At 39.6% G+C, this 72,089-nt stretch overlaps 1 long non-coding RNA gene across 1 annotated transcript; it reads right to left on the bottom strand.

Annotated features, from left to right (window-relative positions):
• Window positions 1-26,364: 26,364 nt before the first annotated feature.
• Window positions 26,365-70,612, bottom strand: LOC141418856 (uncharacterized). The gene is made up of 4 exons (XR_012443518.1): window positions 70,403-70,612; window positions 54,003-54,225; window positions 51,517-51,570; window positions 26,365-27,341 (listed from the first exon to the last, which is right to left on the bottom strand). It is a non-coding gene; the product is annotated as an uncharacterized lncRNA (long non-coding RNA).
• Window positions 70,613-72,089: the final 1,477 nt, after the last annotated feature.

Raw genomic sequence — 72,089 nt, 5'->3', positions numbered from 1 at the left:
TGTCCTCCGCATGCAGCTCTTCAGCAGATGAGTGGGGAGGAGGGTTTTCTAGATGGAAGGAAAGACATGATCAAAGATCTGGGGTACAGAGAAAGCCAAGAAGCCCAGAGGAAAGCATCATCAGTGTTGGCATAAGGACACAGTGGGCTGGAAATTAAGGCCTTCATTTCTATCATATACCAAGGTTGCATTTGCCTTTCAATGCAAAACTTTTCTTCCTGAAACTTTTAAGGCAATATTGGCAGAAGATTCAAAGGAACCCTTCTGAAAGGTTCCATGCATAGAACAGGTCACTTCAAGTTCAACCCAGGTGACCTGATTTCCTGCTCCTGCCAGTAAAAGGTCTTCTTTTAGAACCATGGCTAACACTGAAATTCACTTACAGAGCCTCATGATTCATTTTATCCTAATGTTCACCCATCTAAATTATCATCCCTTTTAAGTCATGGTACTAAACACAAATATTCATCCACAGAACAAGGAAATGTTGTCGTCCTACAGATGCAATACAAAAATTTACAGGCTGTCATTGGCATGAAATAAATAGAATTCACACATGAAGAAATGCCCAATCACGTCAGAACAAGTGACAGCCACTCTCAGAAAATAGATTTCATTTAAATGCTGCAACATATCACAGGTTTCTACTGAATAACAAAACCTTTTACCAGTGTAGCTGCATCAGCTTTCTACAGATCATTTTTCCATCATTAAGTGGAGCTGACGTGCTTAATTCCTAATAATTCCAGCATTTCTTCATCTCTGCTATTTCTCTTTGGGCAGCAAAATTTAGCAATAATTCACCAACTCTATCTTCCAATTTCCATCCCCATACCCACCTTAAACTTATTCTAATGGACATACCCTTCCTGAAACAATTACTTTCCCTTTTATTAGTGGACCGTTAATGACAAAAAGTTGTCAAAAATCATGGGTTAATCGGTATTCATGAAAGTTTCTAAGGTAAGGTTCAAAGACAAAAATCGTTGAACATATAAGCCAGGAATTTGGGCTCACTTTCTTAAAGCCCTGGGATCATTTCCACAGTTAATTTTATGTATCAGTTTGATTGGGTGAAAGATGTCCCTGATGGCTGGTAAAACAATATTTCTTGGTATATCTCCAGAGGTGTCTCTGGAGAAGGTTAGCATTTTCACCGGTAGAAAACTTTGTAAGATCTGCCTTCGTCAATGTGGGTGGCCACCAACAATGTACTGACCCAACCAAAGCAGAGGAGGGTGAATTCTCTCCATCTTGAGCTAGGATATGTCTCTTCTCTTGCCCTAGCTCCTGTTTCTTGGGGTTTTTGACTCAGGGATTTATACCAGAAGCCCCTTGTTGTCTGTCTGTAGATTTGAGCTAAGAATTTTACCATCCCTTCTTCTCAGGTCTTTGGATTCAGACAAATTCCACCACCAGCTTTCCTGAGTCTTCTACTTGCAGAACACGGTATACTGTAGAACTTCTCAGCCTCCAGGAGTGTATGAATGAATTCCCACAGTAAATTTCATATTCCTATACGTATTTTATCAGTTTGGCTTTTCTGAAGGATCCTGAATAATACCTTATTTTATTGCAGAACTCAGTTTCCTATAAAAGACACTGAAGGGGTCTCCCTATTCTTTCTTCTGTACCTTCCTTTATATTTCAAAGAGTGAAAGCCAAAATATTTTGCAGATTTCCCTGCAATTAACCAAGTTCACACCAATGACACATAAGTGTAAAAAAAAAAATTAGGAATGACAGCCCTATCAAAATAAAAGTACTGCCTCCTTTATCTCCTGGGAATTTAGAATCATGTGTGAAGAGATAGCAGCAATTTTGTGCCCATAGAAGAGGTGTTGCCTGCTGAATCTGGTGAAGAAAGAGAGAAAGAGTCTGGACTGTTCCTGGCAACATGAACTCTCACACTGTCCATGAACTGCCAATATTCATGCTTTGTTTTGTGAAAACATAATATCTGTATATATTTGTACAACTGCAACAGGGATTTATATTACCCCGAGTTGAAAACAAAAATCTAATGATGCCTCCTTCTCGTTGAAAGCCTTTCACTTGTCTACATTCTCTCAAAGCACCTCCTAAAACAGCCTTTTTCTTATTACTCCTCTCCAGAACTACTAGAAAATGTCACTTGCTATAAGATAAACAGAGATACTATAGTGTATAGTGAAAAGAGAATAAATTTTAGCAGGAAATAAACACAGGTTCTTGTGCGTAGCTCCCTTGACCTATCTTAAGCTTGTAGGCATTGCTCAGTTTCTTGTTCTTCTTGTCTGAAGTCATGTACAGGGAGAGAGAACAAGAAAAATTAAAAACTTCATTCTGTTCACCATTTGGTCCTCATCTTCTAATCTTCAAGCATTCTGGTTAGAGAAGCTTTTGTCCCTGTTGTCTAGCTCAGTAGACATGGTGGCACATGTCCAGGGAATTTGTATTCAGCAGCCGTAGCTGGGGCTCTGTGCTCCCTTTCTACTCAGAGCATCCTAATGAAAATGAGAGGTTGTTAGGTGGGAACCAATGACACTGCAGCCATGCATGAATGGCTGTCCTCTAATAACCACCTCACAGATAATCTATGATTAAGAAATTAAGAAAACACTACTGTACTCCTGCAAAAATGATAGTTTGGGGAAAAAGCCTTAAATTGTTATGGAGCAGTTGTTTCCACAGTTTTATCAAATAATTTTTTTTCTATTAGCCTGAGTTAGTAAAAATAACTTCTTTATGAAAAATAGATGTGATTAATAAAAGATGAGCATTTTTAATTCAGTTCTCCTTGCTCTTGCATATCCTAATCATAATTATTTCTTGTATTCATGCAAAGATTTTTACTTGCAAAAAACTAATCATGATTTAGTCAATTCAACATTGTTGAACAGTGGTGCTGATCATATGGGTTTTTTTTCCAGCTTTGGTTTGCAAAACATTTCATTAAAATGAGTTTTGCTCCAGGTTTCAGCCAATAATTGAATCTGTGAAACAGAATGATATGCCAGCTCCTTGTTACCTTTTTTAAATGTCTCCTTACATATTATTTACTGCTTTTTCTGGAAAATATCAGGACTTCTTCATTAGTGGATAAGGAGGTCAGGAAAAAAACCCAGAAGAACAAGCACAAAAGTCTTTTTGTCCTGTCTCTTATTTATACTAAAAATATAAAGCAGGAATAAGCTGCATAGAATAAATAGTCCAGTTTAATAAAATGCCTACTGTAGCATTGTTTGATAAATTTTTAATCATTCCACTCATTCAGCCAGATACAATGGTACTTTGTTAGTCCATCTTTTATTGAGATACCGTTCATATCAGGCAATTCATCCATTTAAACGATACAATTCAGTAAACTTTCGAAGATTCACAACCACCTTCTCAATCAATTTGCAAAACTTTTCATTAACCCATAAACTCCATACCCATTATCAGTCACTCTCCATACTACCCAATCCCTCAGCTTACATGTAACAACTGGTTCAATGTCCACCTCCACAGTTTTACTGGTTCTTGATATTTCATATAAATGGAGTTTTACGTGTGTGGGGTTTTGTGCCTAGCCTCTTACAGTGGGATAAGAGCTGTAAGACTCATCCATGTTGGATGCATACTATTCTACTGTCAGAACAAACCACATTTAATGATGCATTCACCACTGATGTTTGAGATTTTTCCTTTTTTGGCTAATCTTAGAAATGCGGCATGTAAAAATATATTCTCATTTCTTGTGGGTGTGTGCCTTGGAGTAGAATTGCAAGGTTGTATTGTTAACTCTGTGCTTAGCGTTTTGAGAAATAGCCAAACTGTTTCCCAAGGTACTATGCCACATTACAATTTTAATAGTGGTGGAAGAGTGTCAAGGTTTTCCACTTCTTTATCAACACTCTACATCTTGTATAGACTTCCACTTCTATTGATCTATATGTCTATTTTTGTACAATTACTACACTTTCTGATTACTGTAACTTTGTGGTAGGTTACTTTTAAATTTCTTACTAGCATAAGTTAATCACACAAAGGGTTTCATTGAGATATTTATAACATGCATATAATGTGCTTTGGTCAAATTTACCATGTCCATATTTCTCCTAACCTCTCTTCCTCCTACCCCTCCTTTTAAACATGTTTGATGGGGGTTCACAGTGCTACTTTTACCTCTCTATATATACTGTACGTCTGTAGTATTCACTCTCTGTCACCCTCTCCTTTCCCTCTCTTCCCTGCTGCTCTCCCTAACTCCCAAGGTCCCCCTTTTACAATCTTGTCATATTATTATTTTTAGGTCTACATTCTGCACATGAGGGAAAACATTGGATATATGACTTTCTTATCTTGGTTTACCTCACTAAATATGAGGTTCTGTAGTTCCGTCCATTTCCCTGCAAATGACATAATTTCATTTGTGTGAATTCTTTTTATTGAAACCTGTAAGTCCTTCGACTTTTTTCTCTTTCAAGATTATTTTGTCTACTGTGGGATCTCCCAGATCTGTATAATTTTAAGCACCAAAAAGTTCATTTCTGCAGAGATGCCACAAGGAATTTTGGCAGGAATTGTGTTGAATCTGTAGATCAGGTCAGGAAGTATTGCCATCTTACAATAATATGAATTTTTGATCCAAGGGCATGAGATACTTTTGCCTTTATTTAGACCATCTTTAATTTCCCCTTTCAATTTTAATGATATTTATGAAGGATTTTTAAAAAGAATTATCATTACTATTATGAGTTATAAAAAGATTAGCATCACACATGTATATATTCTGACTCCTTGTCATACATACCACGGAAACTGTAAACAGAAAATTTCTCTTTAGAGATTAGTATTTATATCATGTTACAGGGACTTGTAATTAAAGGAAGTTGGTTTTTAATATCACAAAATAGAACCTTTGTCAGAAAGGTACATATGACTTTGAGCTATTTTTTCCTCTACAAAGGCAAAGGTATTGCTCATATTAACTGTTAAGCAAGTCAGGCATGTTTAGGAACAAATCCTACACTTAGAGGAGAGAAAGTGGCCATCTCTTTAAAGTACTGTGAACATGTCTTCAAAGTTATTATTTGTTTTCGTTTCAGTTAAAACTCTGGAGAAACTGGTTAAGAATCAGGCAAGGTCACAGAGCCACTCTCATTCTTTTAGGTGACTTTGAGTAAATATGGCTCATTTTAATACTAAATTGATCATTCCCACCTTTCTTTTATAAACACGTGTTCTATGACCTTCAACTAAGCATGCACAAATCTCCCATCTTTCCTTTATGAACTATGACCTTAAACTTTTCTTTTCTATAGGAATATGGACAGGACCCCTGAATAAAATCCCCATACTTCCTGTGTTTTGGAAGTGTGTGGCTTTGCAAGTAAACACAGAGCACTTCTTACTTGCTGTGAGTAATAAATCTTTCTCCATTCTTTTATGTTCTGGTTGTGCTCATTGGTTTTGCCCTCACCAAGAGGAGACCCTATTGCAGTCAATATCTTTATTGCACCAATATCTTTATATTGGTGAAACTAGCCACAGTTACTTATATAAAAACAGCACAAAAAGTAGCAATCCAAGAGCATGGAAATGTCAGTCTTTAGTTAAAAATCAAAACAACATCAAGTTGTGCATTATCAAGAAAGAATAACTTTTCAGTAAATTTTGCAGTGTGGGAGACTGATAAGAAAATATAAGTGTTAGAATTGACATTTATAAAATTTCTACAAAAAAAACCAAGCACCACGCTCAGGTTTGTAGGTTAATTACCTTGTTAATCTTATTATGACCTAATTACCTCCCCCATTTAAACAGTTCAAAAATATCTCTATTAAAAATAGCTTTCATGAGGCACAATTCACATTATTTAAAAGGGTGAAACTCACCCTTTTGAAGTACACAGTGCAGTGGCTCTGAGTATTTTCACACATTTGTGTACCTGTCACTGTTCAGGTGGTCAGTGGCACCTGCTGCCTATTATCAGGAGCAGAACTCTGAGCTCTTCGGCCACTGCATAGTATTGAAGTCACCAAAGAAAACGTAATTCAGTCAAGCACTGGGTGGAAGCACTTTGCTCACACGGGAAAGAGACAGCAATATCAGCTTGTCAGCAACATCAGGCATTTGTCCCCTTGATCAATGGGTCACTTCTGGCAGTTGATCCTGGTGAGGCAATTGTCCCCAACACATCCCTCTTGTGCTGGGCCACTAGGACCACAGCCTGCCCTGGCAAGGGGTGGATGCAGTGGTGGAGTTGGGTTGGCCCATTGCCAGGTGATACATACCCTTGAGCAAAGTACAAATTAACTCTGAGACGAGGAAAGATGTCCTGATAGAAGGTGATAACCCCAACACTTCTTGTTATAGCTAAGAAACCTTTCTCTAATCCCAGATCAAGAGTGTTTATGACTTATATTCTTCTAAGCGTTTAATGGTTTTAGCTCTTACATGGAGGGCTTTGATTCAGTTTGAGTTCATTTTTGTACATGGTGTGGGATAGGATTCCAGCTGCATAATTTTGACCGAATACCTAATTTCCCAGGAACATTTGTTGAAAAGACTACATTTTCCCCCATTGAATGGTCTTGAGACCTTGCTGAAAGTCAATTGATCTTAAATGTGAGGTTGATCTCTGGATTTCCACTTCCATTTCACTGATCTAGGTTTATCCGTAGACCAGTACCATGCTCACTATAAAAAATAAAAAGAAAATCAATGTTTTACATTAAGTATTGAAATTGAGAAGTAGGTCTTACAACTTTGTTCTTTTTCAAGATTGTTTTGGCTATTCCGGGTCTTTTTCACTTGAAAGTAAATTTCACAATCAGCTTGTGAATTTCCATGAAGAAGTCAGCCATGGTTTTGATAAGGATTGAATTTAATTTTTAGATCAATTTGAGGTTTATTGCTACCGTCTCAGCATTATTGAGCTCTTAAACCCATGACCAACAAATGTCTTTCCATATTTGATCTCGTCTTTGTTCTCAACAATGTTGTTAGTTTTCAGAATGTAGGCTTGCAATTCTTTTTAGAGTTTACTTTAATAGATTCTTTTTATCATTGTCCTAAGTATAATGTTCCTTTTTTCCATCCTCAGTTTTTGCCATATCACTGTCTAGAAATACAATTATATAATTAGTTCTCTCTCTTTTTTTTTTTTTTGGTGGTAGTGGGTCTTGAACTCAGGGTCTATACCTTGAGCCACTCCACCAGTCCTTTTTCTTGTGAAGGGTTTTTTTGAGACAGGGTCTCTTGAACTATTTGCCTAGGCTGGCTTCAAACCATGATCCTCCTGATCTCTGCCTCCTGAGTAGCTGGAATTACAAGTATGAGCCAACAGCTCCCAACTCTCATTTTAAATTTAACTTAAAACCTTGGTGAATTTAATTACTTCTAATAGCTTTTATTATGGATTCCTTAAGATTTTCTACATGTAAGATTTTGATAGCTGCATATAGATGTAATTTTACCCTTTCCTTTCAACCGTGATGTCTTTTGTTTCATTTTGTTTACTTGTTGTCCTAGTTAAAAAAAAATTAAACTCTGTCAGAAGTGCCTTGTAATTTTCAAAATACAACATTGTGATTTTTCTTGATATTTTTGTGGAGTGTTTTATTCTTTATAATGCTTTATAATGGTGCACATGGAATTGTTTCTTTAATTTAATTTTCACATTACTCGTTCCTAGTATGCAGAAGTACAATTGCTGTTTGCCTACTCATCTCTTACAGACTTGCTGAATAACTGGGCTCTTTTATGAGTTATAAAAGTTTTCTTAAAACTAATTTCTTAGCATTTTTGAAATGCAAAACTAAGCCATCTGCAAACAGCATAGTTTCACTTCTTTCTTTTCAATCTGGGTGTCTTAGATTTCACTTCCTTGCCTAACTGCCTTCGCAAAAACCCTAAAACCTCCAATACAATGTTGATAAGCAGTTGCAGAAGAGCCAACATTTGTGTCTTTCATGACATCAGAAAGAAGCATCCTGTACTTTACCGTAAAGTCTGATGTAGCTATGGGATGCTTGTAGGTGACATTTTCGCGGTGAAGGAAATTTCACCTATTGAGATTCTTATCATGAAAGGGAATTGAATTCCACAACTTTTTTCTATGTCTATTGAGATGATCAAGTGGTTTTGTACTTTATTCTACTGATACAATGCCTTGCATTCATTAATTTTCAGATGTCTAAACAACTTTCCCCGCACCCAGGGTAAGTTCTCCTTTCCACATTTACTGGAGAGCCTTATGTCTGTGTTGCTAAGAGACCTTTCTCTATGCTTTTATGGTGAGGGTTCTGCTTGGCTTAGGTGTCACAGTAACACTGGCTTCGTACTATAAGTTGGGAAATATTCCTTCTTCCAAAGTTTTTTGGAAGCTTTAGTAAGAAAATTAATAATTTTTCTGAAGTATTTGGTAGAATTCAATAGGGAGGTTGTCTAGGCCTGGGTTTTACTTTGTGGGAAGTTGTAAGATTTATAATTCAATTTACTTTATAGATGTTAGTGTGCTTACAGGGTTGAGAAAATAATTATCCTCTCCTTAACCTGACTTCTTTCAGGCTCTGTGTCTGGCGAGTCACCCTCTTCTTTCTTGGTTCCTTGTGTTTCAAAGTACAGAATATCAAGAAGATTGTTCTGAGGGGGTCCCTTTGAGGTCGACGGACTATATGACTCATAGAGCACCTGAATCCACTGTCTATAAAGCCTGTTGTCGCTTGTACATTGGACTTACTATGAGCAAAAATAGGAAATTTCCTGTTGATTAAGGCAGTTGAGTTCAGGATTCTGAAGCCAAGGGGAAACCTGAATAAACCCTCTATACTGAATGCACTTTACTTGCTTTTAGTTGACTTTAAAAGTCACCAACTTTGGAAGTCCCATAGCTGAGCTGTATGTGATTTTCTCCTGCAAGTTCTTCTGTAGCTAACACCTCTGCAAACCAGTTGAAACCATGGACCCTAGATGGGTGACTATTTTGGCATCACAGGGTCAAAAAGTCAACCTTCAGGCCAGGCTGATGCCACCACTTTCTGAACATGTGTCTTATGAAGAACCATGAAGACAGACTTCACATGTACAGACTGCCAATTACATCACTGTTCTCCACCCCGTCACCTTTCCCCATACCACAGAACACCCTGCTTCTTTATCCCATAAATATCCCTAAGCCCTCTACTTCGAGGAGACAGGATAGACAGGGAAAAGCCAGGAATTCGAAGGCAAACATGGTACTGAATGATTTGATTCAAAGCATACAAGGTTCTACTTTCTTTGCTTTAAGCTTCACACTCCCTCACTAAGCTGCAAAATATAGAAAAGTAAAATAAAATAAAGCAGCTCTCTCCCTCTCACCTTGCCCACTTGTCCAAATGCTCTGGAAACTGAGCAAGAATTTCTTAAAGAAAGACATTTATCTTGGGAAGAAACCTTGGGTAAAAATTACTCTAGTGACTGAAGTGTTTGAAAAGGTGACGAAGACGTCTTCAGGAAGGACACCTGTCTTGAAAGGAGCAACTGATGAAATCCATATTGGTTTAAAGGAATGCTCAAGAAAAACAGACATTTTTGTCACAACGACCCCAATTTAGTAAACTGGGTCCAATTGATAATGTCAAAATGGTGTAACGGCAGGAATGACTAAAGCATACCAGGTGCTCAAAGAAAAGTGCTTATCTCCAGGAGTGTTGAAAAGATCACCCACTCTACTTTCTCACCATAAATAAATACCTCTGATGCCAAGCCAGCTCAGCGTGTCTCCCTGAGAGCTCCCACGCCTTACCTAGTAGAGCGTGGTTTTACTTTACGCTTGCTTGGTCAATATGTCTCCATTAGTTTTCTTCCCTGCTTGACTTGTCCAGAAATTCTTTTCTACCTTCACAGTCAAGGTTCTGCAAACAACCCCAGGTCCCTAACTTTAAGAGGAAAACTCCTCAGAGACCAGAGACAGGTGACCTGGGAGGTAGATCTGAGACTTACCCTTCTGGCTCTGAGCTGGGCTTCCTTGTGAACAAATTCAATTTTGTCAAACTTGTCATTTCAGTGGTTAGCATACTGCAAGGGGCAGGGAGGGAGGGGATAAAAGCAGGGTAGGTTTCATTACATTTCTGGTGTTTATTTCCTTTTTTCATATTGGAATTTAGATCTGCAAGCCAAATCAGAAGTGATAACCCTGTATAAAAATGCTTGACCATAATGGAGTTGGATGTGCATTTTATGTGAGAAAAAGAGCAATATTGGGCTCACATTTCTCCATGGCAACAGCTGCCTGGAGTTCACCCACCTCTTTGAGAAGGAGTGGGATGCCTTTAGCTGCAGGCAGTGCCCAGGATTCACAATTTATGTGCGATTATCCCATTTCTTTCCTTGCATTGTCTTCCCTGGCAAAATTTCTACTGGCTGGCATTTGAGTTTACCCCAAGCATGAGCTATTTTGTTTTCCTCCTAAGCAGGGAAACCCTGGAGAACAGGAAGGTCAAACAGGTCCCGTCTGGGAGATTGGTACCAGGAGGAAGGGGGAATATAAGCAAAGGGTGTAGAAGGGTGGAATATTATACACTTATGTATGAAAATGGAAAAATGAGACCTGTTGAAACTATTCCAGGAATGGGGGTAGGAGGTATAAAGGAAAATGATGGAGGGGCGACTTCAACTATGGTATATTGTAAGAAATTTTGTAAATGTTACAGTGTAATCCCAGTACAACATTAATTAAAAAAAGAAAAAATAAATAAGTAAAACAGATTTATGAAAAGTAAAAAAAAAAGCAAAAAGAAAACATGACTCTAATATATGTGAACATCAACCTGTGACTGAGAAAAGAGTCAGAACTTTTATTTTTTTCACTTGAATAGAAAATTCAGAAGAAATACATATACACTAATGTATTAATTAATGGCTACTTAACCATTCAATGATCTAATGCTTTTCCATAAAATTATCTCATGGTTGAAAAAGGATTGATATTGAGGCAGGACTATGTGGACTTTTTTATACTGTGTAGTTATGTGCTACCTTCCATTTTCTGAATATGCCTGACATTCATGATGCTTCTTAAGAGCTGAATTTGATTTTTGCAAACTCTTTCAAGGGTCATCTGTGGAATTATTTTTCCTCCTTAATATGTTAATCTATGAAAGCAAAGAACAAAGAACATTGATTTGCCATTTGGAGACATTAGGGAAAACCCATCAATTTTTGAGCCGTACTCATTACCCAGAATGATCTTTAAAATAGGGTCTTAACCCCTTGAGCGTTGTAATTTAAAGCATTTGATTACAGTTCATGTGGCTCCTTTCACCCCCCACTAATCATGGCCTGCAATGCTCAGAATTTAAACTACAGGGAAAGGAACAGCCCACCTTCCTTTGGTACAGGATGGAAATGTGGCCATGTATCCAGGACTTAGAGCAGGACGGCCACTCTCAGGAACACAGATTTAATGTCATTTTCTCTGTATTTAAAGACAGTTTACTTTTCACTGATATTGTTACATCTTCCTTGAGTATTAAAACCCTGTAAAATTTAGATCATTTTGTTGGAGTAAAGGTTTTTAACCTGAGCACTGTGAACTCTGAGCTGGACAATTCTTTGCTGTAGGACTGCCTTTTGCATGGTGTTTTTCAGCATCTCTGGTCTCTACCCACTCATTGCCAGTCCCCATCCCCTGACAGACGCCACCCAAGTGTGTATTCCCATTCCCAAATTTTCCCAAGGGGACAAACACCCCCAATTGAAAACCACAGCTCTAGATGTTTGCTGATGTACAAATATACAAAAATTCCAATTTTTTCCCATGAAACAATGGCCAATACATACTGGAGTGGCAAGAGTGGCAACCTTAAGACTATCATAAAATTTAGAGATAGACAATATGAAAGGCGAACTTTTATTTTTAACACAAGTCTTTTTATCTTAGCAATTAGATTATCAAATGGAAGTTTTCAGGTTTTTTGGCAAATAAATATGTGACAGAAAAATGGAAAATGAAGTCAGTTAATATCATTCATTAGAGGTATTTCACACACACACGCACACACATAGAGAGAGAATTAGAAGGTAAAGAGAAGATGACAAAATTCTGCAGTGGACAGTCCACAGATACTGAAGAAAACCCTCACCATCATCATTTTAGGCTCATTCTACATTTGCTCTGCCATCTGTGTCATTAGGCCTCACCTGTAAAAATGTCTATTTAGTAAAAGTGGCTTTCATAGCACCAACCATTGCATCAACATCCTCAGGAATGGAAAAACTCTGAAAAGATATATGCCAACTGAGACAGAACCATTTTAAGGAGGTTTCCTAGCCATTGCATTCAATGCTTTCCACTTACATCTCATTGTCTAAAGTTAAGTCTCTTGAACATTGCTCTTTGTAAGAAAGAGTGTAGGAAGAAGTTTTAATTTTGTGCTCAGGTTCATCGTTATCCCAATGTTGGAGTACTGTGACTGTGACATAGAGAGTAAGTGGATTTTGGTTAACCAATATCCTCAGAAAAGTTGGATGTTAAGTTAAGGTGGGGAAGTATGCTTGAGTCAGTTTTCATGCCTCACAAGCATGTTGTCTATGAACCATTTTTCAATTTTAAAGTTTTTGAACGCCATGGCTTGTGTTTCTTAGTATTCACCTTGAGTCAAAATTAGCTCCATATGGTTATTTGTTTGGCTTAATTTTATTTGCTTACAATGTGCTAAGTTTGAATGTTGAGTGTCTGCCAAAGGCCCATGTGTTGAAAGCTTGGTCCCTAGGGTTGTGCTATCTGGAGGTGGTAGGACCTTTTAGAGGTGGAGCCTAAGGGGAAGTCTTCAGGTCATTGGGGGAGAGTCCTCAAAGGGGATTGTGGGAATCCCCCTTCTTCTTCTCTTTTGTTCCTTGGCCATGAAGGAAGCAGTTTTGCCCCACAGTGTCCTTTCTGTATGATGTGCTGCCTTGCCACAGGCCAAAAGCAATGAATTCAGACCTTCACAGCTGTGAAATAAAATGGACCTTCTCTCTTTATAAGCTGATTATCCCAGCTTGTCTAACACACAAGGAGAATTTTCTATGACACTACAAGCGGAAAGCTGGTTCTACTTGCCATGAATACAACATGCATGGACCTTGTCCTGTGATATGAAGCTGGTATGGCCACACGTTTGTGCCATGCAGCCCCTTTCTCTATATGCAGCAATGTTACCATTGACCAAATGGGACCAAATTAGGCAAGCCGAGGCAGCCCAGGCTACAGCATCTGAAGGTCAACATGGCATGGCCAGATATGGTGAGGAGCAGACCCAGGTGTGCAGCAGCTTCTGGGTCAGCCTCAGCCTTCTTGCTGTGCCTCCAGCTGGTGTCCCACCCTCTGCCCAGTGGTGACATCGCCCCCACCTTGCAGTCACTACTCTGTGTAGATGCCCACACCTGACTATCTTCTCTCAGAGGGTGGTTTTTAAGCTCAGCACCACTGAGGTGATGGACCTGATGCTGCTTTGTGCTGGTGTCTGTCCCAATGACAGGACACTTCACAGATGGCTTTCGTCTATATACAAACTGCCAGGAGTCCCTCCCAGTTTCAACAATCAAACATGTCTCCAAACATCTCCAAATGTCACCTGGGGGTTAGGAGAGCAAAAGCACCCCCAGTGAAGACCTCAGGTGCAGTGTCTTTCTCCTAGGATAAATTCTGTGTAACACTCACTTTGGTTCTACTTCTCTGACTAAATTCTGACTGATACAGGAGACAATGACAAAATTCAATGAAATGATCCAGTAATATGAAAGTTTTCGCTGAGAAGATGAAAAAATTCCAAGACTGGGTGTGAGTCTCCCTTTCTTAAAAGGAAACAAATTTAAATGTGCAAACCATACCAGCAAGAAATAGAATCTCCTTGATGCAGCCAGAGTTGAAGAAGGAATGCAATTGAAGTAATTTGTCACTAGCAGTTTAAGGGCAGTGTCAGTGTGTCCAGTGTCACAGAGCCTCTCTGTGTGGGAAACACTGAGCTGATCTAATGAAAATAAAAAGATTGTTGCTTTTTTATTTCTGTGAAAAATGACATTGGAAGTTTGGTGGGGATTACGTTGAATCTGTAGATGGCTTTTGATGATACCGGCATTTCACAACATTAATTCTGCTGATCCATGGTCATGTTTATCTTATCACAGAATACAGGACACAACAGCCGTGTAACCAGACTTGGTGCCCATCAACTGATCAATGGAGAAAGAAAATGTGATACATACACACAAAGAAGTAGCATTCAGCCATGCAAAAGAATTAAGTTATGTCATTTGCAGGAAAATGGATGGAACTGGAGATTATGTTAAGTGAAATAAGCCAGACAGAAAAAAAGACAAATATTGCATGTTCTCTCTCATATGCAGAATCCAAACCTAAAAAATTGAATGACCTGAGTGTGAAACAGGGATTTTGGGGGGGGTGGGTTAGGGGAGGGACTAGGGACCAGGAAGGGGGAAAAACAGGAAAGGATGGGAGGGGATGAATATGATAAAAGTACTTTATATGCTTGTGTGCATATAAAATAATGAAACTCATTAAAATATTTTTAAAGGGGGAGGGAATAAGGAAAAGTTTTTGAAAGGAGTGAACTTGATCAAAGTACATTATATACACATATAGAAATATCACAATGAAACCCCTTCCAACAATTAGTACATGCTAATCTAAAAAGAAGTTAGAAGGTGAGGTTTAGCCAAGTTTTGGGCAGAGAGAGTCACTAACTTCTACATCAACTAAATTTCTGAAATCTTTATATTCCTGGTCATCCTAATCTATGTTACCACCTGTATCTGTGCCAAGACACACAGACACTTGTGGTTATGGATGCTGGCACACAGCACGTGGCAATGTGTGCAGATGCAGTTGTGTTTGGAAGCCAGTGACGTTCTCCAAACTCTGAACGGACTGACTGACGTGGGTTTGTGCAACAGTGATGGCCCTCACCCGGACAGAGCACAAGACCTAATGGGTGATTTGCTTAGAGAAAAACAGAACCTCCACAGCAACAAACTCCTTATTCCACATCAAGGGAATAATTTCAAAAATGTGCTGATTTTTTTTAACTGATGTGCCTATATTTATTTGTCAGTTTCATGCACTAAAAATCGTGACTCTCCAACTCAGTCTTTTCATGAAGATCCCCTTCTTCGGGAAGATAACTGGAACTGAGAAAGAATAGTGGTTCTTTGAGTTCAAAAAATAACAAATTACTTTATTTCTGTACCTCCAAAAGGCAAAGGATATGCAAGTCAAACTTGATTTTCTTTTCATTATGTTGCTAAACAGATTTTCATGCTTCTATTTAGAGTTACATGGGAGCACACAGGGAACAGAGGCCAGAGACATGCTGGGCCCAGCTAGTTGGATACACAGGTGGAAGTGGACTTTGGGGACCCTACTTGTATATGTGGCTAATTAATTCAGTGAGACCATGTGAACACATCAGCCGGGGAACCTGGCCCCAAGTCTCATGCAGAAAGTTGCTGACTTAAATTTACTTTTGTCCTATTATTGATCTTCTGAGGTTTGTAATTTAAAGCTGAAATTTAAATTGCTCACAGAGCTTAGACATTAGTAGAGGATAAATGGCATCCATCCATCTTAGACTATCAAAGCCTGACTACACCAGAAGGCTTGGTTCATTGCATCTTAACATCAATTAAGCAAGTTTATCCTTCCATGTCCCAAGGCTCAGATGTGAAGTCTACATTTAAGGAGCAGAGTGTCTGGCTCAGAGTGAGGAGAATTACTAAAGTCACATAGAATCAGTGGCCACTGGACCCACCAGGACCAAGGCCCAGTACAGAGACTACTACTCTGAAGTGATTCTGTGCAGCTCAAATACCAAACCCAAAACCATACCTGCTCCTCTCATTTTCTGCTTTGCCCATTCAGTGCTGTCCTGTACAATATTAAAGATAAAAATACTTGGTTGTTTGAGACTGAAACTTGGGAAAGTTCACATTCAACCCCATACAACTGGCATCCTTTGGGAAAACTGTAATATCTGTTCGTTTTAGGACTACACATATTTTTGCCACGTGTCTTGACGTGGTCACTCTCTAGCATCTCACATTACTGAGATGCAGTCAATAATTCTTCATAATGTGAGTACTTTGAACTATTTTGGAACTGAATGGCACATGTGAGGGAGGATATGATTACATTAAACACTGCCTGCCATCCATACAGTCTTAAATCTCTTAATAGAGAACAATATATATTCACATTTAAACAAGGCACCCACGCCCACTACAAATCTATTTTCACACAGGTTGAAAGACTTGTATTTGCATTATCAAAGAAAGATATAAGACAGCACAACAGCACAATGAACTCTTCTTAAATGCTTCTGTGACAAAATAAATGAAAATATCAGAGGAAACAGTTATAGCTAATTCAGTCTACTTGATGAAAATTTTCCTTCTCATTTACACAAATGATGGCATGACTTTTACTCATTTCCAGTCGAAGAAATCTTTTTTGAAAGAACAAGGTCTGTAGGTGGTATAAATAGTTATAAACTTGTTTCCAATCTTCACATTCAGACTTCTTGAGTATGTCTTCAGACAACAAAACTTTTAGCAGGACATGTATAACGGCCATTTACATTTGGCTGCTGCCCAAATATGAAATTCTGGAAGCAAATAAAATTGCTGATTACAATGAGATGTTACAAGGTATAATATTCCAGAAGGTAGGACAAGAGTTGTGACTTAAGTGGTAGAGCCTATGTCTAAGGAGCACAAAGACCTGATTTCAAACAATAGTACCACCAAAAAAAATCATAATAAAAAAAATTGATATTCCGGAATATAAAACTTTTAGGTATTAATTATGATTCTACAATATACAAAAACATATTTAGTGTTTGAACACTGAAAATAGTTTCCAGTTCTTAAGTGAGCATGGTATATTGAGAACCTCACCTAGACACTTTACATCTAATATGTTTTTTATTCTTTGCAATACCCCTTAAACTATGTATATGATTCTAATGTGGAAATTGTTCCTCAAATACAGAGTGGCTTGCTCAAGAGCGCATGAAAGGACTGGATTTTGATTTGGTCCTGACTTAATCCAAAACAACTTTTCTTTGAAATGTCCATCAGCCTTGTCTACAGGTCTCTCCTGAGCCAGCTCTTCACTGAGAAGACAGCTTTGAACATCATGGAGAGATTGGCAGCTGTGGCCCACCCCTTTGGCACTGAGCAGGCAGACACAGTGGGTATTTACGTGCCTTGGTGTTTACTGTTGTGTCATGCTCTGAACACTTCTAGGAGGGGGTGCAGGTCCTGCCTAGCTCATGTATTGCAGAAGAGAACATGGGCTGTCAGAGACATCCCCAAACACATTGACTGATGGAGAAGTAAATGAACACACTCAAGATTTTGTGCTCTTAAGCCCTCTGCTAAATTTTCTGCATATCTCCTTAAATTCTCTAGATGATAGGTAAAAAAAATTACACGTGGCTGATGATGGCTCTTGTCAATTAAACTCTCCCAATTTCAGTGTCTCATAAAATGGAGGTAAACACCTACTTTGCAAAAGTGTGATACCATGTAAAGATGATTTCATATTTGACAATAACTTATAGAGTACAAAACATCATGGAAATTCTAGTGGGGTTTAAAAATTATTATCATCACTATTACTACTGTTTTGTTTTATATTAGGAGACGGTTCTCATTATGTAGTCCAGGCTGGCCTTGAACTTTCAATCCTCCTGCCTCAGCTTCCTGAGTGCTGGAATTAGAGGTGGGAACCATCATGCCCAGTTTAAGTTTATTATTCCTGTTCACTTTTAAAATAAGATTGGTACAAAACCAAAGCAAAAAGATATGGATCACTGCAGCAGGAGGAAGAAAGACTGCACTGCCGGTTCTCAGCAGCGGGCAAGGAGGCAGTGCTTTGATATTAAGTCCTTTCTTCATGCTGAGTCCATGCTATGGGACTTTGGCAGATGACTTGTGCAGGCATCCTCGTCTGTTCTGCATCCCTCTCCACCCTTCACGTTCTTCTCCAGGAAGGTGACCTTGTGGTTCCATTGCCTATGGGCTTCCTTGGTTACCAGCTTTTATTTGTGCTTACCCAATGGGAGGAAACCACACTTAGGAGGTCAGAGTATTTTATTCTCCCTACTTCCTTCCTGCCAGGCCACAGTTTGGAGGTGTTGCTTTCCTTTGTCAAAGGTCACAGCTCCTGATGGGTACCTCAGTGTGCTCTGGGGACAGCTTCTACCCATGCCCCTTCAGTCTGGGATAGTCACCACTCTTTTGCTACTTTTGAGTGCTTTACCATATCTTGTGGATTCCCTTATTCCTACCAACAGTTGTGTCAGGTGCTCTTGTGTATTAAATTTTCTTTGATTCCCCATTTGATTGTGACATGTAGGATCCCTACTGAAGCATTCTTCATGCAGCACTTCTGTATTGCTTCCTTTCTGCCATGCTGTTGTAAGTGTAGGCATTGTCTATAGGAGTCCTGGTTTACGGGTGAGGATATCAAGGCATGTAGATGGTAATTTGCCTAAAGCCAAACGCCATATGAGTAGTGTATCTGGGATTTGACCTGAGACCATTTGGCTTCAAGAAATAGCAGTGTGCTCCTTCCAAATCTGAAATGATGACTACTGGCAGTGACTTTTCCAACCATGGTGCCAATGACGGACTGTATTACATAATGTACTATTCATGAGTCACCATGCACTGTGAGAAGTGCTTATTCAAAGTCATTAGCTGAGTTCTCCAACCACCGAGTGATCAATTAATCCAATAGAAAAGCCTTTTTATGTCACAGCTAATTTGTGCTTGTTAATGTATAATTAGTGTGCAACGTCTAACTTTCTTTTATTACGACAATGCAAAACTAGGCAGAAGCAGGGATGATTTACACAGAATCAAAGAGGATTACACAAACCCCTTTTCAAATTAATGGAGGTAATAAAAGACTTCACGGCCATTTTTACACCTAAGCCTTCCCATATTTCAGAATAAAGGCTGAAGGAAAAAGCTGGAAAGAGTGGTATGCTGACAGCCAGCTCCTGCCAGCTCACAAGAGGCAATCTTTTAAGAAATTTGTGAGCTTGTTGTTAATTATCACTATTATTAAGTAATGAACACCAAACAGTGTTCTAACCCCCCAAACCCTTCTAAAAGCAAAGGAGAGAGCATTCTCCCAGTGAACAGTGCTGACGTTGAAAGAGGCTTTCATTTAATGAATATAAATCAGGTGGGGGTTAAGAATAGCTTAAGGTAGATCATTTATCAGATCTAATGACCATAAATTTAATGGGAAGACCAGAATGAGATGCAATCCCCTTGGTCCGATCATGATTGACTGGAAACCATGTTGGTCTACTGAGATACAAGTTCAGCCAAAGTCAACCAAATACTACCTGGGACCCAGTAGTTATATGGGGTTTATAATAAATAATGTTATTTTTATAATTCCTGAAATGAAACTCAATCTCACTCCATCTCACTTCATTCATTCATCATTTCTATCTGTAGAATTTATAATAAATGTATGTTCACACACATATATATATACAAATACACATATACATACATATACATATACATGCATATTTTTTCTGTTGTTAAACATTTACCAACAAACCATGACACTTGTGGTATAAAGTTATCTTCATATTTATTGTATACTCGTGCTATTTATAGTTTGTATCCAGTGCTGTGGATTCCTAGGGCAAAGGAAGTTACACAGACAGTATTGAAGGAAACAGTTTCCAATCACCAGTTTTGAATGTCCATTTATGAATATGAGCTTCTGTTATTTTGTACCATAAACCAAGCTGGTTAAAATAGCTGGGTTAGACTCCATTTGCCTAGAATTAGTAGTAAGTATGGCACTTCAAGAAATTATTAAGTGTTAAGGACTATGAGGATTTTACACGTCTTAGTCTGCTTTAAACCTTGTAATTGTTTTGGGAAATAAATACATGTATCCATTCTGTGTTAGAGCCCAGAAAGTAAGGTGGAGGCACAGAGAGGCACCTCATTTAGATAACATTACACTGCCAGCAAGTAAACGCAGTTTCATTTGACCGAATCCAAAAGCCAGTTTTGTTCGAGGTGTGCTGTTATCACCTGCAGCTCTTACCCATCAGTGTCCTTCTTTCCTGGGTGATAAGCTCCAAGGCTCAGCAGAAGCAGAGCTGACTTTTGCTGTACTGTGCTGCAGTGCAAACCAAGAGCCTTTCTGTTGCAGTTGAGAGATGCTGTCTTGCCACACAGCACATGGACTTGAACACAAAGTGAAAGACCAAGAGCAAACCCCTTGCAGCTCCTTTTTGGGAACCTGGAACCTGGAACCCAGAACCCTTGGCTTCTCACAACATAGAACACAGCATCAACAGACTCCACCACCTGGTGACAAAACCCACCGGTCTTCAAGAATCCCTTTGCCTCGTCTATTTATTTTTAATTAGCATCTTGTTACTAAGATGAAATAAGGAGATACACAGAGCGCTTAGAAGATCTTAGAAATCTCCAAACCTAGTTTTTTTTCCCCCATTGTGAATTTACTGCTGAGTTCCTCTGGATGGAGAGTCCCTGCAGAAGCACCCAGCAGAGCTTCCTGCTCTGGGCTTTGCCATTGAGAACAGCATCAAGATAAGAGCTACCATGGCTGAGATCACTTCCCCACCTCAGCTCTGCCCAGGACCTTGGCCCCTTGTGTACTGATTGTCTTGTACCACTGCATTCCTTTTGTTTCTTTAGCCTCTGGGAACGACCCCAAACTCTGACTGCCTTGTATTTTCTGTGAGGATCTCTGCTTGACTTCTCAACGTCTTGTTCAGCGTGACTCAAAACCAGCAAATCTTTGAAGGGAAAATTTGAAGATGTCAGCCTTACCCCAATAAGTTTCTGATCCTTTTGCCTCCTGGCCCCTCAGAGCTTGACTGTGTCACTAGGTTGCTAATGTCAACAAACAAATTTTTAAAAGATGTTTCCAAATGTCCCCAGTTTTGTTTTGTTTTTTCTTTCTCAGCAACTGGTTTGCTTTGGGGCAGACTAACCCATCACAGCTCAAAGTGGAATGTCTTCTCACTGACTTTCTATCCCCATCCCTCTGAATTCCTCATTCTTCTCTAATTTTGGCTTAGTTAGAAACTTGCACATATCTTGAAGCATCTCAGAAGTTAATTCTGGGGAAGAGAGCTACTTGACACGTCTCCAACAACAGTGCTAGACATGAAAACACTTTTCTGAATTCACACGGGTTCATCCATAAAGGGAGCAATCAGAACACAGTGACAATTTTTATTCTAGTATTTTAACCAATCTACAGGAAATTACTATTGGCTCAGACTTTTAGGCAGAGAAATACAAATAATTTTATAATGTTCAAAGGAGTATTTTTAACATTATTATCATCAACAACTATTTAATGGGAACTCACATTTACATTGGCTGTTTTTTAATGCTGTATGGGGTTTGAACTCAGGGCCTTGAGTTTGCTAGGCTGGCACTCTACCACTTGTGAGGGCTCTACCCAGCCCTCATGTTGACCTTTTAATTAGAGAAAAATGGAGAATAGTGAAGGAAATGTCTACAGTGGTTAGAGCCTCAGAGAACAGTAAACACTACTGAGACTATTTACAATGATTCATTTCAGTAAATGGTGTCAGAGCAACCACAAACAAAATCAAATAATCTCATTGAGTATTTATGCACCAAGAGCTATTTCTTGAATATCTGCATACAGGAGCCCACATTTTAAGTGAGAGCTGGGGTGATGGATGTCTCTGTCTGCAGGAAGAAAGCCTTCCTATGGCAGGTGTTATTTTTTGTCACACAGTTCTTAAATTATACAAACAGTAGATTCCATGAATACAGAAGAAAAAAACTAAAATCACTGATTTGCTCATTACATGGTTAGCATTTAGAACAGGATTAAGCAAATTTTTTCTATAAAGGGCTAAATTGTAAACATTTTTGGCTTTGTGGGTTATTTAATCTTTAGGACTATTTACCTGCATTGCTGTAAGGTAAAAACAGGTATAAAACAATTTGTTAAAAATAAGCAGAGGACTCAGGGTAGAGCACTTACCTAGCATGTGAAAGGCCTTGGATTCAATCCCTAGTGCTGCAGAAAAATAAATGTATTTGTGTTCTCAGAAAATTATACTTAGGAAAATAAGGGCTGGGGCAGTTTCCTGTGGGCCAGAGTTTGCGAATGCCTGTTTTTTTTGGATATTTCTTTCAAGCTGTGTTCTAAGAAAGGAGAATATGGTATTGTCTGCTTCTTAACTTTTTTCACCTAAATCATTCACATACTCACCCACAAATACAGTCATTTTGGGCTATCACAACCGAATGCCACCAACTGGAGTGACTAAAAAAAAATGGTAATTTATTTCTCACGGAAGATCTGTATGTTAGGAGTTTCAGACAAGGTACTGGCAGATACAGTGTCTGAGAAGGGCTGAATTCCTGCCTTGCGGACAGCCACCTTCTCACACTGCATCACACAGGCTCCTTTCTTGGTGGACAAACTTCCCAGACAGTAGTTTCTGAGGTCTCTTCCACTTCTTAAAAAGGACGCTAATCCTACTGATTAGGGCCACACTGATAGTAACTTATTTAACCTTAATTACCCCGCCTTACATTCCTAGCTCCAGATATTGTCACATCACTTATGCACTTAAATGGGGGGAGCACAATCCATGCCTTAATTATATAACTCTGTGTGTGTGTGCTCTTTCTCATTGTTTGAATTGCAGACTAGTTCTCCTCAAAAGGACCTGTGCTGTCCTAACTATACAAATTAGTTTCTCCCTATTGCTTATCCTCTGTCATGCTCTTTGTTTATTTCCTTTTTCATCCCATGATAGTTTTCCTATACATGCTCCACACCATTTTGAGCAATGATGTTTTAAGCAATGTGTTTGCTGGAGTCTTTCAAAGCCTGGTTCAGCCTGAGGCACACAGCATGTGCTCAATAAATACTAGTTGGACAAATGAGTGACAGAATAAATTAGATACGACATCTGTTCGTTGTTTTTATTTCATGCTGGTTAATACTATTGATTCTAGTTTTCTGGCTATAATGACAGGGTTCTTGAACTGGGTCTTAATGGAGACTCACTCTCAGAAAACAGTCTTGTCCTCTCTAAGGACTTTTAGAGCAGAACAATAGGAGTGCAGTGAGACAGCCTGCCATTTGGCCCGTGGGACACAAGCACGGAACCTAAGGATACATTGAAATACAGCTTTACATAAGCACTTGGGCTGTAGAGATTTGAGGTCACTCCTGTCTGCCTCTTCATGGATACTGGGAGTAATTTGGAAAAGGAAACTAGAAAAAAATGCGTTTATTTTGCATTAAATCCACAATGTCTCAGAGAGCTGGAATTTTGGCTATCGCTATAGTGCAACACACTTGTTTACCAGCTACACAAAGCTAACATACAGAGGTAACGGGGAACACTGTATTTACTGAAAATATATCTTTGAAGTCTTCATTAGTATTAGGAATATTTAATTCATATAGTCAGTTAATTCAAATTGACTTATGAAAGGAAAACGTCATGGACTTACACGACAGGAAAATCCTGTGATGGCTACAGGTGTGTGACAATCCATGTACTTAACTAATGTGTTCAGACCATCTCTTGCTTTTTGGTTTAATTCCATCAATATTGATTGAGCACCCACTGTACAAATGATAAATTCCTGCGGATGTAGGGATCTATGAGTGACCAAATCAGACAATCACTGTCACTCCGAAGCTGACATTTCCCAGGGGTGGTCCTATATTCTCTCAGCTCTGCTGCCCTCTGAGCTGATTTTAGTTTTGGCAGAGTTGTTTGCAAATGGCGGAACCCCACTCGTTATGTCTGCCATCTTCCCAGCAAAAGATATAGTATAATAAAACAACAGATAAACAACAATCAAATTAATCTACCTGGGTTTTTTTCACTATATTCCCTAAATTATTTTAGACCAGTGTGACACAAGGCCAAATTCAATCAGATTCTCATATCTGAGTGAAGGGCTGAAGAGATAAAAGATGCTGATTGCCTTAGGACTGGGAAGCAAGTAAACTGAGATTGGGGTCCACCCCAGCTAGACACATAAACTGTGAGTGAGGCAGGGGTTCCTCAAAGCAAACAGTGCTTTGAGTATCAGGAGAAGGTGGTGTTCCCTACAAAGAAAGGTAGGACCAGCCCTACCTACACCATCAGCCTCCTTCCTCAGGACATGTTTCGGAGTGAAACTGAGGACTGAAAGAGTAAATATATCTTTAAATGTTTTGATATGTCCTACTAATTGCCTTTCAAAAATTATCAATGTATTTTGCTCCCACCCCTGTACAAATTTTTTATGTGGTGAAGGAATTTTTTTAAAGTAAAAGCCATGATTGAAATATAAAATGCTATAATCTATGCTGAGATGGTTTTCAAATGGTTGAAGGTTTCCCATTAAGTGTATTAATCTAAGAGCTGTCTATGACATCATGTTTGAATCATATCTAAAATGATACCTAATTATTATTGTTGAATTACAGAATGAAAAGCTAATAAAAGTATCAGCTTTGGTTGAATGTTACACATTCATGTGCCTTGTGAGATAGAGAAGTTTTCAAAGACCTTATTCTCTTCCTAAAAATGACCACAGTCCTCCCCTTTCACATTTTAAGTGCTTTCCTAGGAATCTTAAGTCACAGAGAGGGAAACACAGTAGAATGGAGAAAATTTCAAACTTCTAACTTCAATGGCAAATTTCCCCAAATAAGAATGAAAGGTTTTCTCTCCAGACCTTCTTGCATTTCCTCGCAGGTGTGACTGTTGTACTCTGCGCTGTCCTTGTTAATCAAACGTGTGGATTCGCAGTGGTGTTCTGACTGCAGCTCCTTCGTTGTTGAGCCTTTTTTTTTTTAAAGACAGATAACCTAAAACTATTTTATTAAGTTTCAGAATACTTCACTACCCATGCAAGTCAAGACATAAAATGCTTATTGTATAGAAAACGAGTTTATCAGAAAGATTATTCATATTATAAAACTATCCACATTGAATTCTTCCACTTCCAGATACAACTTTCATTTTGGGAAATTCAATGCCACAAACTGTGTTTTTTTATGCAACCACACTGTTCATTTTTTTCCCCATTTTTATTAGGATATATTCTTTGTACAGGGGGAATTCATTGTGACAATTCTGAATAACCTTACATTTGTACATGAGTTAGATTGTCCCCACTTCTCCTTCCCTGTCCCACAAACCCTTCCCTACCCCACTTAAAGAAATTGTAAGAGGTTTCATCCTTCTATTTCATATAGGAATATGAAGCCCACCAACCATATTCCCTCACTTTCATCTCCATCATCCACCCTTCCCCTCCCAGAAGTACCCCTCCACACACACACACAGCACCTATTTTACAGTCCTTTCATTAATAATTTTTGAATGAGTAAGAATAGAACAATGCATCCTAGGCTGTGACCCTGAGTCCACTTGCAGTTGAAAGCTCAGAAGTTGTGGCTATTCCAGAAATGTTTCTTCCAGCATCTTCTGTTATGTTTGTATCTTAAAAGTCCCTCAAGGACCATGTATCCAAGGTGTGGTCCCCAGCCTCTGATGCTTCTTGACATCGTGGACCTTTTAGGGTGTGGGGCTCAATGGAAGGAAATTAAGTCATTAGGGCTGTGCCCTTGATAGGGAGATTGGCCCCTTCCTATTTGCTTCCTCTCCAAAGTGAAGTGAGTGGTTTTGCTCCACCATGAATTGCAAACATGATACAATGTTCTGCCTTACCACCATCTCCAAAACAACAGAGTCAAATAACCTTGGATGGAAACCTCTGAACCTGTGAGCCAGAATAAATCTTTTGTCCTTATAAATTGTCTCTCTCCATGTTTTGCCACAGTGATGGAAAGCTATCACATCTCCCAATGTGATACAGAAAATATTTGGCACAGATACAGCCCTGATCACCCAGTGAGGTCTGGGCCAGGTTCTCTCACCTTGACCCTGTGCCTCCACTGGATTGGAGGGTTTCCCTGGTGACCACTGGAGACCATCAGAGCAAAAACAAGCCCTCGGGTGTTCATTTGTCTGTGGTCTCTAGACCACTGAATTATGGAACTAAAATCGAATTGGCAACTTATAGAATTGAGAGCTTCTTTTATTTTTTTTCTTATGAATCATCTAGGTGTCTACTCTGGCATCCACACAGAAACTATACCTTTTCTGAACCTATCATAACAAGTGTTATGAAATTATTTTATGAACTTTACAATTTGCCTATAATATATATGTTTTATAGGTAAATAAAGCACTTTTTGTTAGTATTTTAAGAGATCTGAAGAGCACCAATTATAGGCACAGTAGAAAAAGAAAGAAGCACTCTTCTCCACTGCAAGAGTACTCTTGTTATCATTCTCCCTTTTAGACAGTGTAAATTCCAGACTAAGCACTGGATCAAAGACCTCAGCTCTTGCTAAATGATGCCACTCACCACTCTCTGTGAATAGATATAAGTGAAGCTTACACTCTCTCTCCCTACAGGTTTCTGTGAGATATCATTCCCTCATGACAAGGAAGTCTGACAACACCCCCAGGGAAAAGGGCAGCTCTCGGTTCAGTGCCATCTCTGTTCTCATCATTTGCATTTCCTCATATCAGCTCACCCATGTCTGTCTTGTTTATTGATTGTCCGTCTTCTTGCATTTGATTGTAATCTCGCCAAGGGCGGCAACTCTGTCTCTTTTGCCCAGTGCTGTACCCTGTGCTTAGAATGCTCTGTTGTGGTCCACGCAGACTTGTTGACTGACTGTATGTTTGAATGAAGAAATAGTTGCAAAGGGATCACATGTGGATCTTTATTCTGGTACCATCCTGGGGTCATCATCACTAATCACTCACAGACCTTTCCCTCATTCCATCTCTGCATACCAGAGTTTGTCTTTACGTTGATACGATGAGAAAGAGTTTTACTCAGCACAGAAATGTTTTGTCATCCCTCCTCTAAGGGGTAAATCAATCACCTTGAGAACAACAGACTTGGGTGCCATGGCTGTTATTTTATTAAAAGTAACAAAGCAATCCCTTTTCCAGAATCTGACAAACACTCATTGCTTCAGATGCAAAGACGATTTCCAGGACCAACCTGAATTATGTGAAAGAAGACAGATGGGCCAGGTGCAGTGGATCACATCTGTAATTCCAGTTACTTGAGAGGTGGAGATCAGACGATTGCAATTTGAGGCCAATCTGGGAAAAATGTTGACAAGGCCCCGTCACAAACAATAAGCTGGTCATCTCAGCTATGTGGGAGGCATAGGTAGGAGGATCACAGTCTGATGCCAGCCCCAAGCAAAAAATGCAAGACCCTTCCTGAAAAATAAATAAAAATCAAAAAGGGTTAGGGATGTAGCTGAAGTGGTAAAGCCACCTGCCTAACAATTTCAAGGCCTCGAATTCAAACTCCAATACCGCCCCCCGAAAAAAGCAATATTCTTCCTGTGTAGGAATCCTAGCTGCTAACAGGCTACTCACAACATTTGAGGAAAGTTACTTTTCTTCTCTCAGCCTCAAGTTTCTCATCTACAAAATAATAGCAATAGTAATATAATAACAAAGTGTCATCGAGGAATAACTCAAACATGGCCCAGAAAATGGTAATTACTATGTTTAATACTACATTTAATTTAGTGCTATGGCTTTTGGTTTTTTATTGTCATAGTGGTAGTAAAAGTAGGCAGTAATAAATGTGTGCTGTCTCAGTGTCTGTGCGCACACACACACACAAGCATGCATGCATCACCCACTCACAAATAGAAACAAAAAACTATTAAGTACAATGAGATTTCATATTTTCTTCTCTTTTCTGACCTGCTCCATTTGGCTTTGTCCTGTTCTAGATCACTTTAATAATGTTCATTTCAACTAATTTATTGTATGCCGGTAATCATTGTGACCTAAAAGAGGCACCTACAGGAGTTACCCCCAACAAATAGGTGACAAAAAAGGCCTGTGCATTACTTTAAAAATATACATGTAGACTAGAATAGAGATTTTAAAAAGTGAGCTGCCAAGGTATGGAATGACATAGAAGACCGATCAAAGTAAGCGAAAGAAGCCTGTCTGAAAAGCTGCACACTGTATGATTTTTACATGTCATTCTAGAAAGGCAAGGCTATGGAGACCATGAAAAGTCAGTGGTTGCCAGGGGTTGGGGATGGGAGTGAGATGAATAGGGGGCGCATGGAAGATTTGAGGGGCAGTTATAAGAGTCTGTGTGACACCATAATAGGGGCTAGAGGTCATTGTGTATTTGTCAAATCCCACACAAATGTACAACTCAAGAGTGAACCCTAATGGAAGTTCCAGCTTTCATCAACGATGGATTAATATTGGTTTACCAACTTCAGCAAATGTTCCACACTCATGCATGATGTTAATAATGGGGGAAAGTGAATCTGAGGGAGAAGGAGGGAGTCCTTGGGAACATGCTGTACTCTATACACAGTTTTTCTATAAACCAAAATATGGTTCTAAAAAAAAGTGCTCATTTTAAAATGTAGACCCAAACAGAGAGCCAATGTAGCATTTCCTGTGACATTTATGCAAACACTTTCTGATGTAGTAGGAACAACCATCTTTATTGGTGGTGGCTTTTTTAATATGCTTCCTTCTCAGTCTCAACTGTGCTGAGAAGTACATGGCTCTGGCTTGACAAGGAAGGCATTCTGGCCACCACTTTTATGTGACATTTTTAGACTTTGCACTGAGAGATGAAAATTCATTAATGGCTTCAAAATCATTCTCCAGGTATCTGTGCATCTGTGACTTTCCTTTTGATCTTTTATCTGTGTGGGCTTTGATGCTTTGTTTAGTTCAAGATCAAGACTCTGAGGGAATCAGTCTGGACAGACTCACCTCATCCTCTTAGCTCCTCCAAATTTGCTGAGTTATTGACAAATTTAGATTGTTGAGGGCTCACTGCCTCCTTCCACACCATGTTCATTAGGAGACAGATTTGTAGTAAAGCATGGTAAAGTTTGTAGTAAAGTACGATGTGTTCCTATGAGGCAGGTATCCAGGGTTAAATGGTGGGACGGTGCCAAATTGGAAAAGAGTGGGGATAGCATGAAACCCCATGGAGGAGAAGGCTGAGCTGAGCCTTAGGTAGAAAACAACAAAAGAAATGACACAAGCTAACATAACAGAAAATTGGGAAGTACTTTATGAAGCCCATGAAGTTTGGCACTGTATCAGAATCAAATTGACAAAACAGACCTTAGAAAGAACAGAAACCCAAACAACAGATTAAGGGATGACAAATACAGGAAAGACTTGGTCAAGAAGTCTAACCTGTTTTGCAGCCTGTGTAACTCAAGACACATTCCAGATTGGTCTAAGGGAATTCAAACACCACCACCATTGTCTGCTCTGTCAAAAAAGACTGGGAGTTCTGATGGACAGTTAGTCTCAAACTAAGTTTATCTTACAGAAGTAGGGGAGTTTAGCCTAGCACTTTCACGATGCCAAAACAAGAAGAAGAGGATCACTGATGGATGTTGGACTATAAGTTAATAGAATTCTTGAAAATAAATGAGAATAACCACTGATTCAAAGAAGAAAGAGGAAAAGAGCCCAGACAGTTGGAACAGTATATCTGAGACATAACTAACAGGTTATTTGGAAAATGGAACCTGGCCAGTATGAATAAATTATGAGCTTCAGTTAATTCTGACTATTCAGTAGTTATGTTCTGTGAAGTCTCCTTGAACAGCGAGTTGGTGAATACTGAACCATTGTTCCTACAGAGCTGAGTCCTGTGAATATCTGGTTAGATTTTTTCTCAACAGATTAATATATAACCTTGTTTTTTGCACGTGACTGTTTAAAGACACATGTTTCATCAACACTGAGCTCCCAGTCACCAGCACCGTAATCCATTCTTGAACAAAATGAACCATCTTATTGCTTTGCACCATAAGGCACATCACAGGATTCTTGTGCTCAGGGATGGTGGATAGCACTTCAGCACTATGCTTGAGGGCTCTTTTAAACAGCAAAATCAACAACAAAGGGCTCAAAATCCTTAAAAATATGCCACTAAATAGACCATGAAATGGACACTTGCTCATAGTTTGAGAGCTGAATGAGAAAGGCTAAACATTGCTTTCTTTGATTTCAACTGGAATGTCTACTGAACAGCTCACATCTTTACACTCTCCAGATGTCTTGAATGACCGTGAAAATGTACTAAATATGGATTTTGTGGTTGCCAATAAACATTAGTGAGTAGGTGAATCCACAATTGTGGAATCCACAAATGAGGATGAATGGCAGTGTATAACATTGATGAGTGTTTGGAGGCTGTAGGCAACAGTGAAGGGGCCTGGAGGCCTGAGCTGACAGCATGGCCCGGGCCTGAGTTAAATGGTGAGTTTGTGCAAGGCAGGTGTATCCTCCATCCTCCATCACAGACACTGCTTGATAAGCAGAGGGCAGGGGAAACATTGAAGGCTTTTAGGCAGAGTAAGGACATAATCCAATTTGTGCACCAGATGGAGGAGAATTAGAAGCAGGAGAGTGAAGGCACACACTACAATATTTATTTTCTCTGATTCACATTTTATGTTTGAATGATTTTTCTCTTTACTATTTTCACTATTACAGCGTCTTCCCCTTTGGCAACCTATAAAAAGACCACAATGACTTCATGTAGACTCCTTTATTACAGCAGTGGCCAATGAGTGTTCTCACACCAATGACATGCACGGTTTAAATAATGAAAACCAGAACTTTTGCACTACCCACAAAGCACTCATATTAGCACTAATAAGGTGAGTAATTTAGTATAATTATCAAGATCCCTGAACTTAGAGTGAGTCTGATGTGGGTTTGAGTTCAAACTGTGCCACTCACTGGCTGTGGGACTCAGAGCTCATCACTTACAAGCTTCAGTTTTCCTGGGTGTAAGGAGAAGGTGGTAGTTCAGGCATGGATTAAAGAGCTTTGCACATGCAGCACAGTGGTGAATCTTCACTGATGGTAACTGCCACCATTGCTATTTTATTAGGGTCAAGAGGATTAGGAGGCATAAACCTGAGGAAGATTGCTTTGAAAGGATTGCTCAGGGTTCTGTGCATTCAATAGTTTGAGCATGAAAATAACTGGCAGAAAAATCAACAGCAAGGTCTTGAAGCATCACCAGGGAAGAACACCATCAGAGAGCTTGACAATGAGGCAGGGAAGAAATAAGACAAAAGGACTAGACGATGGAGGTGGAGCTAAGAAGCAATGACCTCCTCCCCTTGAGACTAAGGGCTGTCTTAGGACTGGAGCTTGTTCTCCCCTAAATACCATGACTCTGATGGTGTCAACAGCAGTGTAAAGAACTGTACCCTGCCCAGACATGAAGCACAGCCCAGAAAAAGCCACACTCCAATCAGATGTCACTTCCTAATGTTGCCATGTGGGTACCTGAGCCTATGAACTTCAAGCTCTTCTGCAGAGGGTATGAAGCAACCACGAACCTGGGGAAGAAAAACCACTTCGTCCACCAGGTTACCCTTTCCTGCTGTTTCTAGGAACTGTACAAATGTGTACTAATAAAATATCTGAAAATGTCTGAGCATCCCCAAATAAAGAAATGGTTGCACAGCTTATGGCCCAAATACAGATGCAATAATTTTCTAGAATCAAACCTATGCACATAAGGGAATTCGAAAAAATGAAGGAAATTATTACCACTGCATACTGATTGAATGCATCAAAAAATTTAATAAACTGCTAAAGAAATAGGCCAATGTAATGCAGTCTCTATTTTTTTGGTTGAATGATTCTCTTTTATTCTATAATTTGTAATTAAATTTTTTGTGAGAACCATATTTATGCTAGCATTTTGCAGACACATATGTTCTCCCCAAATACATAATGCTGCAAAGAACAAATCTCACTCCAAGAAACCATGGTTTCTTCTAAGTTTAGGAAATCAGAAAAAGAAATCTGTCAATCCAAAAAAGTGCCAAACAGGATGTGAGGGAGATCTGGCTGTGGCTTCTGTCACTCCTTTGATCGTGAGGGTTGACTGAGCTCATCTGGCTGGCTAGGAGCATGTCCCCTTCATCCCTCAGTGTTCAGGCACATCTCTCCCGAAGCTGCACGCTCAGTAAAAGAGGATGACCTTCCGCAATAGAGGGTGACCTTTCTTTGGTCAAGAGTACCTGCAACCTCTGTTAGAACCTCCAATTCAACTCTCAAAAAATACCAGACATTTTCATGATTGGCAGTGTGGCCCAGGGTAAAGTCAGCTCTTCAGGATATCTCTGCTCTTTTTTGGAGAACCTGAGACAAACTATGTACGTGAAAATCTATTAAGAAATAGGAGTCTACAAATTACAGAAATAATAGGTTTTCAGAAAGTGAGTGCTTCAAAATAAATCTGAGGTACATATTAAAAATAAATATAATATCTATCTATCTATCAAGTGGCATTTGGGGTACTTTTCTTCTTTTCTGGACAAAATAAGCAATTGATCCTCCTCTAGTTCCTTCCTGGCCCGTCTTCTCCCAGCCATACAGTAAGCGCCATACAGTTAGAGAAATATACAGAACTACTGTTGCTGTAGGAGTCCTCACATGAGCAAGATGCTGGCTGTCTCTGATTAAGTGCTCTGAAGTTTTAGTTTACAAATTATTTAATATTCACAAGCTACCAAATAGAAATGTTCTTTCCAGACATCTTTAAAATTTTATCATTGCAAGAGTTATGTCTAAATGGATTCATACAATATTTTGTCTCGTTTTATAGACAAAATAACCACAGTTAGATTAATTATAAAACTGGATGTTCCAATGAAAGCCAGAGGATAACTGGTGCTTTCCGCATTACAAATCTTGGTTCATAATCTCTGCAAATACGTACTTGCACACCTGTTCTAAAATTTGTTTTTATTTTAATTACCCTCAAAAATTTCACTTAAAAAATTTCACTTTGAGAATACTAACTAAAGTATCAAGTCCACATTATTTTACTTAATTAGACTTTTTTCTGATCAAATTAGAAAAGAAAGCTGGGGTTATAACTCACTCGTAGAGCATTTGCCTAGGATGCACAAGAATCATGGGTTCCATCCTCACCACTACAAAAGCAAATTAAATTAAAATGGAAAAGCCAAAAATGTAGTCCTCATTCTGTCAGATTGTACATTACAAACCCGTGTTCATCCACTCAAATGAAGTCTGCAGTTACTTACTTTATTGAATAATTCCCTTTAGTAACTTTCTAGCAAGCAGAATTCTAGAGATATAGCATAAACCTCCATCTACCTGTATTTTATTAAAACAGTGCAAGTTTTGGAACTACTAGTCCTGTATTTCCACTTGAATAGCAGATAAGCTTAAAGCACCAGCAGACAAGATGTCTGGTTGGCTGTGGTCCTCCCCAAGCTTTGTTAACTCTTCCATTTTCTCTCATCCAACATTGGGTGAACGGTGGTTGGATATGTCATCTGACCTTTTTTTAGTAGTTTCTTCTTCCTTTGAAAGATGCTGCTTAAGACAGAAGAGGGACCAGAGACAATTTTGTTAGCAAAGGTGAATACCATGAAGGGTCCATGCTTTGAAGTTAGATGAACAGAGTAAGAACCTGATGACTCCAAGTATGATTGGACTAAAATGAATTCATGGACAGAAACCTCCTTGCACCCTTTCTGTAAGTGGTATGAGATTCAATTGCCTACTTGTTACACATTCACATTTTGTTGTTTTGTTTAGGGAGAGCAATTTAAATTTCTTTGTTATAAGCATCTCTACCATCCTAACAGTGTAAGTTTTATCACCACAATCTTGTATATCTTGATCCCCTTTGTATGCAATATTTAAAAATGCTCTTGAGGTACAGCTGTGCACAGGGACCCTGCCATGAGACAGTCCTACACCCATGTCTCACACTGTTCCACACACACAGCATTTTTTGTGTGTGTGGTACTGGGGTGTGAATTCAGTCCCTTGCATCTATTTAATTAGTTTTTTATTGGAGTATATTAAATTGTACATAGCAAGGGGTTTCATCATGACATTTTCAAACGTTCAGGCAATGTACTTCGATCATATTTATTCCTTCTACTACTCTTTCTTTTCTGTCTTCCTCCTCCTGTTCCCTCTACACATCCCTAGGAGTCCCCCTTTAACTTTCCTGGCCCTAGTGTTTTGTTTTGTGTTATTTTTCCCCCCTAGCTTTCACAAAAGAGAATAAACATGTGATTACTGTCTTTATAGGACTGACTTTATTTCAAAGTTCCATCCATTTTTCAATATAGGACATAATTTCATTCTTCTTATTGACTGAATAAAACTCCATTGTGCATATACACCATATATGCATAAAATTTAAAAATACATATGGACTTACATGCATTTTTAAGCCTAAGCAAATACAGCCATCAATTCTTGACAAAGACACCCAAAACAGACATTGCAAAAATGACAGCATCTTTTATAAGGGGTGCTGGGAAAACTGGATATCCACATGTAGAAGACTGAAACTAGATCCCTATCTCTCACCCTGTACAAAAGTCAGTTCAAAATGGATCAAAGACCTTCATGTAAGATCTGAAGCTTTGAAACTACTAGAGGAAAACATACAGGAAACAAACACTTCAAGTTATAGACACAGACAAGGACTTTCTGAATACAACTCGAATAGCTCAGGAAATAAGACCAGGAATTGACAAAGGGAATTACATCAAATTATGAAGCTACAGCACCACAGAAGAAAAACTCAACAGAGTGAAGAGACAGCCCACAGAATGGAAGAAAATCTTTGCCAGATATTCATCTACAGAATACATAAACACATCAAAAAAATTAAGCACCAAAATAACAAATAACTCAGCCAATAAATGGGCAAATGAACTGAATAGATACTTTAGTACAAATGGCCAATAAATACATCAAAAACATTCAACATCCTTAGCAGCAAGGAAATGCAAATCATAACTACATTGAGGTTCCACCTCTACCCGGTCAGAATGGTTATCATCAAAAGTACAAGCAACAACAAATTCTGGTGAGGATGCAGGGGTAAAGGGATTCTTACTCACTGCTGGTGGGAATGTAAATTATTCCAATTCACTGTGGAAATCATTATCGAGGTTCTCCAAGCATGTCCCTTTTAATGTGGCTGCCACTGACTCATAGGGTCTTCTATCACAGAAACAGATGAGCTTGACTGATGACAGGGATGGAAATTGGATCTGTAATGGGCTAGTCTACTGTAAATACATGTAAATTACATTATCGGCATTAAAGTTTGACATGACACAAACCTTGTAATTACATTGATTCAATTAGTCCGTGCAGAAAATTTTTTCATTAAGAATGTCTCACTAGGGCCAGAAAGTATATTCAGATGCCTCTCTTGTGCATCAGATTTAGAACTGACTGTGAAGGGATCCCCCATTGCACATTCAAACACAAGGCTGTGAAATCCTTATTGGCACACTCCAGAAGGAAAGACCTGCAAAGATTTAGATTACACACAATCAGTCTACAGATTGTTGAGTGTGAAATATCATCACAGTCAGATCACCATTCTCACTTAAAGGAGAAAGATATTTGGGGAAGCAAAACATGACCAGAAGGAATTTTTTCAAACTTTGAAAATCCTGTCTAATTTATTTGTTGTATACCATATCATTCAGGAGATAGACTTCTGGGCTTCATGCATCCTAGGTAAGCACTATAACAGTGAGCTCCACCATCAGTCCTCATCCACAAATTTTTAACATGCATCTCTAAATGAACTATTTTTAAGCAACTAAAATATTAATTTACACCTAAAATAAATAGCTATTTATTATCAGCAATCCTCAAGCAAGCATTCAAATTCACCCAATTAGCATAGCCTGCATTCGGATCATGGATGTATCATGGTAGATATAATTTTTCTTACAAATATGTATCCCAGACGTTCACCTAATTTTGGTTTCTCAGCAGATACCATTACCTGGTACATTTCTGCCTAATTTGCACATCTTCCTTTCCTCACAGAGCTTGTTTTGTTACAGAACATGAGCTGTGTAACTCAATCGTCCAGATGCAACCAGGATTAGTTTAGTTTAAAAGCTGAATGCATTAGCAGCTTTTAAACTAGAATGGAGAATGAAGGCATTTGGATGGAAGAAGTGAAATCATCTTTGATAGAATGAAATGGGCATGAAGAGTAACGAAGGTGAGAACCACAGCCATCCGGAAAAGAACAAAGGCAGTAACATCTTCATTTATGGCGTTAACTAGGTAGTGCTGGGTTTGGTTTATTTTTTTATCGGATCACCCCAAATACTCATAGAATAAACATACAGTTTTCTAACAAAATTGTAAATGGCTTATACCTGTCACAATTCTAGTTCTGTGATAGTTATGACTATCACAGCCTAAATAGTTTGCATACGGGACGTATTTAGCAGAAAAATAAACTGATGTAAGAAGGATGTCTCCAAGCTGCTTTGGCCGAGTCTGTAGCTTAGGAGGACGTTTGTGTATTCCTGTGATGATCTTGATATGGATTGTGGGGAAGAAACATAACATAAGCACATCCCTATAGTCTGAGAATATGTTTTCTTTAAAAAAATCCAGCCTTAGCACTCACTAAATAATTATTTAATACTTGACCATATAGCAATGCTTGGCCATCCAAGCCTGTCTTCTACTTCTGACCATTGTGTGCCTGATCCTATCTTGAGACCTTTCTGCTCCTCTACCTGACCTCTCTGCCTAACCTGGTCTGGATCGTCATTTGTCATTCCTCTTAGAAGAAGGATGCCTATGTCACCTCCTAGAAGTCTGCCCTGTCCCCATCATACAATAGCCTGACCACCTCCTTTCTAGGCTATTTCTGTCAAATCAGTTCACTTGTTATCCTTTCCACCTCAGCACTTATCACGGTCTGAAGCAGTTAGTTATCTCGTCTCAGTCACAGAACCTCTGCATTATCATATGAGCTTCAGGAAAGCAGGGTCACCACTGCATCCCCAGGGACTAGAATGGGGCATCATGAAGAATGAAGGAGTGGATCACCTGCAGATGGAGTTCAAGTCCAGTTCATCTGATATTGAAATTGCCTTAGTGGATTTGATTTTGGGGGCAGAGCAATAGGAAAAAATAGGGAAGCTTTTACTTTTGAAACATAGAAGAAGTTTAACAAATAAGACAGGGAAAGTTTACAGCCCTGTTAGTGGATGTCAAGGCAACAGAGGAAGGAGTTCTGTGAAGATAATGAAGACATACAGTCTCCTCCTTGCCTTCAAAGTGCTGTCCGTCAAATGTGTGTGCTCTGCTTTGACAGTGAGAATGGAAAGAGTGAAAAAAAATCACAATCTTTTTAAGGAACACAAGGTTATATTTTTTCATATCTGGTCTCTTAATCCTGATCTAATTAGGTAGCTACTGTTTTATAGGAGTAGATTATTTTAAATCTTCTGGCATCTGACATACTTGTTCTGGTAACTCAGGTGTACTCAGGTTTCCAGTGTCACTTGGAATAATTGTCCTCAGTCCTTGAATGGTTCTTGTCACCAAAGTCCATGCATGCCTAATGTCTTCCCTGCTGACATTGAGTACTGCTTTCCACTCAGGATATGAAGAAGCATAATGGATAAAAATGAGCTATTATGAGAAATACACCTAACCCCAAATGGACAATTTCCTTTGGAGATGGTTCTTAAGTCTAATTCAATTAGGCAGTGTCACTGAATTCACTGAAGTCCTGGATGTGACATTAGTCATCACAAGGTTTATTTATTTCACAAGATGTCTTAGAGGTAAACAGCTGATGGGGTCTTTCTCAAACTCTTGGCTCAGACGCAGGAGGAGGGATATTAGATGGAAGACCTTACCAGCTACCATGCACTATGGCAGCAGGTGGAAAGGGTACTGGAAACACCTCTTGGCTCCTTTCTCTACCCTTTTTAAGTCACAAACTGTCTCCAAAAATGGAGCCATTCATTTATTCTTGCTTGTTTCCAGAGGGAGGATTCTGTGGATCAATCACTGGAGCTGGTGCCATCCATCTTAGTATAGAAGACCACATACTCAGGAGGACTCTGGCTGTGGATCTGCGATGCACCAGGAGCACTGTAGTCTCCATCATTTTCTTCCCAAGTTGGCTTCTTTCATCACCTGAAATTCAGCCTAGTCTTATGATGTGTGTGTGTGTGTGTGTGTGTGTGTGTGTGTGTGTGTGTTTGTGTATGCAGCTTTCATCTGTTTGGGCTGTGAATGACCATTGGTCCATCAAACAGAGATAATCAAGGAAATCACAGAAGCTCCACTGGTTATGAAGAGCAGTGACTTACTTTGAAATCAGAGCACAGTGGGTTTAATGTTACATTCACATGAAAATAGTGTCATAGTCCTGAAGACAAGTAGGCCATTGTTGGGTATGACTCAACTCTGAGAAGTTGAGGTATGAGTGGCTGTAGCCTCTCTCCAGCTGAGCCTCCCACTATAAAATCATTTGTGATAATAGTATGGATTTACATATCCTAATGAGGCACAGTGCATGATATAGTACGGTAGCATCTGAGTGTGTTAACAGCACACCCTAATCCTAATTAAAACCTCAAGGAACTCTATTTTCCTTAGCCTTCTTCTTGGGTGCTTTCTTCATTGTAGCAGTGTCTTACTTTCCTCTCTAAGTCTCTGGATCACGGCATTTTGGTTCTTTCTATGTCCTGTATTAAATCAGGGATCTACCCAGCCATAACAAGAGGAAAACAGAAACCAGGTCCTGATAATATGTTCTTACAATTTAAATTTAGATCAATACAAAAAAAAGATGCAATAAATTATGTCATATTGGCTTAGATGGAGGTGGAAGAAGGAGTGTGGGCATATGTGTTTTGGAGAGTGGACCTACAAAGGATGCAGCTACAAAGTACCAACTTTATCAAAAGAATAGCCCACAAGTTCTCTGATTTTCTGTCTGACTTTGGCTGCAAGCTCCCCACATATCTTTCTTTTCCTGTGTTTTCTCAGAAACCAACAGACTAAAACTTGGGAACACTGTGGATGTCACATGGTTTATGCTAATTTCTCCCACCTGCATCATAGGTGAATTCCCCAGACACATGGGCAACAGCTACAGGTCACTCAATCCCAGTGCCCATGTGAAATAATCTATGCTGTTGATGATTCATCCAGCATCCTGCATTCATTCTTCAGCTTTGGGTCCAGGCCCAGTTAATCTGCTTTGTTAAGGGCACTATTGGATATATTCTGTCACCAAGAGATGATTGAGATCTTTGTGAGCCAGGCAAATCCACATATAACCACAGAGGCTCATTTGCATTTTTTAAAGGGTAACAAAAAATTGTCTTTTCCTATATAATCCATGCTTTCCTTCAATTTTTCTATCTAAAAGCATTCCTCCATAGCAAAGATGGTACACTGATTGAAAGATAAGAATAAAAGCCTAGAAACCACAGATCCGGGAGCCACGATCAGAAAATGCTGCAGATCTTATAACGGTGACACATGAAATTAAAAATCCCTCAGCAGGCCATTCAGCCATGAAGCAAGGAACATATTTTGGTCTCAAAATTTGCTTTTTGCTTTGCCGACATTTATAATCCAATTTTCACAGCAGAGATAAATAATGCCTCTCCCCGACCTATTTACTGTGGCTGGAGAGGAATGATGATCACAGGCATTGATTTTCTTTCCTCCTCCTTCTTCTTGTTGCAAGAGACCTAAAGAAAGATGAGCTCGTTTTTCTTGGACCCCGCTGTGTTTGGGACAAAGGAAATAGTAAGCATCTCCAAGGCACACAGGATTCAGCCAGTGCATTCCAAACTCAGTGGAAGCATTCAGCTCACCATCTACAGTCTCAGGGGAAACTTGAGAGATTTCAGCTAAAAGAATGATAGTTAAAAGAAATGTCTTATGCATTTGCTGAGAAGTGCAAAGAATATCATCCAGCATAGTGAAGGAGTCTGGTGAATTCTGGAGCACATTTCATTTACTACTGGCCAAGCAAAAATCAGCTGTGCTTTCCCATTACTCATTCTTGGTCAAACGCAGTAGGTATGATTTACATGAGATAAAAGGCCCCCATTGTAAGTAGTGGTTGGATTAGTCTCCACTCACCTGGGCCTGAGATTGCCTGATGCCCCATCCTCTGGAAGGCTTTGCCTTTCTCCAGATGGGTTTCTTTCCTGGTCCCTCTCCCCCACTGTCCTGGTCCCTTTCCTCTCTTCTCCCTCTTGCTGAAGACTCTACACTGCCACATCTTTGATCCTTTCCCCTCAACATCTTCACACAGGCAACTTCACCATTTCCCCATTTCTAAGCCAGAATCTCCCTATGTGAGACCCAGCAAATATTTGCAGAAAGAATGTGTGGCCCCAGAGGCAGTGCCTTCAGGGAAGGGACAATGAGGACAGAGTGAGGCAGGGATCAGAAGAGGTTATTGCTGGGAGAATGCATGTTACTCACTTCAGATCTCAGAGCTCCAGGGCTTAGGCCTCAGTTTCAACTTTCTGACACAGAGATCTGAATGCTAAGAACCCAGCAGGTTTAGGAGGAGGCAGAGCCTGCAGGGCTGGAATTAGAGGTTAAGATGTGGAGCACACCTATACACTGGGGACCTGAAGAAGGAGCAGGGGACTTAGCAAGCTGTTCTCCAGAGCCACAACTCTTGAACCCCTGCATCCATTGGGTGCCCCTTACTCCATCCTCACCTTTCTCCCCACCAGCACCTGGAGAATCCCTCCCCTTAGCAGTCTGGTTTCTGGGCAAAGCTCTGCTATGGAGCTGGAAGGCCAGAAGCCTTTCACTGGGCAGGAAAAGAAAGTTGGGGCAGGTAGCTCTGAGCCTGCAGAGCAAACTCACCACGGTTGGATTAAGTCCATGCATTCATGGAGTGAATTCATGAGTGGTCACCAAAGGGCCCTGATGTTATGCATTTCTGTTCTAAGGTGTACATTTGTTTGTATATCGTTTCTTTGAAATGTGGTTTTAGCTGCATATTAAGAGGTAATGTTTTCACAATTAGACAATTAAAAGAATTTCCTAATTTACAATGTTGTTTCTTCCTTAATCCATGCTTTATTTAGACTATTCCTTTATGTCTATCCATTTGCAGAGTTAATAGTCACTGCCATCATTCTTATTACCACCATTGTCATAATTATCATCCCAGTTCTTTTCTGCAGTGAGCACACACTGCAGATCACTCTAGATCACCTAGATCCGACTCTTGGATTGCAGCACTTTGGAATGTGTTGAGACTGAATTGATAGACAGTCCAGCCAATGGTCAACTTAGGTAAGCAGTTCACATTTTTGTCATTGTTAGCTGCTCTTTCTAAATACGCTATTTGGGTCAGTAATCATGCAGTTCAAAAATCCTACATTCCTGTAGATATAATACCAGAGCCATATCAGTTCTGGAGAGAGGTTTGTTAAAACCTCACACTTTGATCATGCATATTTATATTTCTTCATTTAGTTGCCAGGTTTACAATTTATATCTTTATATGCTTTTTAGGATTGTTTTCTCTTTATTTGGCTGACACATAATCATTATGAGATGTCATTTGAACTGCTTTTGTCTTACAATCTACCATCAACCTGAAACACCAACTTGCTCTTTTTCTGTGATGAATGTCATGCTTCCCTGTGCCTCTGTTTTGACTCTTTCATGTCCTGTATAAGTTCCTTGTTGTAAGCCTCATGAGGTGAAGTATTGCAGCTTTGTCCAGTTGAGAAAAACTAGGATTATTACTGATGTTAGTCAATTGATATTTAATGTGTGCAGTGATTTGGTTGTGTTCTGACTTGTTTTCTCTTTGTTGTTCCCTACAAATGCTAATTTCTGCAGCCATAGTGTAAACAGGCATGTAATCAAATAGCACTTGAAAAGATTTAGTATCTAATATTTAACCAAGAAACTTGAGGGGGTGAACAGGACATGGACAGGCTACAGATAGCAGGTGCTGAAGCTCGCCACAAAAGATTCATGTGTGAAACCAAATTTTGTATACCAGATAGAATCGTCTTCAGGCACCAGGTTTCTCTTACTCAAAATTTGGATTCAGTTGTTCTCATTCTAAAGACAACCCATTTCCATTCTATTGCAAACTGCACTCCTTTCTTAATAAACTTACCATCATTTTCACTATAAAACTTGGACTCTAACAAACAATAATAATTATAAAAAACCCAGAGTGCACACATACACACAGTGCTCCAAAATATACTGTTCTTCATGGAATTCCCCCTGGATGGATGCAGACCTTCTCTGGATTCTTTGCAGTTATAGTCAAACTGTGAGTTCCTTCCTAAGATACTTCATAAGCTAGTGAAATTCCACAGAAGCTCTTAATGTAGACACAGTCACAGCTAACACTCACCTGTGAGCTCTGAGCCCCACGGACCACCCTCGGATGCCTCAGGGAGCAGAAGCAGCCAAGGAATCTTCCTAACTACCAGGCTGTGGCTGCCATGTGCAGTGTTTTCACAGCAGGTTTTGCAGTGAAGTTTAGGAGTTAGACTATGAGGTATTGACTTTAAGAATCCTGTGTATTTTCACAACGAACTTCTTAAAGTGCCAAATGAATCAATACAACACTTCGTAACTATCAGTTTTGCCTCCTCCTACCTCCCCATGAATATCTCTCAATGACAGGAAATATTTTTGATAGTCATGACTGGAATCCAGAGGGGACAGGGATGCTGCAAACCAGAGAGCCCGGGATTGCTTCATAGGACAAGGAGTCCCCAGTGTAAAACATTACTCGTGCCAGGGAAGAGAAGCAATGTGTTCAAGGGTATACTATCATTAATTACTTAATAAATACTTGATAGATTACTGCATACATATCAGAGACAGAACTGCAGTCCATGCTTCCACATTGACAAGGCAGAGTCCCTGCTCTAAGAGTCCATCTTAATATGACCTTAGTAAGATTCACCCTAATCTCAGTTCCTTATCCGTAATGTAGGAGTGGCACGTGTCATAAGGACTAGGTTAATTATATAGGCTAGTTCTCTTCTGTAACTCATGCCCCCTGCATACCTTTCAAATTATTTGCAGCATTCTTTCTCATTCTTTCTACAGGACCCTTTCCGTGTTAGATAGCTTTAACTGCTAGTAAGATCATGATCATGCTTAATGAACTATACATCCTGTTATGAGCTCTATCTTGGAATATTACTTCTTCTTTCCTCGTCTACATTCACATGTTAATGATAATAAAGTCACCAAACAGAAAATTTGGGTGCAGAAGAAACACTTGTTAACAGAAGCAACTCTGCCATCCATCCAGTCAATGGCACTGGCAGAGTGACTGCCACACAGCAGCCCCACCCCGATAAAGGGTATAAAGGCCATTGAAAATAGATGACCCCAAGGGAGAGAAATTGTATCATGGACTTAAGAATTTCATAGCAACTCCTAAACCATGTGCAACTCTCAACCTACATCCCAAGGAAATCTTCCATGATTTTTTTCAATTTTCAAAACAGAAGTATTTACATGCACAAGAATTAAAATCAACGAAAAGCCTGCTCAATCTTTTCTAAACTCTGTTCAGTGATACTAAAGGAATACTCTGCCAGAAGGTCCAGAGGTGAATATTGTCCTTCAATGTACCAACAAGACAATTCCAAAGACTCACATATGTTCAGTGCTTACAGTAGACCTGCCATTGTGTTTTAATCCTCACAAAAACCATGAGATAGTATAGACAAGGGCAGGGTGACAAAAGAAGGCTTAGAAGTTGGTTTATCATCTGTTCTGATCCACAAACACAACCATCAACACCAATGGGTACACCATGAATAACTCCATTTGTCATTTTTGTTTGTAACAGACCTGTTTTTGCTGTGTTAATAGAGATATTGTGTTTTTTTAGGGTGCTCATTTTTTTAGTTTTCTATATATTTCTTTATAAAAGGCCACCTGATTTTCACCTTAAATGTGGTCACCAATTCTATGAAGGACTTTTCCCTAACTCAACATACAAAAAACTTGGATTCCTGAAAGAAAGAACAACTTTGTTGATTTTGTGTTGAAAATAAAAAATCAACTTCCATAGGAATATATCACTAATTTCCCCTAATCAAGGAAAAAAAAAAAGAGAGACCAGGATATCAGGGAAAGTGATTCAGAGATCTGTTTTGGGGATTTTTGTGATTTTCCAATTTTCCAATTTTCTCCCACTCATATCCATGCACTTTGAATGTTAAGACTGTGCAAACGTAGCCCTGTCTTGAATTTCTTACCCTGTTCACATGAGACCCTTAAACAACTTACATATAATGAAAAAGGACAGCTCAGTTGAAATCTGAGGAAAAAGCTGGAAAATGCAGCAATTGTGTTTGAGGCTTTCTCTGCCTTCAGACTCCAGTGGTTAACAGTTTCCAGCATGACACAAGTCATTTTGCTCTAGCTCTGCTGTCAAAGCCACTCAAAGCAGCTTCCAGCCTAGCAGACTTTTCCCAGATGCTTTTCGTGAGATACTGGACTTCAGAAAAATGAAAGCACACAAGGACCTGAGATAACAGAGAAACCCCACGGCAATATGTGAAACTTGTTTTCTCTGCCGACTGTGAGAGCCCCAGAGCCTTGATTTAATGGTTTGAGTCTGAATTTAATAAAGCTTCAACCAGCCACAACAGATACAGGATTTCTGAAGAGTGACACTGATAAGAGTAGATAAGTCCATTGTGTCAATTAATCTCATTCTAGTGCTAAAGTAATTAGTTTCAAGTACTTTCCACTGATATGTACACTATAACACACAGTGGAATATATCTTTTCCATCGGTAAAAACAAAAAGTCAAAATTTTGATTTCTGTTTGCTTTTGTTTCGACTTTCAGTAAATTGCCCGTTAGAAGGCACAGCGAATCCAGATTGGAACCTGAACTCAATGACATGCATACTTAAAAAATTGTTTTAGAAAGTTCTCTAATTATCCCCCACCAATTCTTTTCTTCTCCTGTTAGCCAGAAAAATGCAGGTTTCTATGCATCTCATTTTGCAATGACATACCACAATGATAATCAAATCTAATGGGGCATTATCTTCTTGGTTGCATACTGAATAAGTGAAATTATTTTCACTGACAACTATAATAAAATAGGGATTAATTAACATGGACTATTTTTCTCAAGGATCTTAGCCTAGGAGTTTATTTTAGAAAAAGGGAGAAATATAAACTTATTTACTGAGTACCAATGCTGATTTAGAATATTAATAGTATTTACAGTTAAGAAAAACTTAAATACATACTTTTAAATAATACTATACATGCTACAATGTAGCGTGACTATTAAAACTATAACATTGGGTCACAAATGTTTCCAGGACACCGAGTATTTTTTCTATGGTTTGATTTATTTTTTTCATTATATTCCTTTATATGGACAAACAACATACTCATCAGTTAGTTTAATATCCACTGACATAAAATCTTTGAATACTGACCCAATTATTTTTAGAATAATTACTATAATAGAATTTGTGCACCAAATATTTTAAGAGTTTCAATGTATTTAATTTTTCTAGGTGGATGTACACATTTTTGCTCCTAGGTGCAAGGGTATGAGAACCCCCATTTTTTTTTTGTACATCATAAATAATGAGCTGAGTCCTTTCCTTTGTGCCTCTTTGGTGCTGTTTAGCACCATCAGCAATCTTGTGCCCTTACTGCTACACAGTGGCCTAGGTTCTGTGAGGAGGCACCGAGTGGTTAGAGGAGTGGTGTCTGCTCACCTGCACCACCCTTGATTACAAACAACAGCTTGGGACTATTGTCAGAGTGGGAGGGAGTCACCTGGACACCTGTCCACCAGGGCTGCTGGTGAAGCAAACAATCCTCTCCCTTCTCTTCCCATCAGCAAAGTGGGTCTTGTCTAGCCCACCCGAGGTCACCTTTGTGTCAGAGAAAGACTAATTCCCAAAACAGTACTGCTTATCACAGTGAGAAAAATCCCATTTTTAGAAATACCATTAGAAATGAATGAAAGATACATATTGTAGACATGGCAAAATTACTAGTAGAACAAAGAAAAATCAAACCCCAAAGGGAAGTTAAGGAGGGATGGTATCACCAGCCTCAGCCAGAAGCCACCAGGAACGCATACATTGTTGAGTAAGTTGTATTTATTGCTCTCTGTTATGAGAGAGAGCAGGTGCCAAGAGGAACAATGGCGTTCTCAGTAGAAGGGTGCTGTCTTGGATATTATACTCTGAAATAAGTAATTGTGTAGATCAGTGCAAAGTAACTGATGTCTAGATAAGAGCATCGGAACCAAATCCTGAGTCAAGGCTGTTTGTGTTCACTTTCTCCGTTACTATACTTTCTTTTAATGGCGCATTATTTTCTTATTTCAAGATAGAACTCAGAGGAAGCTCAATTATAGAATCTTACAACATCATTTGCACATGCAAATTCATAATCATTTCTTTTAATTTTATATCTGAAAAGACTCACCAAACTTCATAAGTCTGTTTTAGAGCTGTGAAAAGATCAGAAAACATACATCAAGGAGTAAGAGCACCCACTTTATTTTCAGTGGTACTATGGAATCAATTGATCCTTAAAAACAAAACTGTGAAAGCACACCTAAATGTGCATCTCTGACTGTAAACCTCTTGGATGCTCACAGAGTGAACATGCCTTCATCACGGGCTCCCAGACTAAGAAACACATGACAGCAGTCCATCAGCACTCACTCCTGCTCTCTTCCTCCTCAACAGTATTGAGTCCTCCCCCAAATTAACCACCATTCTGACTTCTTACACCTTCTATGCGTTTTTGCTTGCATGGACCTTGTATAGAATACTGGCTGTTTTCACCCAATGTTAAGATTTTGAGACCTACCAACTATTGTTGTTCATAGCTGCTGCTGAAAACTTCTCTGTGCTATGTTATGTGACTGTCACATATGTCACAAGCTGTTCATCTTACGGTTGATGGGATCTGGGGTCTTTCCAGTCTCGGGCTATTGTGAATAATCCTTCTATGAATGTTGTAAAGCATGTCTTTTGGTAATCATGCTCCTTAATGCTAGTAAATACCTACAAGTAGAATAGCTGAGTTGTATAATATTCACATATTCAATTTTACTAGACACTGCTAAGTCATTTTCCAAAGGGCTTTAGTAATTTCATGTAAGAATTTTATTGTTTCAATCTGTTATTTGTTTAGGCTAACATATTGCCTGATTATAAGTACATTTTCTTGGAAATGTGGCCATTATAAATTGATGTAAGTGCCACTACCCACTGGTCACTGAACTCTACCCCTGAAGGGACTGAGCACACTCTGTGCACACTCATCTGGTGATGGGCTTCATGGGTGTTATTTGTTTCCTTCTTTAGTGAGTAAGTTCCTTACTTTCTGAAGTAATCCACAGGAGACTGGACTGGCTCCTCACCACAGAGGGCAGAGCCGCTGAACACTGCAGGCACCACAGACTGAACTCCTATTGCCCAAACTTCTCAGAGAGTCTGCAACCAAACCTCCCCTCTGCATGACTGTTTCCTGTAGCTATCTCCCCCTGAGACACTGTGGCTGGGTGTTCCCAGGACCCTTATCTTGTTATTAAACCTTGTTTTCAAATCCCCAGGGTAGCTCAGTCTCAAACAACAAGACTTTCTCAAGATGGTACCTGGGTATAGCACTCTGAGATAAGGGGTGACATAATGGATTTCTTCTGCAGTGCTGGCCTGTCATGAATGAAGAGTCACTGTCATACCAAATACCTGCACTGTCTTTAAGGCTTGTGAGAATTCTGGATGTCTCCTGTGGCTAGTCTATTGTCACCAGAGCTTCCTGGTTTACTTTGTTCTTGCAGCTTTTTGATTCCCTCTTGTCCTCCACCCAAGCTAGAATTTGAGTGTGGACTGTCTCCTTTTCTCTCCATTGTCTTTCTAGTTTTCCATGTTTTAAACTGTTCTGTCATCTCTCCATTTCCAATGTTCTTCCTCTCTCTCACTCTTTGAAATACACTTTCTTCATTACCCTGACCCTGACAGATCCATAAGGAACAAACTTCTCATCTGCCATCTTACCCAAGATGTTGTGATGACATCAATGGTTCATGGACAAACCTTGGGTTACCCTGCCTTTGTACTTAGTATTATGTACCCAATAATCATACAAGTAGTATGTAAATCACAAATGGCGGCTTCGTTGGGTTTCCCATTACATACATGCACTGCGTGCTGTGTCATGCAATTCAAAAGGTAGACAGAGTGAAGAAATCCCAAGTTATGGAGGAAAGAGTTTTCAGATGTGTCATCCATCTCCCTCCTCACTCTGAAAAGGGGCTTTTGGGAACAGAGTAAGCAGATCACAAGCTCACAAGATGACAATCATTCATCCCTCCCTTTTCCCCTCCGTCCCTCCTTCTCTTCCTTCTCTGTCTTCCTAGCTGTTCCCAAAGCACACCAAGCATTCTCCCACTTCAGAGGTTTTCAGTAAGTTCTTTTCCTCACATAACCATGGCTTCCTCCCTCAGGTCCTCAGGCTTGCGTTCAGATGTCATCCATGGGAAAGGCCTTCCGCAACTCTTCTTCTGCCTCTCTGTTCTCTTTGCCTTGTTCTACATCCATCACAACAATCACCACCTCGTGAGGTGTGCTCTATTAATAGGGGATCTCATCTATTTTTATATTCCCTTCCACCCTATTATCAGCTTTTAGGAACTTTGTTAATTATCTTTGTTGTTGTCTCTCCAATATTTATAGGAATGCTAGAGACTGCACATCAATTATTCATTGAATAAATTTTTAGCAGACATTTCTTAAGCACCTACTGGATACCAAGCACATAAAATAATTTATTAGACTTGATAAGCTGTCAGTTTAATGAGGTTAGCCTAAAACAGTAAAAAGATCTTAAGGAAAGTATAAAAGCCATATTCTGGAAATACAAGGGCATGTATTCCACTACTTTAGAATGTGTTCACTATTTGAAGTGCAAATACAAATAGCAAAGAATCAGTGTTGATTAATGACAGATAGAAACATACAACTGCTCCGTATTATTACTAAGTCAATGCTTCAGCAGTTTCTGAGTCCTCAAAGAAGTAGGAATTAATTTTCATGGGCAGAAATAGCAAAGCCTTTTGAAGTATTCCTTGGCTTGAAAAAAGACATTTATTATAGACTCATTTTCTTCTGCATATGATTAATTTCCTCAAGCCCTGAGGATTGAGACATTCCTATGGTTTACCATAAAAACCCTATGTTGGAATCTGACACTGGCCCTGTTTAATGAATGCTTTCTGGGTCTGTTACTTTTTTAAAGGCCCAAGACTGATTTGTAAAGTGAATACACATGGAAAGCCAGCAATGAGACATGCTGCACAAAGAGGAGTCGCTATGAGGATTCAACATAACTACATTCCCATAGTCAGCACATAAGAGGAAAATTATTCCTGGTCAACATTATTCTTGAAAATCTTCTGTCAATCATAAATTCTATAGTAGGCATGAATTTATAATATTATCTTCTAAAATAACAACTATGGCCCTCAAAGAGTTGAGTGTAACTGAGTTGGCCTAAACGAAAACTGAAATGAAAATTTCTGGACATAAAACCATCCTATCACTATGGGGATACCAGTCCCCAGCCATGAACCAAGCAGGATGGCAAAGGTACAAAGCTTCCATCTCACCCGCATGGTTGAGTCCATCCTGTTCCATGGCGCACCTTAGTTTCCATCCTGTGTGATCTCAGAGTGAGGATTATAGGGATAGTAGGTGCCATGCTTCCTGGGATTGCATTCAACCTTGGTACTTTAATTACCCTGTCATGCTACAGAAATGTGTGAGGAGGAAAAGTGTTAATATCAAAACTTCTAAAATGAGGAATGAAATCACAATGCAGATTTTCAAATAAAAATCTGTGGCAAGTGGTTCTAGGATGCATAAAGCCATCGACCTTTTTCCAAAACAGAGAAGGTCAAGAAAAGTGAGGAAGAAGAGCTTTTTCTGGACACAGCCTAGATTGACTGTGAGTTACAAGACTGGAAGTAGGGTGAGGGAAGCCAAGGTAGTTTGTGCCTCTACCTCTTCTGTGATGAAGAGACATCCTTGGGCAACAAGGAAGATATTCTGAAACCAATGGACACCATGGAGTGCGTTCTGAACCCTGCTCAGGATGTGTGTGAGGCCAGGAAGAGCTGGTTTCCTACTGGACATCATTAGAGCTGGAGACGGAGTCTATGCTAATAAAGATCTGTGAAGTATCACTTGAGTAAGCTCATGCATGTGTGAAACAGAATGTACAGCAATACTGAAAATCAGTCAGTATTATTTTAAAGCCAATGTAAAATCGAACACTTAACACAGTAGACTCTTAGAATACCTGAGCTTCCAAGTGACCCTAAAAACTCATGATTGTTCTCAACTCTAAACTTTGCATTTGGGAGAGGCAAGTCACTGGTGGTTTGTATTTGTTTCTGTGAATCATGCTTTGAAGTTCGGTATTCCTTAATTAAGAATAACCAACCATAATTGCAGGGAGAGGATGTGTTCTGCTTTATCACCAGAAGTAATTATTTCATAAAGCATGCACATGAGTGCAATAAAAGCTAATATTCATGAAGCATGTTTTCATACTTAGTATTTTCTAAGCCATTTGTGTGTGTAGGGGGTGCCTCTAGGTTGTAGATTAACTTCCAAGGACTTCAATGTAACTGCACACATAAAGTGTGTGTGAAAAAACACTTACTGCTTAAGATGGATCATTGTACCAGCACCCCAAAGAGAACACGGGAAAAATGGCAGAAAAGAGGGTAAGGTAGCTCAAAGAAGCTACTTAATCATTAGAAGTTAACCTCTGGAATCCATTTGTTTTAAGGTAAAATTATTTATACTTTGGGTAAGATACAATTTTTCTTTGCTAATTGAAGATGTTTACAATAACAAAAGAGGAAAAATCTCTAACGGCAAAAGTGGCCATCATAGGGAATTTTTGAGAATCTTCTTTGGTGTCTAACTTTGATTGTTAAATATTTATGGAGACATTAATAATAAATCTGTCTTTACTGTTGATATTAACAGTAATGCCTCATCCTAAGGCACAGAGCCCCCCACCCTACTCTTAGGAACCCTAAGGAAAAATCCTATTTCCTCTCTGAAATAGGAGGCATAAATGAGTGGGGAAAAGAATGTTTGCCTGACTCCAAGAATTCTGACTCTAGGAATTCTGTTCAAGTTTCTAAACAAGTATCCCTGCAGATGTGCTGGGCATCTCTGAATCAATTTCTGTGTTTTCCTACATGTGCTAATTTGTGAGCAGACAGTCTCCTCCTGCCATCCCCTAGCTAGTTTATACCACCCATGCTTTTAGAAGAATCAATTTATAGAGTTTGTGAAGCTTTCAAGGGAGAATATAGGTGAAAGAGCAGGCAGCTGAGGAGGCGTAGATGAGCTTGTGGGCTAGACCAAGTGAGCAAGTCCATCTGTCTCAACCCTTTGCTTTATTCACACACGAGGGAAAACAGATAAATTGACAACTGTCACTCCACTTACTCTTCTCTCTTTCTTTACTTTTCCCCAGGTTCCTCTTCTTAATTCCTGCAGTTCCTAAAATAGATGAGGGTCAAAGACAATATTTACAGATAATCTTCTCTGCTGCCTCAGGGAAAAGAATTATGACTCTTTTACTCCTTCCCAGATAGTCAACCTTATTTATAGGTACAAAGTCCAGGATGTGTAAGAAATTTTATTCAAAGGAAACATTTGATTCTTTTAATAAATAAATCCTTGCTAAATTCTCTCTTCAGTCGCATCCTATACTCAGCCTATATTCATTGTTTTTACTCTGTCACTGAAACTTTTTCACGATCCGTAATTCATTTTATCCTTAAATAAGAAAACAACTGGTCCAACATGGACTCACCCCCCTCCCCCCGCCTAGAATTCTTCACTATTTGCTTGAATTTTTGTCCTAATGTTTTTGGGTCAGTCGAGCCAAGATACATTTCCATAGACCAAGAGCCTGGGAGGTGAAAAGGGATCTGGACCCCTGGTGGTCTAGGTAAGGACACTGTTGCTTGTGTTTTGTCTTCCCTGTGTTTGAGGCTCCACTGCAGAGGGGTTCAGCTATCTGAATATGGATTTGAGTCAGCTTTGACATTCATAATGGACAACTCATGTCCTGAGGCATTTCTGTGTGGTCCAGAGAAAATGGAAAACACTGGTCCCTCCCTGCTGGCCCCTGGTTGACGTCCTAGGTCCCCTGCTGGGACCTCCTATCAGGGTTCCATTACAAGCTGTTCATCCTTCCATGAAAAGGAAACCCCAACAATGTGAGCCCCACTTTCTTGACGGGATGCCCTCTTCTCATGCCTCTTCTTGTCCACAGGCAAGCACAACAGTGGAGTCTGGCAGCATCTCTATTTCAATTCATGGTCTTTGGCATGTAAGTTTCTGCAACCCCTGACTCAAATGGGTTGCATTCAAAATGAAGAATCCGTTGCTGGATAGAACTGGAAAGATCAAGAGTAGAATCTACCCTACAACAGATTCAGGAGCTCACATGGGAATACTATCCTCCAAATGCCAAAGTGACTCACAGTAACTCAACATGTGCACAGGTCTTGTAGAACCATTTGTCAAATAATTTCTTCCAGCATCTTCCAAAAGCCTGTTTCTTCACCAGAATCAGGCAAAATTCCTACAGGGGAAAAATGGAACTGTGTCCACAGGCATCTGGGATCCTTCCTTCCACACATTTGCCCCTTCATTCCTCAGTGGTCACAAAGAAAAAGACTGGCTGAGGTCTTCACAACTGATTCTTCACCATTTCTTATCTAGTGTGTCTTCTCTTCTGTACTTCATCCATTTATCATGACCACAAGACACTTGAAGATTGAAGATGGTGCATGGAACAACTAAGTATATCAAATATGTTGCTGGAGATTGTAATCTAGTCATGGTTTGTGCATACGAATATCAGTAATTTAAAGAGACCAGAGATGGCCATATATCTATATGTGTATCTGAGTTCATATGTATATCCAGTTCAAATCTGTTGCCTGTATCTTCTTATCTATATGTCTGTAACTTTAATTTCTAAGACTTTGCTGTGGGAAGTCATAATAGAGACCATATTAAAATGGAAGTATCTCTCTTGGCCTGGCATGTCTTCTCTTCCTTCTTCAGGTGAGGCCAAAATCTTCATGACATCAGCAGCTGATGGTTACTACAGCATCGCAGCTCCAGCCTGGGCCCTCAGGGCTCCTGCTGCCCTTGTAGGTCTGCAGGTATTAGAGGGATGCTTTCCCCTGGCTTCCTGTCCTGGCAGTGAGCAGGGATCCCTCCCGGGCTGTGTTTGAAGTCAGAGAAGGTTGGCAGTGCCCCCCATACTTCCCCTGCAGAAGGGGACCTTCCTCTGTTAGCAGTGACAGTTGTTGCCTAGCAATGCCTGGAGCTATTATGACTTAAAGCCACTTTAGTGCCTTTACCCCTGACAACACAGCTCCCTCACTTAGAGCAAGGGAGGAACCAGCTAGGAATTTAAAAAAAAAACAAAAAAAAAACAGAAGAGCAAAGCCAGATCCTTCCTTGAGTTTACTTTTCATTCACATGAAATTACTTGAACTTCAAAGAGTGAGTTGGGAGTACCAGATTCAATTTTCTTTAATTCTACCAAAAAAAAAAAAAAAAGTTGGTTGAGTGGGGAGTGACCATCGTTTCCTTGATATGAAAGTAAAAAGAAAGTGGTTACTTTTGTGGCCTCCTAAATATTCCCTCATTTCATTTAGTGAAAAAAAAATGTGTCACATTAATGCTTTTAGGATCAGTTCCCTAAATACCCAGCATTTAACAAGTACTTACACTAGGCATTTTAGCAGTTATTCATCACAGGTTTACAATGTAAGTAAACAGCATTATCCTATCTGTTATTATGTTTTTATTGTGGTATTATTACCGTACCTGTTTTAGAGATCAGGAAACTAAGGTTCAGTAATAGATAAATGTGCGCGTCTGCCCAAGAGAAAAGTCAGACTCACGAGTAATATCAGGACGTCTGATCCCAAGGATGCTTCTTCTCCTAGCACACTGCTGTGCTGTCTTTCCATGGCAGTAGGGGATAGCAGCAAGGAGGAGACACAACCAAGCCAGTTTCCATCTTTACAGGAGAGGCCTCCCATGCAGATTAGTGACAATTCAGACCTTTCCTGATGATTTCCTTCCCAGGAGTCCTCCCACTCAGAAGACAAATGGTTCCGAGTTCTGTCACACAAAGAATGAAGAAAAAGGAATGCAGAATGAACAGATCAAGTAGAAAATAACACAGTTATCGTCACAGACCACAGTTCTCTTTCTCCAAATGATTCTTTCTTACCTGTTTTCATCTTCATGGTGAATGTGTGACTTGGCTGAATGCATTCAAGTTGATTTTTGGACTACGTGACTCTGGCTTCTTTTGGGTGGGGACCATACATTTATAAAGAGTGCTGGATTCAAATCTGAGTGGAAACAAGGTCCAGTTTCTTTCTTGCAAAGTTTATTTTAGAAATAAATAAATGCTTACATATCTTGATAGGTCTAAAGCCTAAACAAAATACTCATTTATTTTCATCTCATACACATAACTTGAAGATAATTTAATAGAATATTTTTAACAATTTTGTGCATGAAACAAAGTATCACATTGAAGAATTTGCTGCTTGTGACATCATAACAGTGCTCAGAAATTTCCAGATTTTTTTTGTAAGAGGGGCATTACTGCAGCTTGAACTCAGGGCCTGATGCTTGCTAGGTAGGTGCTCTACCACTTGAGCCACTCCACCAGCCCTTTCTTCGGGGGTTGGTTACTTTTTGAGACAGGGTCTCATGAGCTATTTGCCCTGGCTGGCTTCAAAGCACCATCCTCCTGATCTCTGCCTCCTGAATAGCTGAGATTACAGGAGTGAGCCACTGGTGCCCAGCAAATTTCCAGATTTTTTTAAGCATTTTGGATTTTCATAGTGGGGTGCTCAACCTGTAATTGTATATAACAAGGATACATTGATTACATGTATGTAAATCCACAGGCCCCTCCCTGAGCGCAAGTCCTGGCCAGGCTTGCAGGTTGGTTCAGGCTGCAGCAGGTGGATGGCCACAGCTACCCATGGGTCATACCCAGGTTGCAACATCAGAATTTTTTTTGTGGTGGTGGTACTGGAATTTGAACTCATAGCCTCACACTCGGTAAGCAAGCACTCTACTAACTGAGCCAAGCCCCAGCCATTTTTGCTTTATTTATTTTTCAGATAGGTCTCATCTTTTTACTCAAGCTGGTCTCACCCCATGACCCGCCTACATATACCTCTCAGGTAGCTGGGATTATAGACATGGCTCCATCACATTGGGCTTGTTTGCTTGTTTTAAATCAAGATCTTCCCAGTCTTCACCTCCTAAATAACTAAGTACAGACATGCACCACGACACCCAGCAACATGTGCATTCTTCTGGCTTTCTTATGTGACAAAAGTGCTTCCTTTTAGCCTCTGCCTTGCTAGTGAAGGTGACTCTAAAGATGAAGATTCCTTCAGTCATTAGATCACAACTAGTAATGCCTACTGTGAAATTTGCTAGATTTTGAAAACATAGGTGTCCTACAAATGCATTCCCAGAGAGTTATTTCCCACTCTGCTCTCTGGAAAAAATAAACTTGCACCTCCCTAAATTCATTGTGCAGTGTCTATGTGATTTGTTCTTGGTTAGAATTGCGGAATAAGGCCTTCTGTCCAGATTACAACAAGCAGACTCCAAGTGCTTGTTGGATTGTGTCTACATTTCCAACTTCAAGGGCTGCACACCTGGAGCCAGGTGAGGAAGTTGGGGTGGGGCAGGGGTCTGGAACCTACACAGCTCCTGCAGGGGAGAGGCTCCATGTACTGAGGAACTCAGGATGGGATTGAGGGAGCCCAGAGCTAGGTGGGCCCAGGAGAAGGGACTGAGATAGACATAGAACACAGTGAGGTATGTGTTGAGAAAGCAAGAGACAGAGAGCCTGGATGCATAGGTAAGCAGGACCAGGACATGGCGAGATGTGTGACTCAGGTCTGCAGAGGAGAGTCCTCCCAGTTGCCTTAGCAATCCTGCTGGATGGACAGGAAAATATGAACTCATAAAATGATAGAAAAGAGAAAAGACCAGGTAGGTGACGGGGTGGGCTCTGCTTCCCCAAGGAGGACCATAAAGCAGGATTTAAGATGCAAACCCATCATTCTGGGAGCTCAGAATGAAAGGCTTTGTTTTATGAGACTAGATATGAGCATCAAAAGACTTCCCTCTACACGTAAGTGGTTTTTAACACAATCCATTAAATAAAGAAGAAGCTGGCTGAGAGAAGAGAAGATAATAGGGACCAATTCAATCCATGGAAATAAAGCAGACTTTGACTTATAATTTGGTTTCCTTGTTCATCTTAGCTTCCTTAGAAGTTTCATATGAAAAGCTAAAACTATTCTGATTCTACAAAAATGAACTAAACCAAAACTATAACCAAACTATGACTTCTAGGTAAAATATAAGTGTTGGAAAATTGTGATAGCACATTTATTTACTTGTTTAAAGTTTCTGCTTACCTCTAAGTATTGATCCAAAAGCCATTCCAAAGCTTCCATCCCACAAGCCTGCTTAAAAGGCTCACCAAAAATGGTCAGAATTTCATTTCTGATCGTTGACCACGTAACAAGAGCAAATTCAGTCCACCCTTTCAAACACCACAAAATGAGACCTTTCCCAGTACCCCAAGGAGCTCTGAGAACAGCTTTTCCCCTTCTGAGGAAGCACGTTGGTGTCTGCCCAGCTCCACACAAAGCACTTGGAGCACAGGAGAAGGGAAGGAGGTTGGATTGGGTCAGAGCTGGGAGGGCTTCATGGTCAATGGCGGGGACTTGAAATTGGCCCTGCATGGTGTGAGAAGCCATTGGAGGGCTTCCAGCCTGACCAACTCCTCCTGCTCTTAACTTCCTCATCTGCAGGTGAGGAGTGTGTGTAATCACTGCTTTCCATCTGTATCAGTCAGGGCTCTCCAAAGGAGCAAGTCCAATTGAATGAATGTAATTAAAAGAGGGAGGTTAGCAGATGGGTCCTTGTGATCAGAGGCTGAATGGCCTCTGAAGGTTGAAGAGGCAGAGGAACCCAGAGCTGCTACATCCATGCAGCCAAGTACAACAGAATAAGGAACAATGACACAGTCTCAAGCCAGGGCTTTGGGACCTGAAAGCCCCTGGAGAGCCATTGGTAAAATGCGCACTCCAAGGCTGAAGAACCTGGAGATAGATGTTCACTGGAGTCAGAAAATTACATCCATTCAAGAAGGGCTGAGCATGTGCTAAAGGAAGTATCTTCCATTTTCCATGCTTCTGTTCCATCCAAGCCTACAGCCTATTGGATGGTACCAGTCATTTTGCTGACACTCAGGACAATCTTGTCTGGAAATATAGACACATCCAGATGTGTGCTTTGCCAATTTCCTGGGCATCCCTCAAACCATTTGATCCAAAAGGTACTAACATCTTTAAATCCAGGAAGTAGGATGGATTGCAGATCTTATGGCTCAGAAGATAAGTGCATGTGTACACACATACTGTATAGTCCCAGTAACAACTCACTTGTTAGGAAAGCTACTTGTGTGGTAAATAACTGAATGTGGTGGCGTTTGTGCAGATCAAAAGCATCACACAATACTCAGGGAATCTTGAGTATAAAAAAGGAACTCAGTGAAGGCAGTTGATTATTTTTTTTTTAAGATGGGGGTCTTGCTCTGTTGTCCAGGCTGGTCTCGAACTCATGTGCTCAAGTGATCATCCTACCTCAGTCTCTAAGTGCTAGAACTGTAGTTCTATGTCACCACACCCCAGTTATATTTTCATAGGGTCCTAAAACTGTGGTTCTCAAACATTTTGTCCCAGGACTTCGTACCACTGTGAAACATGAATGACTCCAAAGAACTTTTGTGTGTATGGATTCTGTCTATGGCTATTTAGGATACGAGAAATTAACACTGAGAACATTTTAAATGTCTTTATGTATTTATTTTAAAAAATAGTGAACCCATTACACAGTAACATAAACAACAGAGTTTTTATATGAATAACTATATTATTCCAGAAACAATGAAGGAGGAGAGCAGAAGTATTTTGCATTTTTACTAATCTCTCCCTTGTCCTGCTTAATGGGAACCAGCTGCGTCTGCATTCGGTCTGTGGCTCTGTCTCTTAGGGTCTAGGAAACTCCACTGCACACTCATGAGAGGAACAGTAAGAAATTAAAATCACATCTTAACACGATAACTAGACAAATACCACCCTCAGTCCTCGGGGATACAGTGTTAGCTTGGGGTCTTTAGTTCAATGGTTATCAGTTATCAGGTGATGCACATTTCTTAGGGTTCCACTCTAATTTTGATCTGTTTTAAAACTAATATGTAGAAACCTTACAAATTTTACCTATTAATGGGGTAACAGGTAATGTTCAACACATGTGTATATGGTATAAAATTTAAGTCAGTTAAAACAGATCCATTTCCCGAAATGATAAACATTTCTTCATGATGAAAGCTTTCAAATTTCTTTCTCCATGTATATTACATGGTTGGTTTCTATAGTCACCCTACTTTGTTCCTACCTAACTATAACTTAACGTCCATTGATCCACCTTCCCCACCCCTCCTACGCTCCCCAGCCCCTGGTGACCATTCTGTGAGATCACCTCTTTTAAGATTCCACATGGGAGTGAGATCTTGCAGGACCTGTTTTTCTGTGCCTGTCTTATTTCACTTAACAGTAATGGTTCCACTTCTACCGGTGGTGTCTCATATGACAAGATTTCATTCAGTTTTATGACTGGATAGGACTCTGTTTTATACACACACCACATTTTCTTAGTTCACTCATCAGTTGATAGACACTGAGGTTGTTCCTTTAACTTTCTACCCTTAATTGTGTCAACAAAATATGATCAAAATTGTATCAGGGTCACACACTCAAATATCTATAGACATTAAGCAGATAACACTTAGCCATGAATGCTATGGAAGGGGCCTTTGTGACTCTTCCCCAGTGGGTGTTCCCATGTGGAATAGCACTGTCATATTCTGACATTTTAAAAGAAGACATGACTGTGTTTCTGTGCGTGTGTGTCTGCATTTTACTATCGCTCATCTAACATAAGTGAGAAGCATGAGACAAAAATCACAAACCCACTGCTTTTGGCCTCCCATGTAAACAGCTTACATTTAACAATTCTTTGCATCTTTTCCCTTTTCTCAATTCAAAAATGGCACATTGTCCCTGGGCTACTCTTATGTCCCTGGAAGCCGACCATCTCCACAGAACACTTCTGAGGGCTGAAGGTCCAAAAACCCCGGATAAAACACTGGCACCTCCTCTCTTTTCATTCCTGGAGTTATTTTCAGCTGTCATTGTTGTCAGCTGGCAAGGCACAAAACAAACACAGCCTGTTTGGAAATAAACAGGGATTAGCATAAGGTTTCAGAGGCCCTCCCCTCAGACACCCAGCAAGGAGATGTCTCTGCCTCCAGCACACAGGAGGAGGGAAGACCTGCACAGGACAGGGATTCACTTCCAGCTGACTCGGCCAAGGGAACTAGTTGCTTCTTGCATCAAATGTTTATTAAGGGTGGGGGGCAGGAGCTGTTTCCTGGATTTTTGTTAGAATTAAAATACGATTCTGAGGTATTTTAAAATGTTTCTCCTACAGAAGAATAAATGTTATTTATTTGAATGATTTTTTCTTACCATCCTAAATCTCACAATGCATTTCCAGCTATATATAGCTGGGTCAGTAAAAGCATTCTTCATTTTTCTAAACTCATGAGAATATAATCCCAAAGCAGGAAAATGTAAGAATTAATTGTTTTGCTTCTTTTGTTTCTGCAAACCCAGCAATAGGAACTGTTTGAGGCTGTATTTTCTGAAATCAGGGGCAAAGAATCTAAGTACTGTAATTACAAGAAGGTCACCTTGGGCACTTCCTAGAACACAGAGATGTGACAGTCCACACCTGAGACAGAGGTGCTCCCTTCTTTCTGCAGTACAGGGGAAACTCCATATTGGAAAGACTTATCAATCAAGAATGAATGATAATCACGGATACATTGCAGATACAGAGAACAGTCTTTTCCTCTGATTCTCCCTCTTTCTCTCTGTTCCATGTTCTAGTGCTAAAATTTATTTCCTGATGGATCATCTTGTTACACATTTCAGTTTTCTGAGCCTTGCAACCAAGTGTGAAGGGTTTTCTATACTTGATCTAAAACTAAGTGATAAAAGTTGAGGTTACAGTGGTCAAGCAGGATGGGACAGGGGCCAGCCAGCCCTGGTCCCAGTGTTTGCCTCCATGGGTCAGTCATGTGAAGTCACTTGCAGTCAACACAAGCTCAAGTTAGACGTGGATCTGGCCACAGCATACAGCAGCAGTCCAGGTGAGGGCAAAACTACAGGTAGGAGCTGCAGGGCAGAAGCGGACATGGTAGAATATTTGGAGAATACAGACAAGCAGAAGGAAGAAAATAAGAGGTGTTAACTCTGCTAACACTCAGAGGCAAATTCTGTTAAGTTTTTGGCACAAATCTAGTCTTGTTCTCTGCATTTTTGGACCAGGAAAATAATCATTCTATAAATAATGACTGTAACATGTTGGACACTATACATATATATATATCTCTACTAGGAAATATTTTCAAAAATGTCATCTTTTCATGGTTGGCTAACATTCCACTACGTACATAAACATTATGTACCTTATGTATGATGTAATTCAAGAACAATAAACTCAAATACTTAAAAAGATTCAGACAAGTAAAGGAAACAATTGCATTTAGATCAAAACGAGATTACCGAATTCAGAGTAAAGAGAGAAATGCAGTCTAAGGAAGGAAGTCAATGTTTAGCTGTACCCATAAATGTACATTTCTGCTATGTTACAATGCAGTGTTGATGGATGTCCAGGTCTTTCAAGGCAAACAACACTACAAAGTTTAAAAGTCTGTTTTTAAAAACTGACAAATCATTTAACTTTCATTTGAATCCATGAGTTATCCAAAGAGAAAATGTCTTGGGCTAGTCTGTCTGAGGCTGGTTTACATCATCCTCAGTTTTTAGACTTGTAGGTTATTTCCACTTTTCATTATTTTAAACAATGTAGTGATGATTACTTTCAAACTGAAATGCGTTCAACATGTGATTAAAATCCTAAGAGTTAACATTTAAAAAGTTAGACAGCTAGCCAGGGGCTGGTGGCTCACACCCGTAATCCTAGCTATTCAGAAAGCAGAGATCAGGATCAGGAGGATCGCAGTTCAAAACCAGTTACAGGTAAATAGTTCACAACACCCAACACACACACACACACACACACACACACACACCAGATGGCTGAATTAAAAGTTATACCCTATAAAAGATTTTGAAGCATAATGCAAATATACTAATATATAATCTCTCCAGCAGTTTGTACTAAAATTTTTTTTACTAGTATATAATCTCTTTTCCAAATGTAGGTTCCCTTTTTTGTGTGTATAATTTTATATAAAACTTAAAAATATTATCAGTACATATGGTATCCTCAGTGTGTTTTATTATTGTAACGGTTAAAGTGTATTTTTCAATTCTGACTCTTCTTTGATAAGTGATCTATTCATATTCTTTCTTTTTCCTCTTTTTACTTGTTAGCACTCTTTGTATAGTTAAGATATTAACCTGTGCTTAATAACCTTCACCATATTTCAAAACACATAATGTTCCAGCTCAAAACAGATTTAATACTTAAACATATGGATTCAGCATTTCTTACAGTGATTTTGGTTTCATTTTCCTTTTTGGGAATGTTACAAGGTTTGAAATCTATGACATTTAATTTCAAAATTCCAGGGCATTATTGGCGAATTGGGCCATCTGCAGAGGATCTGAGATGCTCTCATTACTTGTCAGGGTTAACATATCATCTCTCAATAAAAAGAAGCATGGATGCATGTAAGCAAAGCAAAAAGAAAATACAAAATTAGTTTAAAATTTTGCTTCCTCCTCAGAATACTGAGAAAGCTCTGTACTCTTCATCTTGAAATGACTGTGAGTGCTAACAGTGGTGCATGCATTCCCAGCCTGTGATGCCCCATGAAAGAGCAGCTGTCACTGAGTTATCTAAAAGTTATGGGAAATCCCTTCATCAGGACCCCTGTCTACTGTCAGTGTTCACCTTCCTGCCTCCCTGTCTTTCCTGTGATGGATTAATGCCTTTGTCTCCCTGTATGATTTCAGAGGACCAGGTTTCAATGCTCTTGATGGCACAGGCTCAGTATATCTCACACATTAACTACTCACACTATTTTGGTAGGAATTCATTCACCATCTTGAGCTGAAACTCTTCCCAAGTATCATGGCACCTGTAGTTTCTATTTATTTCTTTTGTACTGGTCTTGATGTATATCATGAATATGAAGAGGAGACTTCATAACTGAGACAATCCAGAAGGGTGACTTCATAACTACTTCCATCCTAAGACATTTTCAACCACTAGATTTTACATTCTAATTACAAACATATTTCACGTGTGTGTGTGTGTGTGTGTGTGTGTGTGTGTGTGTGTGTGTGTGGTGTTTCTGGGGATCAAACCCATGACCTTCCACATTCTAAAAAGTATCTACCACTCAGCTACACCTCCAGTCCTTGATCCACTTAATCTTTGCCATTATAAGAATGGAGTATCCCCTTCAATTGCCTCTTTGTTCCTCTGCCTGTGTTATAATACATCTATCTTATCACTAATCTCATACAAATCTCTTTAAAATCATACAGTGGTTCTGATCACATACTCATGACTTCAAAGCCCTTTAAACAAGCATAACATTTGGTAACAACCTGGAGTGTATCCCACTTTTAGTGAATTAGATCTCTCTTCTGACCGATATTGCTCAAATTCATACTTTGCAGTTTTCCACCTTATACCCCAGGACTACCCAGCCAAATGTGTGGAGTACAGACACAGAAAGAATTTAGACCACTCTCTGTAGCATGGAAAGCACCATAGTTCTTTTCTTAGACACCATGCTGTTATATATTTTCACGACTTTGCTCCCAAACTCCTCTCCTTGAAATATTTCTATATTTGTTTGACATCCTTCAAGATCCACCTGGTGCACCAGTCTTCAGAAAGCTTTCTCTGAACTTTAAGCTGACCTAAGTTCAGTTCCCCCAAATTCTCATAGAACCCTTTATGGAAATCCCAGGTCTATATCTTTAAATTTTCAGTTTCATGGTTAGTTTTACTTAAAATGGAAGCTCCTTGAAGAAAGGGATTGGGCTCACTTATCCTTTTATTCCCAGTGTCCATCACAGCCTATGGAACATAATATTTGGATTAAAGTAAAGGATTTCATCAGGATCATTTTGAAAGCCCTTTCAGCCCTGGTATTTTATTCTACCTATTGGGTAAATGATCAAAGAAGGACCCATTGTTCTTAATTTAAGATGGGTGAAATATCAGCCTTCTGGCTCAAGCTCTGTTCACAGTACAGTCAGTAAAAAATTCTTATGATTCACTGGATCTCCTTTGCCCATGTGAACATCATCCATCAGTACAAGTCCAAAGAGCTGCTCCATTCAATTTGGGAATTGTGCCACTGTGAATGTACCTGGTCTATTTTTAGAATCTAGTAACTAACATTTCTGCCATCTCCACAGTAGCCTCTTGCTGAAATGCAGAAATGCTGTTCCTGGGTTGTGTTGTCTAAAAAAAACAGGCATTTTTGTATTTATTGAAGTGGGCTTTGGAAAGGCATTAGGAGGACACATTCTGGTTTAGGGTATTTATCAATAGTTGCCACAGCACACTTGAAAATCTCAGTCTCTTGAAATTTTAAAGATTCACTCCTCATAGACCTGGGCTTGATTACCTTCTGCCTTGTAGCTGAAAAACTGGAGCAAGAAGCTTCCAAGATCCTTGTAGCAAGGGCAAAGAGAGATAGAAAAGACAATCAGCTTTGTGTACTTCATCCCAGAAGTGACAGATGGCACTTCTTCTCCCAGAAAGAGTCAAGTGACTCCAGTTTAGCTGTGGAGAAGTCTGGGAACTACAGAACACACTGATACCTGTAGGATTCTGTCTTTGCCACATGCTCTAAGATATTAAAGAAGTTATCCAATGCATTCCAATAGTTCATCTTGGATACACACCGTGCCTAGAGAGGAATTCCTTTTCATCTTCTAGGTTCTAGAAGAGTCCAGGAACAAATTTCTCTCACCTTTTGTTTTGGTTGAATATGAAATATTTCCCACAAGCTCATATGTTGAGTGCTTGTTCCCCAGATGGAGATGCTGTTTTGGGAAGCAATGGAAATTTCAGGAGATTGGGTTTAGCTGGAGCAAGACAGTCTCTGAGGGTCTATCTTTGAAGGTTATACCTGGTCTCCAGTCCCTTCTTCTACCTCTGTGTCCTCTGTACCATGAAGTGCATAGCCTCTGCCCTGTGCTTCCACCACCAAGATGTTCTGCCTCACCTGGAACCTAGAATCACAGAACTAAGGACCATGGACACAAATGTCTGAAACTGTGAACCAGAATAATGCTTTGCTCCTTAAGTTGTTCATGTTAGATATTTTGTCACAATGGCACAAAGTGTGATTAGTACACCTATGAAGCAGCCTCTGGCTTTAAGAACAGAAATTCTTGGATGTCAAGCTGTTATACAATGTTAATTATTTCAGGCAGAAGAGAAAAGGAGGAATGCTGTGTGAGGAAATAGATTGAGACAGAGCTTGTGGCGAGCCAACTTTGTTCTCTCTATTGACTTGTTTCAGGTCTGTTACCTGAATCTATTCTTCTAATAAGCTTTTAATGACCATTACATCTGGTATCTGGCTGTGAGTCATGCTGTCTATGGTCTTAATTTCCTAGAAGACAAATCAATTAAGTGCTAGGCCTTACTGACTTTGCCTCATCTTCTGTCTTATCCTGACAACTCATGTTTCATTAACACACTTGGAAAGGGCTCACCCCAATTTGTTTCTCCAGATGGTTTGGTCATCCTATGTCAGAATAAGATAAATTTTGTTTCAAGAAGCCTAGTATTTTAAACTCCATGATGGGAAGCCTTGTTTAGGATGTCAATTACTCCCAGGGGAATGGCTATTTGCAATTCTTATGTTTGTTTAGATCTGCGATCCTTGTTAATTAGAGGGAGTCTGATTTCTTCTTGCAAACTCCAGGTTCTAGGATAACTTACAAAGACCCATAAGCACTCAACAAGACTGTGACTGAGGTGAACCATTTTGTAAGGTTGGAACCTCTGTGTGGCACAGGCTCTGTCAGTGCTGTGGTGAGCTGTGTTAGTGTTGAAGAATACAAGTTTCTTCTCAACGCACATGCTCTTAGCAGAAAATACCCTGTATGCCTTATTACCAGTGTGTTGAGTGACAAAGTGCTTGGCGCACAGGTGGATTTCAATGGTGAATGAGTGCATGCATGAGTGAAAGTCCTGATGACCAAAGAAAAAGTATTAATTTAGTTTTGTTCTTTGCATCTTCTTGAATATGAACAGTTCAGAACGGCCATTAAGGAAGTCAGTGGGGAAGCCAATGACCCACTCCCAAACAAATATGGGAACATCTCTGAGTAACGCTATCAAGAAAGCTCAAAATGTTCCTGTGTTTCATTACTGACATACATTTCTAGAGGATCCAGACTGTGCACAGTCCTATCTTTGGAATTAAGGTGTTGTCTGTCAAAGTCTGACTGCCTTGGTTTTTATTTTCATCTTGCTGTCTTCTAGCTAGTTGGACAAACTTCAATAAGTTATTTAATATCTTTATCTTAGATCCTTCACACATAGAAAGAAGGTGATAAAAATATTTATATTTTGTTGGGAGTAACAGTTTGATGAGCTCCCTTATGTGAAGCTTAGAGAATGCCTAGCACACACCAAGGGCAAGGTAAACACTGCCTGTTATCATTGGGCTATTGTGAACTTATATGACCAAACTCGAATTATCATTTGGTGGACATAGAGTGAAGGGAAGCCTGAATTTGTGACTTCAGAGCCTTCGAACAATTTTGAAGTCACACAAAACTATAATTGAATCCTGAATACTTCAGGGTCACCCTTACTTACCTTTGTCATCAACAAGGTATGAGTGACAATACACATTTCAATACTAATGACTAAACTTTTAAATAGTAGTTAAGAGTGTAGGGAATCATTCAGAATACATCAAGTTCATGAAACAGGAGATAGGACACTTTTTAAAATATGTATAATATCAGAGGATTATTTTAATGTGCATGTGTGCATACATATATACAGATATGATATAAAGACTGAAAACAAAAAACATTTTAACAGTGGCTATCTGTTGTTGGGACTTTTTTTATTTTCAACCTTATTAATTGTGTGTGTATGTGTGTATATGTGGTACTGGGGTTTGAACTCAGGGCTCCAAAGCTTGCTGGGTGGGCTCTTCTATCACTTAAGCCACTCTCTCAGCCCTTGATTTTTCAAATTTACACTTTCACGAAATTTCAATTTTTTTCTACAATGGACCTAAGTATGCTTAAAATTGAAAGTTAGATAAGAGCTTCTGTTAATCCCTGCATGTACTCAGGAATGAAGACAGCATTTGACATCAACTCACACATCTACCCCACTCTCAAACACTCGACACAGCCCCCATAACCCACTAAGGAACAGAACTTATTATTGTATTTCCTGAGTACATGATGTGGTGCTATCACATTTGAGAAGATTTTCTTTTCTCTTCCATTTCAGAGCAAGATTTCAGGACCAACTTGTAAACTGTGGCAATCCTTTCCTGCTTCTCAGCAAGCTGTCAAGTCAAGAAGACCATGCATGACCACACACTTCTCATGGCAAGACTTTAGGCTGGTTTCTGTCCATTTCTGGTTTTCACCAAATACATGATATGTTTTCTTGCGAAAATCTACCAAATTGAGGCTCTCTTCCTGGTATTGGTTCAAAGATACATGGAGATAATTCCCAAACTGTATGCCTCATTTATCTGTCTAAGAGCCTTGTTTACATTCTTTAATCCCAGCCCAGTCCAGTCCTATCTGTGGTCTTCACAGCTATGGCCTTTTTTGACCACCACTGAAAGGATGGCTGGGTCCACTTGACCAGTGCAGGATTGGTGCAACCATATTTGCAAGCTTCAGTTGCAAGTGATGGCGATACATTTCCAAACTGCAAGTGCACAGAGTGGTTTTGTTTTCCTAAATCCTAATAGCCTCAGGTCATTTATCAGCAGAAAACCATGTGTGAAATAGCAACCCCCAGTCATTTATGATTAGAGAGTACAGATGTGTACATAAGCACACATGTGCATAAAACAGTTTTTCTTAGGTATTCTCCCTCATGAGAACAAGTTCTAATCTGTGCCCCATCTGTGGCTAGGGACACTAAAAAATCAGGGGTCCAGTTTGAATGGATATGCCAAAAATAATCGATTGTGACTTGGGTCTAATTCCTTATTAATCTGTCAAAAGAGAGCCAACTTTCTTGCTGAAACCCATAGCATCCCTCAAATGGTGACATACAACCAGAAATGTAGCTGTTGTATGTGGCTATCAGAAAGGCTACTTGCACTGAGATAGCTTTACTGGGAGTTGTGTCTGATTCCTTCATGTATGTACAGAGTATAGATGCAATGGCTGCAACTTTGTCAGTGCTTTGCAACCATGAACAAAACTTGAGGTGAAAGTCATACAATATATGAAGCAAAAAGATTACAAGCCTGAGTCCTGCTAACCTTGAACAGACCAATCCTAAACTGCCAAAAAAAAAAAAAAAAACAATATATTTTATATGAAAAGGAAATAAATATCGATCTTGTTTAAGTAGCAAGGTTTATTTGGGTTTTAGTCATTTTTTGTTGTTATTTTTTTAAGTTGCTATCGAAGGAATCCCTCAAGCAGTAGAGGTTCAGGATACAGAAAGACACTTCTCTTTACTCTGAGCAGAATGTCAATTGAAGCCCAACCATGTTCCTGACTCTGGTTTCTTATACACCAAGTCCCTATTGTGTGCCAAGTTGACCTCCCAGGTAGCCTCATGCTAGAAAAGAGAATTCTGTAAATGGAATAGACAGGCTTTTTATCTCCAAAAATATCTCTTAAATTAATAAAAATGGTGGCTACTACATAAAACTATTTTAGGGAGCCAAAAGCCAGCCCGCCCACATTTCAGCTCTTTGAAGGCCCGCAAAGTAGAGAGTGTCAGGCTAACAATTCAAGACGAGTCTAAATGTGAAAGGAAAGGAGGCTGACTCGTGTCAGCCTTGAAATGGCAGCATCTCAAGGGCGTTACTGTCATGAGAGGTCATGGTCATCTTGGTGTTTGGTTCCCACTCCACAAGACATTGCAGAACAGTGCACTTGGGGCCCAGGAGGGCAGAGATGGAGATACAAATAATAGCTCTAGCAATAAAGACAGCAATACTGCCAGGCATTAACTGAGCGTTTACTCCATACTAAGTGAAAGTCTAAGGACTTTCATATGCATTACCTCCTAACTCTTACAATAATAAGAAAAAGAATTAAAGTATTATGGAAGGAATTATTAGGATTCCTTTATTTAATGAGAAAGCTAAGTCAATTTTGTTATTGTAAACCAATAGCAAATAGTAAAAATATTAGAAGTATAAATTTAAAATAGCTGCAATAATTGAAAACAATTGAGCCAACATAGGCATTAGGCAGTTAGTTAAGAAACCTGGTAAATGAAAAGAGGGCTTGGATATTGATTAAAACAATCACATCCCTGCCTGCTGATGTTAACAGAGTGATTTGTCTTATACAACAGGGTCTTGGTGACCTACAGCCTCCACAATCCAGTGAAAAGTCCATTCTGACCACCCCTTCCCACCACCTGACATGTGGAAAGAATTAATGCTGCATAGCCTAGTTCCCAGGATGGCCGCCTCCACGTCACAGACCCCAATAAAACCTTAAGTTCTTGGGACTCTCAGGGCAGGTGCTCCCCCTTGAGCCTCCCCACTCTCCCACCTCAAGTGTGTACTCTTGCTTTACTTTGTTTTTGTTAATAAGCCCGCTCCTGGTTTAGTCTCCTCTGAGTCCACCCTTGAATTCTTTCTTTGAAGACACTTTTTGACCCCAACCCAGCAATCTGGATCCAGGGACACAACAAGATTTTACAGGGCAGAACTTTTTCATAATAGTCAGAAAGTAGAAATAAATTATACACCCACCAACTACTGCACAGAGAAGCAAACTTTAATCTATTTTTACAACAGAATTTATCCAGATAGGAAGAGGAATGAAATACTGACTTTATGCTATGATGTACATAAGTCTTAAAAACGTTTTAAGTGAAAAAATTCAGTCACGAAAGGCCCCCTATGGTTTGATTCCATATGCATGAAATTCCTAGTAGAGGCAAGTCCAGAGATACGGAATATAGATTAGTGGTTGTAAGGAGTCATAAGAAGTGGGGTGGGGCCTGGTTGCCAGATGGACAGAAAGTTTCATTTTGAGAAGATGAAAAAGTTCTAGAATTGATGAAGGTGATGGCTGCACAGTTTCATGTTTAATGTTAATTATTATCAACACTTGACTAAAATGGGACCATTGGAGTGGCTCAAGTAGTAGAATGCCTTTCTAGCAAGCACAAGGCCCTGAGTCCAGTATCACCCAAAAAGAAAATTAGATAAAATGGTTAAAATGGTAAATTTTATGTAATCTGCATTATCTTCCCCCCGCACACATAGTATAGACTGATCCCTCCTCTGTGATAGTCTCCACTCCCTACCACTTCTCCCTGTCTCCCTATCCCCAGCACCTCATTTCCGTGTCCTCTGCACTTCCCATGGTCACATCCTCTATGCATATGCGTGGTCATCTCCCAGTCCCTCTTGATGTCAGCACCAGCCTCTGCAAATCCATTGTCCATTGTCCTGTCCATTGTCCCTGCCTTTCCTGATGGTGGCGCCCAGGACACAGTGATCAATCCAGTGATCCATCCACCCAGAGTGTCCAGTTGATGTGAGGGTGTGGGTGTGGTCCCCTCGGCCCCTCAGAAGTGGTGTGGATTAGTGACCAAAAGGACAGAGATGATATGTAAGGCACCTAATGACCACAGAAGATCACAATGACAGCAACAAGTCAATCAGAAAGTTTTGGGTAGTATTTTCCTGGGTAAATTAATTCTTCAAACTCCAACATGTATAGATAGATATTACCTTAATATACTTGATCTGCTTTTTACATAAATAAGTATATCCTTGCATTTACATAAATTTAATATAACCTTGTATCTACATAAATGAGTGGATTCTTAGAACCCACAGAGGTCACACTATATTTGGGGAAGGGTAGGGGGTTGAAGGATTAGGAAACAGTTATCTTTGGTAGGCCATTCTTTTTCTTACCTTAGTGGACACCCCAGGAAGACTGTTGGAGACAGCTGGAAGGTGCTCATCCTTTCCTCTTCCTCTCTCAGTATGTGCTATTTTTCAGGGATAACTGCCTCATAGCCTCCAGATGCCATAGTCAGGAACTGTGTCCTCTAAAACAGTGACAGAGATGGAGATAGAGGCAGCCAAAAGTCCTTTCCTGGGTGATCATTTTCTGTATATAGAGACTACCCTCAAGAAGACTTCCCCTACTATTTCATTGGCTGTAAATGGATCACATGCTTGTCACAGATGCCATGAGTGACTTAGACTTGATGTCATCATCTCTGGGGGCTGGAGACAGGAATCAGTTGCCAAATCAAGGTCCTGGCAGCAGGATGAAAAGGGAAGAAGCTGCTGAAGAGACGAGAACCCTTGCAGCCACAGAGGGCTGGTGGATTGGAGGACAGCAAAGAAGTAGAAAAAGATATTTTAAAAATGTAAATCTCCAAACTGACTTTGCACCCAAACAGGGAGTGCATTATAGGTAAGAATACTTGCTTTTAAAGCCTTTTAAGCCTTTTAAGGTTCTGTCTTCCTTTTTCCTAGAGGTTCATTTCCCTTATTTTATCCAACCTGAAGAATGGAACTGCTTATCTCTGTTAGGCAAGGTGTACCAATTCACCAAGAGCAAAAGGTAGTGCTTTAAAGAGTTGACTAGTGAAGTCCTCCGCTATCTCTGGGGGATGTATTCCAAACACCCAGTGGATGTCTGAAAATGCAAACACAGGCATATGCAAATATATGTTTATCTATATATACATATATAAATATATAGATAAACATATATGTTAAACACATATTTTATGATAAAATTTACACAGAGATTAACAATAGTTAATAATAGGACCATTATAGCAATATACTTACAAGACTGCCATCTCTCCAGAATACACAATAGTACTACACTCCACTTGCCCTTCTTCTTGTGATGATGAGAGATTTTATGGCTTCTTGTTGGCATTTCACATTTGCCAGAATCACTAGTCTTGTGCTTTGATGCCATTATTAAATGCAATAAGGATTATTTGAGCATAAGCCCCGTAATATTTTATAGTTGAACTGATAACCAAGATGGCCACTAAGTGATGAATGGGTGGGTGCCCTATACAGGAGGAATGCTCTGGACGAAGGGAGGAGTCACTCTCCTAGTAAGATGGAACTGTCAGACACGGAGTTCTTCACACTACTCAGAATGACCTGCTGTGTAAAACTTAAGAATTGTTGCCACTGAAACTTTCCATTTTGCATCTTCGGACTTTGGTTCACTGGAGGTAACGCAGAAAGTGAAATCATGGATAAAGGGAGGGTTATTACCATGGGAACAGAATCTTTGATTCTGAAGTGCTGAGAAGAATGCTTCTGGGTCACCCAGGAAACCTGAAAGATTTGGCATACAGATGGGATTGAACTCAGGGCCTAGGAAGTGAGTTTATGTTAAAAATGTTCATTTTCTTGTCACCTCTTTGGGGTTTTCTGAGACTTATTTGGCCTGATCATTTAAAAACAAGTCATATTTCACCATCATTAAAAAAAAAGCCTGGAACTGAGTGGGGAATGGGAGGAGGGGGCAGGGGGGAAGAAATGACCCAAACAACGTATGCACACGTGAATAAATGAACAACAACAACAAAATAGCTTCAGAAGTTGCTCTCTCATTAGA

The sequence above is a fragment of the Castor canadensis genome, chromosome 18 (assembly GCF_047511655.1).
Source record: "Castor canadensis chromosome 18, mCasCan1.hap1v2, whole genome shotgun sequence".
NCBI classification, from domain to species: domain Eukaryota; kingdom Metazoa; phylum Chordata; class Mammalia; order Rodentia; family Castoridae; genus Castor; species Castor canadensis.
This window is presented reverse-complemented; position numbering and strand designations above follow the sequence as displayed.